The sequence below is a fragment of the Coptis chinensis genome, chromosome 4, assembly GCF_015680905.1.
Source record: "Coptis chinensis isolate HL-2020 chromosome 4, ASM1568090v1, whole genome shotgun sequence".
Classification (NCBI taxonomy): Eukaryota; Viridiplantae; Streptophyta; class Magnoliopsida; order Ranunculales; family Ranunculaceae; genus Coptis; species Coptis chinensis.
The window spans coordinates 80917660-80982138 of NC_141459.1; the positions used below are offsets into that span (position 1 = coordinate 80917660).

The 64479-nt window shown below is 35.8% G+C and overlaps 2 protein-coding genes, 4 long non-coding RNA genes and 1 other non-coding gene across 9 annotated transcripts; 4 read left to right on the plus strand and 3 right to left on the minus strand.

Moving 5' to 3' along the window:
• Positions 1-2102: 2102 nt before the first annotated feature.
• On the plus strand, positions 2103-2970 carry LOC147505064 (uncharacterized). Its single transcript, XR_015220528.1, has 2 exons — positions 2103-2255; positions 2332-2970. It is a non-coding gene; the product is annotated as an uncharacterized LOC147505064 (long non-coding RNA).
• A 73-nt stretch (positions 2971-3043) lies between these two features.
• On the plus strand, positions 3044-3667 carry LOC147505065 (uncharacterized). Its single transcript, XR_015220529.1, has 2 exons — positions 3044-3142; positions 3253-3667. It is a non-coding gene; the product is annotated as an uncharacterized LOC147505065 (long non-coding RNA).
• A 2242-nt stretch (positions 3668-5909) lies between these two features.
• LOC147505066 (uncharacterized) lies at positions 5910-6520 on the plus strand. Its single transcript, XR_015220530.1, has 2 exons — positions 5910-6117; positions 6226-6520. It is a non-coding gene; the product is annotated as an uncharacterized LOC147505066 (long non-coding RNA).
• Positions 6521-8743: 2223 nt separating this feature from the next.
• LOC147505067 (MLO-like protein 11) lies at positions 8744-25413 on the plus strand. Its single transcript, XM_086557661.1, has 16 exons — positions 8744-9327; positions 9441-9766; positions 10799-10856; positions 11016-11254; positions 11498-11614; positions 14981-15041; positions 15658-15752; positions 16161-16235; positions 17959-18044; positions 19388-19437; positions 19974-20014; positions 21904-22074; positions 22168-22203; positions 22471-22538; positions 22716-22776; positions 24795-25413. Exons 2-16 carry the CDS (start codon positions 9641-9643, stop codon positions 25188-25190), a joined length of 1680 nt encoding a protein of 559 aa, XP_086413787.1. The 5' UTR covers positions 8744-9327; positions 9441-9640; the 3' UTR covers positions 25191-25413.
• Positions 25414-26134: 721 nt separating this feature from the next.
• TRNAI-UAU (transfer RNA isoleucine (anticodon UAU)) lies at positions 26135-26208 on the minus strand. Its single transcript has one exon. It is a non-coding gene; the product is annotated as a tRNA-Ile (tRNA).
• Positions 26209-31445: 5237 nt separating this feature from the next.
• LOC147505069 (UPF0481 protein At3g47200-like) lies at positions 31446-34455 on the minus strand. Of its 3 annotated transcripts, none has more exons than XM_086557664.1 (3): positions 34218-34455; positions 33694-33752; positions 31446-33138 (listed from the first exon to the last, which is right to left on the minus strand). In XM_086557664.1, the coding sequence occupies exon 3, from the start codon at positions 33039-33041 to the stop codon at positions 31701-31703; it is 1341 nt and encodes a 446-aa protein (XP_086413790.1). In that variant the 5' UTR covers positions 33042-33138; positions 33694-33752; positions 34218-34455; the 3' UTR covers positions 31446-31700. The 3 variants fall into 3 exon arrangements, with proteins under 3 accessions (XP_086413790.1, XP_086413788.1, XP_086413789.1); XM_086557662.1 differs by lacking the exon at positions 34218-34455 and adding an exon at positions 33839-33973; XM_086557663.1 differs by lacking the exon at positions 34218-34455 and having other exon boundaries at positions 33694-33831.
• Positions 34456-39269: 4814 nt separating this feature from the next.
• On the minus strand, positions 39270-45836 carry LOC147505070 (uncharacterized). Its single transcript, XR_015193178.1, has 4 exons — positions 45452-45836; positions 44524-44581; positions 39916-40913; positions 39270-39480 (listed from the first exon to the last, which is right to left on the minus strand). It is a non-coding gene; the product is annotated as an uncharacterized LOC147505070 (long non-coding RNA).
• Positions 45837-64479: the final 18643 nt, after the last annotated feature.

The window sequence follows — 64479 nt, forward strand, 5'->3', positions numbered from 1 at the left end:
GTCGGAAGTCTGGATACAAAACAGATTTCATTGTGCGGTTATATAACAAGGTATTCTTTAATTCATCCATTAGTTAAAAGGAAATCTGAAGTTAGTAATATTAGCTTTCTAACTATCGTCTTTTTACAGTTATTGGCTGCAAACGACACCAAGAATGACTTATGGCGATTAGTTGAAGGACCATTGCACCAAGCTAAAGCGTATAGAAAGTACCGCATCAATGGTTTTGTCTTTTCTACTAGGTCGCATGGCCTAAAACAGTTGTCACACAAGATAGTGGTGTTTGCATGGAGGCAATCACGCCGTTTACGTCAAGTAGGAAAGACAAAAATCCAATTAGATGCATCGACGAAGTGGTATGGGGTTATTGAACAAATATTAGATTTTGGACTATACGGACTTTCAACAAGTAGTCTTTTATTGCAATTGGGTGAGGGTGGAAGACAAGACCAATGGCGCAAAGCAATCCGGACTCTAATTTGGTGTTGGTCAATCTTAATAAGATGAAAAGTGTTGATCAGTATTTTTGATGAGCGGTCATTCTCGCTTCGAAGCTAGTCAAGTGTTTTATTCGAAGGACTTGAAAAATCCTAATTGGTCGGTAGTCATCCATTCACCGAAGGCGATTGGCGTGTGGAGTTGACTCACTAGATGTACCAATTGTTTTCCAATCTACCCTTGAGGACCAACCTAATTTGAAGCCTTTGATGAAGTGTTTAACCTGATTGTAATTGTTGTAGTTTCCAAACTATGATAATGTAATGAAATACTTTTGTTTGGATTGAATCGTGTATATGCTTTTATTTATTCTTCTTTCTCACCTTTCATGATTATATTTTTCAGTACCAGACTACTAATAGACTATTTTGCAATATATGTTAGGATTTCATTTGAAATGGTATCAGGTCAAACCACAACCTAGTGCATCTCAACCTTCTGGTTCTGCCTCACATGCATCACAGCCTTCTACTTCAGTTTCACATCCATCTCAGCCTTCAGGCGACGTGCAAGAATCAGAAAATGTTAGGAAGTTACCTGTATTGATTGATATTGATGGTGTTGTCGTTGGTGATAATGCCTCCAGATGGAATACTCGTGCTGGTAGTCTCATTCGAGCTCGTATCCCAGTTAGTTACACTGATTGGAGGCTTGTACATTCTGAATTCAAGGATAAGGTTTGGAATGCCTTAATGGTAAGGTTTACCTCTCGATTTTTTTTAATGCATTCTAGACATTTTGAGTTCTAGCTTCATTCACATTACTATATAACTTGTGTTTTACAGCGTGAATTTGAAGTTACAAATGTCGACCAAGCACTAGCTCGTTCACATGCAGAAAAAAACTTTTCTACTAAGTTTAGATATGGAAAATGGGTCTTGCGAAAAGATATATTGAATAAGTTTGAGACCTTGGAAGAACAAATCGCCGCATGCCCAGCTAGCATTGATCCAAATCATTGGGAACAGTTTGTAATATATGAGAACACTTCTGAGGTGATGGCAAGAAATGCGAAGAATGGTAAGAATATAAAATTGAATGATTCTCGACATACACTTGGGCGGGATACGTATGCCAACATGTTGCATAAAATGGTAGGTGTCTTTCCATAAACTTTTAAATTTTTATCACGATATGCTAACAATTGTTTACCAATGTACATGTAGAATAAACAAAATCCTAACAAGAAACACGGACGGGTAGACAGCTGGAAAGCAGGACATGAACGTCGTAATGGAACTGTTTTTGGAGAGCTTTCGAGCCCGTTATGTGAGTTTGCATTTCACTTGAGTTCCAACTATAATTTTGTTAAGTCTTTGACATAGTATTTCCCTTTGTAAATGATGCACCTAACTAGTGTGCGGTGTTAGTTCGTTACTTTGTTATTATAGACAATTTTTTTCGATTGATTTACCTTAAGTTTGTACTAACTTGTTAGTTTTGAACTAATTTCCATGGAAAACACTATAGGAATTGGTGGAGGCTGCTCAAAAGAAAAGAAAAGTGCAACTTCAAGTGGAGAGGGCAATGCAACTCATCTTGATTTTGATAATAATGACTAATTGACCGAAGTCTTAGGAGCGGACAAAAGAGTAGGACTCGTGGAATCAGCTCTAACCTCTCTAAGAAGCAATTAAAACGCACAAGTATACTTGAAGGTGATGTTAGCACAAGCAAGGTCTTCATCAAATTCTGAATTTAAGGGTGAAATGAGTGAGATGAAGTCCTCCATAGCTAGAGTTGAGGGTGTGTTGATGGTGAGTTTGCCTTAAATAAAAAACTTATTGTTTTCATCATATATATAATTCTTAGTTTTGTCATTCATTTTGTCAGGATATGCTTAAGCTTGTAACCAACAATGGAATGTCGAATAGTCAACCGCCACATGGGGATACAACACCCGGAACCGATGTTGGCTCCAACTCAGTTTGCCGTCCGTCTCAATAGAATTTAATGAATATGTTTGAATCTGTGAACCCTCCTGCGAACCCTCCTGTGAACCCTCCTGCGAACCCTCCTATGAACCCGCTTATGAACCCTCCTGCTGAAATGTTGAGTCCACCTCTTAAGGTTACCCTATTAGGTAGAGATGGTGTTCCGGTTGCTAGGGGATATGTTATGACAACCACCCCTAATATTTGCCATGGAAGAACCGTCCTTAGAGGGGAGAAAAAGATCTACATCGAGGAAGTCTTGGTTCCCAATGCTCCTATTTATGATGGACCTCAATTTGGCTGCTAGGACCTTAGTGATTTTGTTGAAGGGGGGCCTTTGATTTGGCTTGAATCAAGGTTGCAGTATGAGTAATCTATTGTGTGGGATATGCAAACTTCATCTATTTTGGTTTTTTGAGTATGTTTTTTGTAAGTAATGGTAAGAGCCTTTTGCAAGATGTAAGAATGACATAACGAATTTGTGCACTATAGCTTGTTATGATGGTATGATGGTTTATAAGAATGTTTATTGTCTGAATGTTATATTATGAAAGTTTTTATGTTTTTTGCAGGTTGAAGAGATAACCCCGTTTTTAACTCCGCCAGTGCAAAGTAATGAAAGTCTTTGCGCTGTCGGTCCCAAGCCCGGATAAAGGAGGAGGGAGAATGGTGGAACTTTGGAATGAGTGTTGCTGTCATGGTAAGAATAGGTATGTCTTATTTTGGAGAATTTTTTCCACGTTAAATTTCTAATTAAAAAGGTGGGTACTGTAGATAATTTACATCACAAATTATGTCATTCTCTCTGTTTGTGGGACAGAACAGTTCCTTCTCTATATCTTCGAGTGATTTCTCAGGGTGCAAGCCCAATTGTATCTACTTCACTGACCATTTCTGGAGTTATTTTAAAGAACAAGGGTTTGGAGGTCATGATTATGGCATATTTAATCTTGAAGAAGCCAGTATAGAGAACCTCCTCTATCCCACGGACACTCTCATGATTATGCCACCACCAATCTGGTTCGCACCGAACCCCATGATAAGCTAGATACCAAAGGCATAGAAGCTCTTGTCCTGAACTCCTGATTGCGTTAAAGCTAAACACATGTGTAGTATGGGCATGCGGCTTTATCTGTGTTATTGCAAAATTTTCTGATTGTGAGCTGTTTTATTTAAATGTATGTATGTATTATCAGGCTTGTGCCTTTTGTAAGTTAATGAAATTTCTTCTCATATCTCTTCGCTCCTTTTATAATTATTGTGTCAGGAAACGGATTGTCCTTGTGTTCTTTTGAAAACAGGCTTGAGTAATATTTTTGTTCTTCTTACCCACACTCTGTTCAAATTGGTAAGATCAGTCAATTCATGAAAAAAAAATGTATATTCAGCTCTACAACCCTTTTTATCCCTACTGATCAAAGGGAACTATTTACAAAAACCAAAAGAGATTCTTGACCAGTGACCCTGGTGAATCCTTGAAAAACTCATAGATGATTTGAGATATTTTTAATTAGATCTGTCGAATCTTGGTAATTAGTTTCGTTCCATCTTCTTTGTAGAGTGACATCTTTGTGATTTGGTTCCATTTCGGCCCTAAAGGAAGGCCTCACTTGTCTTCCGCGGATCGGTAATCCCTCATCCTCCTTTCTTACATCAATTGGTGATAGAAGGATGCTTAGATGATTTCATTTTGATATTTTAAATCTGCAAAACTCTTTCACAACTTACAGGAATTTTCATCGGACATGGGGAGTCGTCCAGTTAAGCAGATAGCTGACGTTTCAAATTAGAATTTCCCCCTCACTAAAGGCTGATGTTTGCTGGTGATTTTCTAGGATTCTGGTCCCATGGCTCATCCTGTACGACCACATTCTTATATCAAGGTTAGTAACTACTAACACATAATTTCTACGATCTATGTTAGTAGAGGTACTCCAGCTATAGTAAGGAATTGCTTGTAAAATGATATAAAAGAGTTCATAGATATAACTTTCGGCATAATGCCTACAGGCTACATCCACAGATAAATGTTGATAATTTATCCGTTATCCAAATCAACAATAATACGATTGTTAAATTATGAAAAAAAATTCTTTCCTTCCTCATTCGTCTCCATCTCGTAGGGCCCCTTGGTTTTGTAACCATTCCTGATGATAATGTAACTGTTGCAATTACTCCTTCATATTTATAACATTCAATATGTTCATATAGTATCCGACACAGATAGGTGGAAATTTATAACATATCTACATTTCTTTAAATTTTTTTATTTGTTTGGCTTGTCAATGTATGCAGATTTAAGAGTATCTATTCCACAAGTATGTTAAATGAGCATATATGACATGTTATGTGGTACAGCCTGTAATTGCCGCCACATGTATTACGAAACCTAGGATTTTGCAAGTTGGCATACCGCCGGATATGTTTTTACCTTCCATTTATAGCAATCTCATTATTTTTATTTTTATGTATGGGTGTGGTTGTTTTTATTGGTCTTTGACTACTTTTTAGTTTATTTAGTGCCTTACACATAACATTTTAGGCCAATGTGTTGGGTTGGAAAGTTGGAGCCTTTTAAGCAAAGGCAGACGATGCCGCGATGAGGAGGGTCGTAGTCAGTTGGAAAACTAACATTGGGCCATTAATTGGGCTTACCTTCGTGGTCCACAAGAAAAGCCCACGTAACTCTTTATTAGTGTTCCTTTTTCTTGTCATCAGCAGCTAGGGTTTTATTCTTCTCTCTCAAATCTACTTTTCAAACTTTCGATTCAATGGTAAGTTCGTTCGTTATAGATCTCGATTTATTTCTAGATTTCGGCTTTCTCATTTTTTACTATTGTTTCTTTGTCTGTGCAGGAAGGAGGGGATAATTTGGATGCACAAATTGAATCTTTATTGAATGTAGAGAAACAAAGTAGACTTCTTTGAGAATGTTTCGCTACTAAGAAAGTCGTCATTGATATCATTCAAATTCAAGCATTGAACACGTGCTTTGAAAACTCTTAATGAACAGATCCTCATATTGTCCAAACGAAGAGGCCAAATTTTAAACAGTACATTTTTTTTTTTCGATTGATTTAATATAATATAAATCTCAAATCTAGTTCCATGTTGTTATTTGGTGGTAAAAAGTTTTATTCTTGCTATGGTCCAAAGAAGCTATGCAATATATAGATGACACGCGATGATATTGAAGCTCGTGTAGAATTAATCAAAAACGCTAAACGATTGTGTATTTGGGGAGGTAAAGCGTGAATTAATAAATTACAAAGCTATTTTCTCTTTTAACAAGTAATTTCTCTTGGAAGGTTACTAATGAGTTGTGTTGGGCATTTTTGTTTCTCCTCGTAGATTTATGTTGAACTGGAGCGTAACGATTGATAAAAACTGGCGAAGATCAAGGAATCTCGGGGCCTTATTGTTGAGGTGTGCCGACTTGATGCAGAAATTGTCGTAAGTGATTTCACGAGCAATAGGACCTTACAGTGCTTTTCTATTGGGTGTTAGTGAAAATCAGCATTTTCGTATGTTGCTTAGTTGTTGTTCTCTTTCGTGATTTTACTATTGATCTGAAGTGATTGTGTGCTGTCGATTCTAATGTATTGAAATGTGTTGGCTGATGTTGTGCAACTCCATGATTGGCTATGACTCCTCATATGGGTCTATTATGGACCATACAGTGACTGTGAGTCTTACTCTTTATCCCTCCTATATATACATATAGTTCCATTGTCTATTTCCTTACTAAAAAAGTTATACAAGGCCTAAAAGGTTTCTTATTTTCTGACTACAGGTATATGAGAAGGTTCGTTTTTCTTCTCGCAACTCTTGTTCATCTTCATGTTGCACTATGACTTCATTTGGCAATTTAAGGATTGTGGATTATTGTTGTCATCTTTGATAGGGAGCTGAAGTTGCCAGGATGTACAAAACTTTGTTTGGGAGTATAGAATTGTATTTTACTTGATTTCATAAAATTGTATTTTTTATTTGGTTGTTGTATAGATGAGGTAGTTTCTTTTACCTCTTTCACTATCTTGTGAGATTTACTCATCAAACCATAATACAAATGCTCCTGTTTTGATTAATTTCTTTCGTCCTATTTGCAAAAGCATTGGTAATTTTCTTTGTTTCTATATGAAACCAGGAGGTTCAAATTTAGGGCAAGAAAAAAATAAAAATAATTTTTTTTACAATATCAACACATTAGTAACGGTTGTAAACCGTTGCAAAGCAAAAAAAATATTAAAGCATCATCAATAATCATTACAAATCAAACTACGCAACGCTTTTTAACCGTTAGTAATTGTTACTCTGCAACGGTTAATAACCATTGGAAAATTTGGTTTGCAACGGCAAATAACCGTTGCAAATATTTCCAACACTTTACCGACACCCTATTTGCAATGCTTAAAAAGCACTTTACCGACACCCTATTTGCAATGCTTAAAAAGCGTTGCGAAAATTATTCGCAACAGTTTTTTGCCGTTGCGAATAGCCTGTTATGGTGTAGTGGGCACAGATTCTCAACCAAGCCTACATGGATAAATACTATATACTATATACTTTTCCCTCTATTTCTATTTGTGCAAAGCTAGCTCCTTCAAAACTTTTTCGAACTTCGATCAACTCCATATAAAACTTACTAGAAATTTTTTAAGAGTTATTAAAAGAAAAATAATGTGTGGTACGTATCTACAACACCAGATGTATGTTATACATTGATAATTTAATTGAATAATATAATGTATTGACCGATCAAGAAGGCTTGGAGTGGTTTCTTACCATAGTTCCTGATTCCGAACGAAACTCCGGAATTCCATCCGGAATTTCGGTTTTTCAAAAAATCGAAATTTTAAATATAGAGTCGAAATTTCTGAAATTCCGAATATAATAGAGTCGAAATTTAATGGATTTCGGTTTTTGGATTTATTAGAATTCCGAAATCCCGAACTATGTTTCTTACAAAGATTTTATATTTAGATGGTCCGTGAGTTCTTAATACTGAACTTCTTTCTTAATCCGTGAGACATGTACGCCAATAAGGTATTGTTTTTAATCAAGATATAATATGGCAGGTGGATCTTGGGCAATTGTTTGCATCAAAATCATGTATATCGTCATTAGAGTACTCACATTCGGTTTTATATATTGTGGTTGTCTGCTACATTGTGATGTAACAAAACACAACTAGAGTGGTGGTCATGATTTAATCCGGGGAAATAATAGAATAGTGCTATACGGACCTACTTTTTAGACCTACTATTGTGACTTAGATAATGTTGGTTTGCATTGCAATACATATAGACACGTATTTTTATGTAAATTAATGATTAAGACTTTTGACACATCAATATATTCAAATAGTATGTCAAATAAGTTGGTCAGTCTAACATTACTGAAAACAATGTGGTGGTTCAATTATGTTGGAGAATAAATGAGATATTTAATTTGATTTGATTTCTTTGGTTGTTATTTCCATATTTATAACATAGGGCATTATAGCATTTAGGAAATTTTGTAATCTTCTACTATTATAGAGTTTTATAAATACTATAATATCTCTTGGCCATAAATTTGTGCTATTGAAAAACTAGGACTCTATTGATTTGTTGGTAGCGTGATTGACTATTATTGGTTAGTTTGGTAATGGGATCAAGTCGTGGTTACTTAAAAAACCACTAACAAAAAGAAAGAACCCCCCCCAAGCTCAAGCTTGGTTCGTATCTTCCAAATGTATGTCGACATTAATATCTGGGCCTTGCCGGAGCTGCGGAACCTGAGTCTATCACGGACCCAATCATGCGTAGGGTTCCATTCTATGTGAATAGCGCGTTTGGTGGTGAGTGGCGACCCACAATTGAAAATCAAATTGATCCGTTCAGTTAGCACGCAGTTTCTATATCCCTCCTTGACAGACGCACATGTCCCCAAAATGTCATTTTCACCGGTTTTGATTACGAAAGTATTCAACCCAACAGGAAAGATTTAGCTATAACTTAGCTGTTTGATACTGACAATGCCAATCTTTTCAGTTGCAATATATATCTCTGGATATTAAAAATAAACATACCATGTGTTTTCTGTTACGAAATTACAACTTGTTGAATACTTGAATGTGTTGCGTACATAATTCTTTGTCTCATTGAAGCAAAAAAAAAAGAATCTTTGTCTCATTCTTCTCATGTCATATTAGGAATTTAGGATACAAAATAATATTAACTACGTGTAACGAAATTTTCTGCGACTTTTTGGTACCCCAGCTCACTTAATACTAATAGAAAAAACCAAATGATGACAACGTGAATCTTGAATCTAGATTGCTGACTGACAAACTATAAAATTTATGACTAACGAAAGAGATGCTGTGCATGTGCACACACGGCAACTTTCCATTAATGCCTTATACATTTTTCTTACTACTATTACTTCAGTTCTCCAGCTGCATTTAACATACACTGACCATTGTTTGATACTGAACAAGGAAAGAGAGTGGTAGTTGTCCCTGCTAACTTTTCAAAAACAAACAGACAACAAGTTGTTTAGTTGTTGTGCTTATATTGGATCTAGGCAAAAACATTTTCAGTTGAAGCTGAACTCCCCAATTTATTTGGAGATGAGTTGTTGAGTCAAATGTGAAGTTTCTGAGAGTTGTTAGGGGATAAAAATTTGATCTTTGAATGTGGGACACTTTGATTGTTAAGAGAGAGAGATCAGGAAGCTGAGTTGAAATGTGGGGTGAAGAAATTTTAAGGACTTTGTCATTTTAGTAGTGCAGAGGTTTGAGGAAGAAAAGATAGATTGCAGCAGCAGTAGTGGAGGTCAAACATAGTTTTGGGAGGGTTTAAAGAGTGGTTTTGGAGAAAAAAACTACAAACTTGCAAGTTTATTTGGGGTAATTTCTTTCAGTAATTGTGTTTATTTTATGATTGTTTTTTCTATTAGAATATTGAATCATAGAATGCTACGGGCCGGGGGAATTGAATCATGTTTTTTTTGAATTTGTAGGTCTTGTTTGATTGAAAAATGTAGGCCAACTATTGGTTTGGGGAGGACTATTATGTGATCACTGATTTGTATAAAGAGTACTGTTTGAAAGTTGAAGAATGAAATTTGTTGTTGTACTATGATTAAAACATTGGAAATTGAGGGATTTTGAGAATATTTTAGAAAATATAAGCTTTTTGTTGCAAAGAAGAGATTTTGAGATGGCAGAACAGGATGAAGAAATGCGATCGTTGGCTTTGACTCCGACATGGTCTGTTGCGGTTGTATTGACAGTATTTGTTGTTGTTTCCTTGGTTGTGGAGCGTTCAATTCACCGTTTGAGTCATGTAAGTGGCTTTGAAATATTCTTCCTTAAATCCACGGTTATGCTTTCTGTATGTTGATAAGTACTAGTTCTTCCTGTTGAATATATATGTATGTAACATGCATAGTCTCCAGTCTTGTCTTCATCATGTGTGTTCTGTTGTTACTTCCATAATTGCAGGGATTTGCAGGCTACAGTTTTTCCACGATATTGTTTGTATTGAAACCACAAGTCCATTATATAATCCCCAATTTCATAAGTTGGATAGAAGAGAAATAACTAGTCTCTTAAACATTTTTCGTGTTGATTGTACTGTTCCTACACTTGCTATATATCCATTTTTGCCATGGCCATTTTATACAAGTGTTGTTCCATGCCATCCATATGTTAAGCTTCACAAACGTGAGTGTCCTGCATAACATTTACAAAGCACTGTTCTACTTGAATTGATCATCCAACATTGTTTTCCCGTCACCAAACATGGGGTGAAAGAAGATAATTCATCTAAATAGTACGTTCTTTCCTTAGAGAAGTTTTGGAAATTTGATATGTACCATCTGCTTGCCTAAGGGTAATGTGGAAACCAACTGACAGATGATTCACTGGTCATATCAATTTTAAGGGCTATGGCCGACAAGGTCTAATATATTGCACGCTAAGTTGTCTCTTTTCTTCTCCATTTAAAATTTTCCTGGCCTTCAAAACTGTGTCTGTCCACTGTCCTATTCGGATTTAGTACAGTAAGGGTTTGTAAAACCTCTAACTTGATACAAAAGCAAGAGAGAACTCTTTAGTTTGAAGCAGTTCTGACACCTTTATTTTTCTCCTTTGGAAACACTATCCCAACTTTTACATACCTATTTGTCCTCACATTTTTCTTTTTCCGTCTTTATGTACACGACTCTGAAACATTATAGACAATTTGATTGATCAGTATTACAGAAACTTCAATCTAAATGGCCACATATTATACATATATGTTTAACATGTAAATCTAGTTTTATATCTTGCGAGTTTATTATATCTGCGAGCTTATTATATTCCCCCATTTCAGTGGTTGCGGAGAACTAATCGAAAACCTTTATTGGGAGCAGTGGAGAAAATGAAAGAGGGTATGTGACATTGAAATTGATACTTCATTATTTTAAAGTTCTCGGTGGATTACTTATCTGATGCATTGATAAGATGTAACTACAAGTCTAATTAGAAAAATTTCAAAGCTTTGGTTGAATAATCCCATTCATCTTCTGGTGGCTGCTATTGTGCTGCAGAGTTGATGCTGCTGGGTTTCATATCACTTCTTCTGACAGCCACCTCAAGCTTGATTTCAAATATCTGCATTGAGACGAAATTTTACAACAGTAGTTTCTCTCCATGCTCCAAGTCTGAGGTTGAAAATACAGAAGAGGAAAATAAATCTTCCCGAGACCGTAAACTTTTCATGGGTTCTGTGGCTCACAACTCATTTAGAAGAGTGCTGAACAATTTAAATCGGAATACCTGTAGTGAGGCATGTACCTGAGTTATTCAAAACTTAAAATTGTTGACTTATTTTCCTCATGTTTGCTTCAGTTTCTGGCTAACAGCATACATTTGCATTTCTCATTCATTGTAATTAGAAGAACAACTTGTCGGAACACTTATTTAGAAGTTGAAACTGTCGTTGGCACATGAAGTATTTATCTGTTGATGTATATACCTCAGATTCTGCTTGAACACTTACCCTCAAGTTCAAGTCTTGTTTGCTATGCAGGGTCATGAACCTTTTGTTTCTTATGAAGGTCTGGAGCAGCTGCATCGGTTTATCTTTGTCATGGCAATAACACATGTATCTTACAGCTGCTTAACTATGCTGCTGGCAATTGTAAAGGTTTGGTTCACATCCTTATTTTGTATGTACATTTAACTTAATATAACCTAATCTTAATAACTTTTCCACTAGTTGTGCATAGATAAAAGAAAAAAAGGTTGTACCGAGATCAAAGATCCATAATTTCTGTGTTTATATGGGTTTCCGTATGGCTGCTTTAGCATCTGTAAAGGTTATAAAATTGCTGACTTGTTTCATAGTATAGTACTAAACGTCCAAATCGTATCTGCAGTGTATAGATGCATCTGTCTGTGCACCGATCAAAAGGGAAAAAAAAAATGTATGTGTGGTTGGGATGTTAATAGGTAAAAGTTAGGATGTCAAAACTATGTTTCTCTCTTAAATAATAGGATCCCGTGAGAATTTCTTTTTTTTTTTTCATATTTTTTTTTCTGATATTAGTTTATTTATAATGTGTTTGACTTGTAATCCACAGTAACAAGAGGAACAACAAAAGCAAAAACACCAAGAGATAACGAAAACTTTCATTGCTTTAAAGTTAACAGTAAAATGAGTGGTATCATGATCTTGATTTGGAAGATGATGTGTCCAATATGGGACAAAAAGTTGTACACACTGATATCTGGAAGCCTTTAATTATATAGTTTCTACTCTCTAGCCATGTCTGAGTGTCTGACTACCTAGAGTCCTAGACAAAAGTGAAGGAGAACTTCCAAAGAAGGAACATTGTGCAAATCGTCTTTCAACTTTTGCAAGTGTTTCGAAAGTTACTATTGCCTTGCTCACATATCTGTACTAAACTAGCGTCTACATACCCCTCATAAGCAATTAATCACAATTGAAAAAGTACCATAGTCTGGAAGTAATCAATTAATCATAGGTGGTTAATACCTTAGTTTGAAAGATACAAATATAAGTAGGAAATGTGTTTTGTTTTTTATTTGCTCGGTAAAAGTAAAATTGTATTAATCAAAGAAAATGTAGGTCGAGATAACCTACCATTACAACGGAAATATAAAAACAACCCAAAAATAAACCAACCACCCTACTCAAGACTCTCTATACATAATATCTTCCCATCTAGCTACAAATTGTTCAAAATGAATGTTTCTTAGGTCTGCAAAAATTTTACTCCAATAACAAAGGAGCCCTTTGATATCTAGTACAACTTTCTGGATCACTATAGCTTTACCCTAAAAAATACGTCTATTCTGTTCCAACCAAATACCCCACATAATTGCAAAAGGTAGCATGTTCCATATTCTCAGTCCTCAATTCCGTTCCAACCAAATATAAGTAGGAAATGGGAATGTGGTTCTTAGTTTCCTATTAGGAGAAAAGTTGATACAGGGAAAACTCTTAGTTTTAGTACTATTATCTTCCTTTTGTTGGGTTTTTTCCTTGGCCCTTAGTTGGGGTCCATCCATTCAACATATTCATGCAAACAATTCGAGAGTCACTGAAGGTTGCCCATGACTATGCCACCGCATGTCAAGTTCATTTGTAGAGTCGGTGTTTGACATTTATAGGCTTGCCTAGTGCCTCGAACTCCTTGCCTCCAATTTGGAGTTGCGTGCTTTCAGCACCTGTTGTCACAAGACTGTGGCTCAAGAACATAATGGTTACCTCTGTTGCACATATCTTAGACACTGGAAAAACTTTTTATTTGCTGCTTATATATTTACTTTTGTACACGGGATCATTTCCTAATTATTTGCACCTTGGCAAAAAGTGTACGGGACATCTTATTTTCATTGTCCCCATAAGTTGTGGGCCCCCGTCTAACATCAAGGACGCCTTACTAAGGGAAGGTTACTATCACTCATCCATCGTCTATGACGGGTAAGTGGTTGGTGGATTTTGTCCCCATAAGCTGTGGGCCCCCGTCTAACATCAAGGACGCCTTATTAAGGGAAGGTTACTATCACTCATCCATCGTCTATGACGGGTAAGTGGTTGGTGGATTGCTTCAGAAGGCCATTCTATGGGTTCTTTGGATGGGGCACAACTAGAGGATCTTTGAAAAGGAATATATATATATATAGCCTGGCTCTTAAACGGGTGTCCGTTTACGGACATGTTATATAGTGTCTTATGCAGCTTATGTAATGTCTTGCACAACTTATATAGTGTCATATATAAGTATAAATTAAAAAGTTAATAAGCGTAAATTAAAAAAGTTGTTCAAGACACTATATAAGTTGTTCACGACACTATATAAGTTGTTCAAGACACAAGTCCGTTTAAGAGCCGGGCTATATAAACCATGGCCCACAACTTCACCCACAAGATGAACTAGAACCTAATTTTTTATGGATATGTCTAACAAACCATGAAGATCACCTCTACAAAATTTTAGCTCATTTGATGATGTTTAACAATGTTAAAAGATGATTGCAAAATCGAAAAATCTGGGCCATTAATTTTTTTTTAAAGTTGTCAATAATTTTTAAATAGGCTAGAGATTTCCAAATGAGCCAAATTTTTGTGGAAAATCTATCCATAGTTAGGAGATCATATCCACAAAATATTAGCTTTTAACTCATCTTGTAAAGGGACGTGGTATAAACCATGGTATAAAAAACCATGGTAAACGGATCCCTCCCCATATATATATATTCATCTGAACTGAAAAAATGTTGTACTGTTGGTCAAGGGGGTTCTTTGAGGCTTAAAAGCATGAAATTTCAAGATTTGTTATGTAATTGGGATATGCTTGTTGAGTTGGATCTTGGCTTTTCATGTTTCCTTGCTATGCGGTTAGTAGAATTTATCATTTTTCTTATGCAGTTAGTAGAAGTTATCATTAGTGGCTTGCTAAGGAAACTTGCCACACAACTACTGTTTGTGATTATGGTGATTTGTGATCTCTATGTTCGATTGAAATGAAAGCTATCTGTTGCCAATAAAAACATTTTACCAAAACATTTTTTGGACTTCAGTACTTATCACTGGTCTCATAGTGCTTTCTAGAAATATCAAATAAGTTAAAACCTACACTAGGTTGCCATGCAGATGCTGCTTCCCCCTTTACAGTGTCACTCCTACTCAAGTTTTCCAGTAGGATCAGATGTCAAAACACATTAACATGCATTCATCAACCCTCATGCATACACATTTTCCTTTTAACAAAAGAATCCCACATACATTGACCTATTTATCTGACTTCACCATTACTTGAAGAAACCGGAAGGAATTTCTTTTGACGTAAATGTTCAAAGGAGACCCAAAAAACAAATATAAGTGAACTAATATCTAATAATTATAAGCTACTTTGCAGTTAGTTCAGCTTATTCTGGACAGAGTTGGCAGTATAATAGTAGCTAAAGAGAAGATCTGAAACGAATATATATTAATAGTTTGTCACTATTACCCTTTCACTATTCTTATTATATTGTGTCACAGATACATACATGGAGGAGATGGGAGGATGAGGCTCATATGGTCCGGCATGATGCACTAAGCGGTGAGGACGGTGGAATTCTGTAAACCTTGGTTTTTACATGGAAACATGCTCCCAATCATTGCTATTTTGAAGGAACTAATACAGTTGCCCTAGACCTTTATTTATTCCCGGGTTTGCTGAACCCCCTCCTGAGGCCGTTTGGATAAAAAACTACAAAGCCAAGAAGATAAAGCTGAAGAAGCATAAAAAGTTAAAAACTAAAAAGCGTGATCCTTGGTAGATTGGAAAACAGTTTTAGTCCCCTGATTACACCATTATTGTCTTCTTGAGAAGCACTTATGTAAAAGCTCAATTCCAAAGCTTATCAAAAGCTAGAACTTAAAAGGTGTTTTAAAACACACAATGTAAACTATGCAGTTCACATTTAACGAAAGAGAAGGCCTAACATTTCCAATTATTTAGTCTTTTTCTAACAATTACTAAAGTTCGGATTAAACTAGTTTTCTGAGATGATGATCTCCAAATATACATGTGCTCAAGGGTGTATTATATGTTGCACATGTTTGTTCGTGTCTCCAGGTGTTCAATATTTCTATCAATAGTTCTAAGTAAACCATCTCCCTAATTTATTTTGTAATAGTTTACTGTTCTAGCATTTTGACTCATTTTATTACAGATATCACTAGGGAGTTGACAATCCGAAGGCAATCAACGTTTGTCAATCTCCACACATCATATTGTTGGGACCGAAACAGATTTTTGGTTTGGGTGGTAATTTCTCTATCTTGTTACATTCTCCAAATAATTGTGATCGTGTTTTTATGTGCATATCTATGTTATAAGTAAATTGTCATCATGACAACGACTCAAGCAGCGCTAGCTGGGTATCTGATATGTCCCTCACGTATAAAGAGTTATGCTGCAGTAGTCTATATTCTAATTCATACTCTTAACTTGAGTCATCATCGTATACTGTTTATGGTATTAAATGCTACAGTTTTAGGAGTTCAGCACTTACATTACTTGCTTCCTACAATCCTACATAGAATGTGTGCCTTGAGAAAAATGCCTTTATACCTTATTGGAGAGAGATGTTATATTGGAGTCATGTCATATGCTTCTAGGATGGAATTTCCATTCATAGTTATTCTAAAACTGTTTAATCATACATTCATGCAGACTTGTTTTTTCCGCCAATTTGGTCGCTCAGTGGTTCGTGCCGATTACCTTACACTTCGGATGGGATTTATCATGGTAAGCATAAACTTTGTATATATTCTATATAACAAATTGATAGCGGGTTTTCTTGCACCTAACTCTTACCTTCAGATCTTTTTATTTTACTTATACATGCTCTGATATTATGTAAGAGTAACTTTGCTTGATCTTTTCATTCAGTACTAAAAGTACTTATACAGTATGTTTTGTTGACATATATGAGCCTCTAATATATTAATAGAATTGACCCTTCACATAAGTTCGAGCTTATGGAGAAATTGGCAATTCAACATGTTTGCCATAAGGTAATAACATATTAACATTTGATTACTCTGGGGAGATAATTGAGAGAATCCAAGATAAACCAAATATACTATTGCTAAGAATATTTCCATTCGTGACATAATTAATCATGTGCGGATTGCTTTACAGCCACTGTATCTTATAGTCTGATATCTGCCACTGTATCTTATAGTCTGATATCAACCCATCTCTATTTCAGCATGGGACATAAAACTGATAAACACATGTTCTTTTGTTAACTGAAGGAAATTAATATAACAAGACATGCATAAAAGCATTTCCAACTGTCCAATATTGCAATTTCTGACATGTATTTGCTAGCAGTAGATCATGTGCCATTACAAATCCAGATAACTCATTCTCACTTCATATGTTCTGCAATCAATCTGTTCAAAATTGAAAACCAGGGTGTATGCGCATTATCCACAGGAATGTTTTTAGCCACCTGGGTAGAGCCTTAAATGTATGATGTTATGCTCTTGGTCGGTGGCCTCGGGAACTTCGTTGATGCCAATTCAAAGGAGTTCTATATGAACCATAGGCAGAGTCCCCCAATACTGGGTGCACAGTGTCAATTCCATCCTTGGTAGTTGGTACTTGACCTAGCACTGTAGGAACTCCATGACATTGGTCATTTAAAGTTACCAAACAACTAGGGCCATGGTAAGAGTGTTTTCAGAATGAAGTCCAGTAGTTGGTGTAACCAGTGTGTTTTAATAGCTGACACCTAGGACTTCAAACAAAGAGTGGGGGTGTTTGTTGACATATATGAGCCTCTAATATATTAATAGAATTGACCCTTCACATAAGTTCGAGCTTATGGAGAAATTGACAATTTAACATAGTATTAGAGCCATTAAAACAAATTGTTCTGATCGCAACCTAAGCTTCCGCGTTTTTTTTTTCTTCTTTTCCGTCTTTCTTTTTTTTATAACCAATCGCGAGATGCGATAGGTGTTAATCTGAATCTCAGATCTGTTTATTATTTTTGAGGTAATTATTTAATTGATATGACTAATAGTGATGAGTCTACTATCTCGATTGTTAAATTGCCAATTTCTCTATAAGCTCGAATTTATGTGAAGGGTCAATTCTATTAATATATTAGAGGCTCATATATGTCAACAGTGTTGACAAGTTACAAAGCAATCCAAGAGTGACCTGAGGGTAGGTGAGTAAGATGAAGCATATATAGGTGTCCCAAAGGGCTACAAAAAGGCTAAGCCAAAATTACCATACCAACCCAAACACATATGTTTTGTCAAGATCAACAAAATTATGTCACCCCGTTTTCCCGCCAACAAATTCAATTTTTCATGGTCCTACAACCATAATAAAACATAGTGAATGGTCTGTGGGACCAATTTTTATTTTCTTTATTAGTTTTATTTCATTATTTCCTTAACTAATGATTTTCTTAATGATATTTGCCCTACATTCTGTTTATTCATGGCAGAACCACAACCTTACTGTCAACTACGATTTTCACAATTATATGATTCGCTCCATGGAAGAAGAATTTCAAAAGATAGTTGGTGTAAGGTGAGCGTCAATGTTATATGCCAGCTATTTTTAATGTGTAAAGACCCTGCTTTTTGTTAATCTTCTTACTGTTTTTTTTATTTTGTGGCTACCTTTTCTTTTTGGTCAATGGAAATAATTAAGTGATTCTTGTTTGCTTGGTTGAAAACATTTAAGATATTATTCTTAAGTAGAAGTCTACAGTGTTAAACTATATAACACCAGTATGGTTTTGAGTCTAGCGATTACGATTAGGTACTATATCCTTTGTTTGGAACTTTGGATATACTATTTCTTGTTTTTTCTCAATAAATTGAACTTTTCTGGAATCCCTTCTGTTGTTCCTTTCCAGGAACTTAGATACTGTTATACACAGATTTCAATGTCTCACGTGGGACTAAACTAACCATCTCAACTCGCCCCCTTACGTGTGGTAATATTTGAGACCACGCGAGGACAAACAGTCATGGGTTATGTGGAGTAAATGGGGCCATATCGGCCAAGTACAATAGCCTGCTCTAATAAACATCTTAAAATTTGGAGCATCCAACTTGAAATGAATTGGCAATGAGTGGAGTGGCTCATGAACTTATGTAGTATTACACATAGCTTTCAATGTCCCATGTTGGACTTAACATTACATCTCAACAGGTTCAATCTCAATAATGTTATTTCCTAAGTGACATTGACCAGGTACGTGTCCCGGTATCCAACATGGCGAAATGCCAAAAGGAAGAAAGTGAGGTTTATAATCTGTCCTCTTTTTTCTTTTTAACACTGAGTGGTGAAGTTACAAAAGTTGTTTCCCAAAAGGAAACACAAGTTGTAATAGTTGGAGCCCATTTTGAGTGGATTTAGCGGTTCCAAGTAAATCAACGTCTGTCTCCAACTAATATTATCTTGTCTTGCTGAGTTGTTCTTTTCACTATATTTTTGCCTCTTATTTCTATTTAAACGAGGAGTTAGAGCTAGTCACACTAGTCTCTGATGATCCAATCTTCACAAACATTCTGCTCATGCTTGACATTTGTGATGGTCTCCATTATAATGAATATTGGTCTTGTTAGAGTTCTTTGTGAGTCATTAGATAGGAAGGCTGGGGAAGTGCTCCGGCCCCAGGTCATGGGGATGAAGCCCTCACGACCCACATTTTTTTGAGGTTTTCCATATTATAAACAGATTATTTTCCTATATAATAAGTGTGAGAGAAGGCTGGAATTAATTAAGCTGTACTCTCTTTTCTCTCTAAACTTTCTTCTTCATTAACAATGATATAATTTTACTGGTCTTATTAGTGGTTTGCTCATTTGTGGTTCCTTACGAATTGACCATCTGATTGCCTGTTCTATTAAATGCTTTTGCAGTGCGCCACTTTGGGGATTTGTTGTGGCTTTTATGCTGTTTAATGTGAAAGGTAAGTCATGTCTCCCATCTTTCTTTATGTTGCTAATTTTGGGATACTTTAAAATATTATTTCTTCTATATTAGCTGTTGGCACAAATACAACATTGAGATTTCAAAGTTGTCTAAGAGTTTCAAAAGGTTGCCCTTACTGAATTTATGTACAGGTCCACATTATAATCGTAGCACTTTAGTGATGCATATAGATATTTCCCATTGATAAAGAAAAAGACATGTGATAGACTGATGGTACACTTCTTTAGGTTTAATAAAAAACAATACAGTTGATACCGGCTTACACTGATTCCATGCCACACTGCACTGCACTGGTAGTTGCTTCACCACAAATACCTTCCTTTCTCCCTATTTCTCTGTTCACTGTTCCATTTCTTGAGATAAGCTGTTCATTTGGACACAGCTATCCAATTGGTTATTATCTGACTTCCATAACTGGTATCTGGCTCTATTAGGTATAAAATTTATTTGGTTCCTCTTGCAATCATAGTCTGTAAACTCACCGTTCACTATACTGAATGTTCTTACTTGCAGGTTCTAACCTCTATTTTTGGATTGCCATCATACCAGTTTCAGTAAGTCTATATATATTTCTTTTTAATTTTTAAGTGATTTCTAAATTTTAATGTGATGCTTATCGGACACTCTGAAGGTAATATTATGCGTAGACAGCAGAACTCGTACAACACAAATTTCAAATGTTGAAGATTTGTATCATATAAAGTATCAAAATTGCAAAACAATTAATAGAAAAGGTGTATTTACACAAGAAACCTTGACCTGTGTCTGTTGGATCCATAGTTCCATACTTATAAGTTATAACTCTGTATTTGTTAATATTCCAATACATTGAAACTTCCGCTGAGAGACGCATGATTTTTTTTTAAAGGTGGTTAAAGCGTAATACAGTAAACAGCACATCAAACTAACGCTGTAGTTCGACGAATTACTTGCTCATTCATCCACAATAACTTTGCACAGCTCAATTTTTGGCCCGTTGTGACTACAGTCTTTTTTAATCAATTGTACGAAGTAGTACAGTGGTTAGCCACCAAATTGATGGATGCCTATGAGTTGAGAATAGACTATAGAGAGCACAACATACGTGACCAGAAAAATGAAGCAGATAACAAAAGCTCAGTTAAAATGAAGCAGATGATGTTTGATCCTTAAAATTAGTGGAAGATTCTCCTATCCCAAACGGTTTTTGATAAGAGAGTTTGCCTTCCAACTCCTGCAGTCCAAACAATGTCCCAGGATACTGTCACACTGGTCCAACTATTTTAAATGTAGCTTGGACATTTAGCTCCTATTTTGACATCTTTCAATTACAAAACTTTTGAGTTGAGTCTTAGATGATGCATACTTGCAAAGCACAAAGAGTGCCTCCAGCTCCGTGGTAGCCTGTTGGCCACATGCTATATTGGATAACTTACCAGTTACCACCTTTGAATCAAGTAGTTTGCTTAATCCAAATTTCAGAGCTTGAAACCATAGTATACGTAGTATCTTTAATCTTTCCTGCTGTTGTGATCGATCTATTGCTTGTATTGCATTTTCTTTGTCAAATCATAATCTAAATCTACCGTGATTCTGTGAATGAAGTGGGAGATCTTGACTAGAAGCAGTGCAACCTTCAGTATGTGCCTTAAGGTAGTATCTGATTCTATGAGACTATGGCGTTGTTTCTGAGCGTGTTGCTTCTCCCACTCCAAGAGCTCTTACAAATGCCTGGCCTATATGTATCATAAACCTACACTAGCTCCTTCTCAAGTTCTCATACCCCTCAATCATGTTAATATGGTATCAGAGCCATTGGTTTCTGAGAGGTCTCGGGTTCAACTCCTACCAAGTGAAGATGTCCAGTCCTTCTACCTGTGTATTTCAAGCGTGTCCCGCTGAGGGGGAGTGTTGACATATATGAGCCTCTAATATATTAATAGAATTGACCCTTCACATAAGTTCGAGCTTATGGAGAAATTGGCAATTTAACAAATCACACGTTTGCTTCATCAATATCCCTCAAGAAAATGGTATTCCTGGTACTCTTAACAATTAAGAAGGGTTGAAGGCCTGGTAGATGAGGTTATTCAACCTCGTAGAAAGACCAAAATACCCTACAAAATTCAAAGGTGGTTCTAGAGGAGCACTTGGGGATTTATTGCACTCAAGTCATCCAAACAAAAGTCCTCCCACAGGGTCTCTTTGCTTGTCTCTTGAGGCTGCCAAGATGCATGGTCTTTATTTGTCTTATAGAGCCGCTGTATCTACAACACCATGCACTATAGCTTGCTTGGCACCCACTAAACTGGTATAAGCACTTGTGTTAAAATTAGAGACTAACTTTGGGTTTAACGGATAGTTGGTTGTAAAATTTTGTTTTTAAACAGGGAACAACCATATTATGCTATTATGTGGTAGTTTCTGATGTTTCATTTAACTTCATTTCTTTCGTCTGAAACAGCTTGTTCTTCTGGTTGGCGCAAAGTTGCAACATATTATTGCAACATTAGCACTGGAGAATGCTGGAATAATTGGATTCAACACAGGAAGAAGGTTGAGGCCTCGTGATGACCTTTTCTGGTTCAAGAAGCCAGAATTGTTGTTATCCTTGATCCATTTCATTCTTTTCCAGGTTGGTTACTTGTAGTAACGTCAAAATGTTAATCTATGTTTTGCAAAGACAAATTGGAAAAAGCGAAAAGATTAATATGACCTGTTTGTGCAGAATGCATTTGAGCTTGCTTCCTTTTTCTGGTTCTGGGTAAGTTTTATTCCCCCCGCCTTGTGTACATTCTCTGATTTGGATATGGATATAATTTTTCGTGTTAAACAAGATATTCTTTCTGGTTTCCTTCATGGCGTCACTAAGAAACATGTAAAAGGAGGGGAAATAGTGGAGCTTGGGAAAAGATATTAAAAGAAACCTGTATATGAAAGAAAAAGAAAGGCTGTTTCTCAGAAATTACAGCATGCAATTTAACTTACTTTTTTATTAATTATTCTTTTGTTTTTGTTGGTCTATTTACAGTGGCAGTTTGGGTATAGTTCCTGCTTTATTAGGAATCATTTGCTGGTGTACATACGGCTGATTATAGGGTAAGCTTTTCATGAACATACATAGCTGATAAATACCACAGGTACCTTTGTGCTTATATGATGGCCCAAGTCAAGCTGGCTGCCCTCTGGTACAGCTCGTGTAGATCTTGAAGAAAGATCTGTATATTTGTTAGCATGTTTCAGTATCGTAAATCACGGGCTTCTGTTTCTTGTCAGGTTTGCTGGACAGTTTCTCTGCAGCTACAGCACGTTGCCGCTTTATGCATTAGTTACTCAGGTGCGGTTTTTCAATAAGTTAAAGTATAGGAAGCCAGTATGAAAACATACAGTAGAGATAAGATATTGTCACTGTGCAGCTGGTTGTGGTTTCTGTCGACCAAAATTTACCCATGAGCCGTGCTAACCCGAGAACTGTATGTTCTAAACCCAAATGGTCTAAATAGTTTTACCTGTTTTTTCTTGTGTATTGGTAAACTGAGAGCTGAAGGTATCTTTCAATTCTGATAGTTAACAAATTTAGATTGCTAGGCTACTGATAAAAGTAAGCTTGCTTTGGTCTATTTATTTATCCATACATGTAGCTTAAATTTTGCCATTTCTTTCAAACACTCCACAAGCTACTGTTGTCATCCAAGCTCATGTTCTGACTGTTTGCTTATATATAACTGTACAACCAGACCAGTCCTGAAATGATTTACGTTACCATAATCAATATATACCGTAGTTGCACTTTGGAAAACAGTTCTTAATTTGTATTTAAAACAAAATATGAAGTATATGATGATAGCTGTGGAAGGGCCACTTATTAAGGTACCTTGCCTTGTTAGCCCCATCCGTTATTATATCAACACTAAACATGAACTGCTGACGGGGTCCCCCAAAGGATAAAAGTACTAGCTGAAAGAAAAAATTTCATAGAGTAGGTAAAATATGGTCTGTATCTATCCACCACAAGAGGCACGTTTGTACCATAGATGTGACGACCCGTTCCACTCTACTGCTTATACATCCCCACTTGACCATCTGCGCATGAGAGGTTGCGGTTTTCCCTGAAAGGCCTTGGTACTAAGGCAAGTCAGACTAATCACATAAAGAAGCTTGAGCTTGAGACTTGATCCCACAGGCCACAGCCTCTTGAGATCCCACTTCTCTTATTCACTCACAAAGCTTGAGCTTATGGAGACTGGAGAGAGACATGACCATAGTTATCAATATCGTACAGTTCGATACATACGTATCGTATCGAAAGCAAATCAATACGTATCACACTAGTGTATCGAAAGTTTTATGTATCGCCCAATACAAGGAGTGTATCGTACGATACGATACACGATACATTCTGTATCGAGCGATACGCTTCAAACACATAAAATATTATAAAAAAAATCCAAAAACGAGTTTTTAAGATTTATTTAGTTTTTTCTTCTCCTTTCTAAGCTTTAGAAAGCCATATAAGGTTTTAGGATATGATAAAGCAACAACTAGCTTACTCATCTAACTGCTAGCCTATCTCTTTATGTCTAATACTAATTTGGGTCTATTGGTTGAAAATGATGACATTTTGTACCATACACTAGTAGTATGGTGCGTGATAAGACTATTTTCGTACAAAACTTACATACACATCCACAAACACATAAACTATAACCACGAGTCTTCACTCTTCAATCCTTAATACCCTTTCCTGCAAAGTATGAATTTATTGCATATATATATTCAAATAACTCATATATACATATTTTTTATAATTAATTTTAAAAATACCGTATCTTACGATACACGATACGATATGCAAAAAATGGAAAACAGTATATGATACAATATACGATTTGACAACTATGGACATGACAATTAACAATGTATATTTAGGACATGGGTTTGACATATACAAAGAACAGTAATCGAGGGGTAAACACACTCGCGACGACAATCATGAAGGAGAATTGAGGTTTTAGTCATATACGCTCTCATCTTTGTCCATTAAATAAACCTGGGGGACAGTCATCTGATGAGGCTTCTTCTTTGTCAATGTGCTAGTTTATATGTCACAACACACACAGATGTGAAAAATTGCTAACATTGCGAATGATCAAAATGCTTTTATATACTTGCAATCGCATCTGTTACATGTTGAATACTTAATAACACAGAGAAAGTCATTGTGTGCGTAGGTAAATGGTAATTTCTTATAGCTTATTGAAGCTGCAAGACTATTACCAGATTATCACAATATTGACTATATTACTGTTTTGTATGTAAGGAAGTTTCCATGACCTTTTGTTTGCTCCTTCGTAGATGGGAACAAACTACAAAGCGGCATTAATCCCACAGAGAATAAGAGAGACAATCCATGGTTGGAAGAAGGATGCGAAAAGGAGAAGGCGGCGTGGATATATGAACGATGATTCAACCATACGCACAGAAACAAGTACTGTCCTTTCACTTGAGGAAGATGAACGTGAGATGTACGAGAGTGTTGCTGCTGGTACATGTATTGACATTGAATTACAACCTACAGCTACAGTAACCACCAGCCCTTCACCAGCAGTTCCTAATGATGGCTCAAGCCGGATAGGAACACCTCTTCTTCAGCCTTCATCGTCTCTGTCTTCGACTTCCGTGAATATTCACAAAGACGAAATTCGGAGATCTTATTCGATGCCAGGCAGAAGAGGCTTTGAGTCCCCATAGAGGGACTCTTTAATCTTAGTTATACTTCATACACCAATCATGTATACAAAGTTCGATTTTATGTCTTCGAGTTAGCAGTTGTAGAGTAGTGGGAAATTATAAAGGGTTAAAGTACAGATGTATAAAGAAAGAAGATTATGAGCTTCCACCTTTGGAATGATTCCTTCCCCAGTTAACCACAACACGCATCAATGTTAAAACTAATGCCATGTTTGATTGTGTACCCTTCTGGAATATTTATGCCATCCTAATTAATATCAGTATAGTGTCTAGTAGGTTCATGTATTTTCTATGCCTAGAAACTATAAGCGAGTGTGTTCTTGGATAAAATTAAGTGAATGGAATGAACCTGTTTTCTAGAGAAAGAGTTCTCCGTACAACCCTTCAACTTCTTCTCCATCTTCAAGCTACTTTGGCTGAATCTACAGCCAAACAATCAATAGAGTTCTGAAACTCAGCATTGTTATCATAACTCACACTTCAAGAAATAGAAGTTGGTGACCCTATGGAGGATTTTGATAGTTGAGTTGCTGTTTTCAAAATCGGATTATTACTGTACCTGTTTTCAGCATATTTTATACAGGACTCACGATTGTTCTTTTATAGCCACACTGATAAAGTGCCTCGCTAGTTTTGCAACTTCAAGTTGGAGCGTTGAAAGGGGAAACTCATGTAACTGTTCACAAATAACAGATGCTGCATTGCCAATTCCGAACGTTGATTTGTTCAGTGATGCCGAAAAAGTGGGTTATAATGCGATGTACTCGAGCCTTCAAATGTAACAAATATACTCCTCACCATACAACATTTAAACTTCACGATTGGAAAAAATACTATTACTGAAGATTCATTACTTGGCTGCAAGCACTCAACTCCTAACAAATGCATCAAAAAATATTCAAACTTAAACAAGAGAGACAACCTAATGATTTTTGGCCACAAATTGGTCCCGGCGGGGCTCGAACCCGCGACCTTCGGCTCATAAGACCAACGCTCTAACCAACTGAGCTACGGGACCTGAGCAATGCTTTTGGCGCTATAATGTATTAAATATAATACAAAGATAGTATTGCTATCTGGATTTTTTTGGATATCTGGAATTCAATTTCAACGGAAACAGTTTGTCTAGGTTTTTGTCAATTTATTCATGACAGTTACATCTCAGTTCACAAGTTTTCACTTTTCAGACCTCTTTGATTTCATCCCTAAACTCCTGAGTCTAACGAGACATGAGTTTTCAATGCAAATCAAGGGTTTATCAGCATTCAGCAGCATAAAACACTAAATTTTACCATAGCGAATAAATAAAAGAAGGGGACCAATTTTTTTTTTTGATGAATAATCTTTATTAAAAAGTGGTGCGGAAGCACAAAAGCACATAGTTGTGAAGGGGGACCAAACTTAGCTTATATTCTACTGAATCTCTTGTAATTGGCTTTCAAGTCAATCTATGTACATATCCAATTGGGCTTATTGCAAGTCTCTTTAAGGACATCTATAGAATTGGAACGATACATAGAATACCCATGATGACACGCACAAATCGAGATATGGATTATGGAAAATTATCTTGGCCAAAAATAAAATAATGGGAAGTTATATACCAACGGACCACATACTTTGTGCTTTTTCTTCTATAATTTTCAATGTTCTAATAAATGCTAGGTGGTAATTGGGCAGTGGGAGTGCACTTTATGGGCACTGCTTAGCGACTACAGTATGACCAGGTGAGACGTGATACGTAGTTGGCAGGCTATATTTAAAACCAAGCTGTGATTTTGAGGATTTTGAGAGAAAAAGAAGATTTGGGCTACCACGAGGATATCCCTATAGAGATGAGTGTTTTAAGACTGTTGGATCCGAAATCTAACGGTCCGAAAATCAAAAACAAAAAGAAAGAGAGAGAATATAGATTTGTTTTTGATTTTCGGACCGTTAGATCTCGGATCCAACGGTCTCGGCTGGCGCCCTATAGGGATATCCTCGTGGTAGACGAACTCGAAAAAGAATGAGAATAAAAATAGTAACTAGTAAGGGTGTCACACGAGCCATGGTGTCTGACAGTAATGTCTGTGTTATAGTTTTGGTGCCCAACAATGTCTCATTGACAGCAAAAGGGAATGTTTAAAATTAAGAAAATGTTTAACGAACAATGTTATCATAATCAAACAAGTAAAAAGTGAATTAAAAAGTAGATTATTATGTTCTAATTAAGGGTGACTTAAATAAGAATCTTCTTTTGGTGGGCCCATGTCGCAAAGAAAAAATCCAAACCACTTTTAAAAGAGAACTAAAATTAGATAATCCCATTGACAACTATTATCTATTATCTCCTAAATCTACGGGTTAAAAAAAGAACTTAAATTACATAACACCCAATAACATTCCTCCACGTGTCAATCTCCACTAAACTTTTTCCTCTTTATATATAGATACATAGAAGAGAATCCCAGCGGAAGAAGAACCAAGAAGAAGAAAAAACCCTAATCCTAGAAACTTTATTTTCTTCTTCTTGGATTCTTGAAAATGGCGAATTTTGAGAGGCAGTTTAAAGAAAAGGCTAAAGATCTGAAGGTTTTGTTGAAGAAAAGTGTCAAGATTGTTGCTGAGTCTTGCAAGAAAGGATGGTACAAGGTTAAACACATCAAGGGTTGAGATTTATTGCTTTGGTTGGTCTTGAGATTTACATATAAATGTTTCAATGGTTGATTCTTTATAGAGTGTGTTTCAATGTAGATCCCCCACAGTGTTTTTTCAATTTTATGCCTGGTCTATAATTTCTAGTGGTAAGATCTGTTCGGGACCTTTTTTTTTGTTGGTGCTGTTTAATAATATAAATTTTTTAAAGTTTTGTTTATGCGATTGGGTGCAGTTGATTCATTAAATTTTGTTCTGGCGATTAATAAACATAATGGTCCAAAATCATAACTCTATGTCAAATTGCTCCACACTAATGATCAAGGTATACAGAAAATAGATAAGGCCAAAAAAGGAAAATTAGCTAGCTATATATAAAGTTTAAAAGGTTGTCATAGAGTCGGTTTAAACTTTAAAGACAGGTGGGAAGGTCCTAAAAAGACCCAATTTTTTTAATTTTTGATCCAAGTAATGGCATGGCCAGTTGGCGCCAATCTTATTCCAAGCGCACATTACCTATTTCGTTCTAGCTTCCATTCTCCTCAACGTCACTTCATACTAAGTTTGCCTGTTGGTTCATTATAAGGAGGCCATTTTTGCTGCAATATTGTAATACTTAGTTTGCTTCTGGCCAAATGACGAATTGCCACGTGGCCATTAATAACGGAGACAAGAGCTGATCCGTTTCTCATAATAGTGCCAATTTAACACAGTTGTCAGAGTTTGACTTTTCAAAAAAAAAAAAAATCACCAGCCCACCGTACATCAAAACGTTTTTATTCTAGAAAGGTGTACACTTGTGCATTTTGAAAACTGCCAAATTTTTGAATTGCACCCAAATTATGACTAAAACATTTTTTATATAATTTCTTTTGATAAAAACATAAAGCAATGCATAACCAAAATACTAATAATAAAAAATTTAAAAATACAAGTCTAAAATGCAAGTACCTTACTCCTACTAGTTCATTAATTTTTATCATATATTTATGAAAAGGCATAATAATGTCATATACTAGAACATTAATATATAATAATGGTAAATAAATAGAGAGTAAAATAATAAAGGTCTTCCAAAATAAAAAATTTAGTAATACATTCTCTCCTTTTTTTTTTTTTTTGGTAATTTTAGTAATATATTTTTAAGACTATTGAATTTGGATTTGTATCTTGAATGGTAGATTAATGAAAATTTTAAATATAAGATGTGTGTTTGATAACAATTGTTTGCCACATAAGTTCACGTTTTATAATGCAGCCATAATATTCATGCCACCACCATTTGCAATTTCATTTTATTGCTCAACAAATATTAAAAAATCATCCACCATAAGTGATGTTCAAGGGAAAAATAACAAAGTCACTTAAAATTGAGACATGAATATTTGACTATGTTGACATAGACTTCGTAGGGTAACAAAAGTCTATCAAAATTCCATGGTTGATGGAGAACTTTTTTTGTGCCACAGTTCAAGTGATGGAGTCTTATGATTGTTGTAGGTTTTTGTGAAAGTGATGGAGTCTTGCTTGCATTGCTAGGGCTATTGTTCTTGGTCCGGTTTCTATGGGTTTCTTAAGAAAAACCAATATACTCTATTATCTAAAAGTAACGCCTAAATCGAAACCGGGAAACCAAACTTGAATAAAAACTAAGGTGAAATCGAATCGAATGTTGGATGGTCAATGGTTTGGGTTTCTATCAAGCTTCAAATCGAAACCTATATATATGCTGCTTGATTGTCATCTTAAATTTTAATAAATATATTGAGTAGTATTGGTGTCAATTTAGACATGTTGACAAGTTATAACACCAATCACGAGAAAGCAAGTATTCAAGTGCTCAACATTAACCATTTAGCCAAAAAAATTATAATAAAAACTTCTCAAGTTTCTATATATATCTAGTATTGAGGGTTTATAGAAGTTAATGAACCCCAAATTAAAAACCGGATTCAAGTAACCAAGAAGTTTTGCCTTTTTGAGTGAGCAGGAAGTAAAAACCAAACTCGGTTCACCTCGATTCGATTTGGTTTTTGGTTTTCCAAATTTTTTTAACAACCCAAGTATGCATTCCGATATCTTAATTAGAAGGCAAACGCTAAAATTAGTGTATTTTTTTAGGAAGAAAGGTCGATTATATTATTATACTAGATGAACAAACTTACATATAATTGTAATGCAATAGTTTATGCAAGTTTATTTTTTCTTTTTCCCATAGAAGACAATATGCTCTTCAATTTGAAGTTGTAGTCTTGGTTGTTGACATTTTTTTGAGTTTAAATGGGGTTGAGTTTTTTCTCTTGAGTTTTGTCCGATATGAGGGTCAAAACGAGCTTGAACTATTAGCTAGTACAACTTAGTAAGTCTAGCTTGAACATGACAATAATCTACTTGGGTAACTTCGATGACCATTAATAGATATACAATTGTTCATATCAAACTCAAATGAAAAGATGGTTAATTTTTTCAAAATAAAATGAATTGAAGAAGAGGAGATATGATGATAGCTCAATTCAAACGGAATATCGGAATTCCACTAAATATGTTATAAAAAATTTAAAATATATCACTATCAACCATAATTTGGTTTTAAAGTTGTTAGATTTTCTTTTTTGAAATTTTGAACTATGGATATGATGCACAAACAAGAATACCTTTTGTTCACCGAACGAATGTGGGTCATCGTTGGAAATATATATTATTTGCCACTAGACCCTGCCCTGAATGGTTTTAAATTCAGTGTATGTAGTTTTTGTTCCGCCTTAGAAGGTGGAACTAACTAATCGTCTATAATCTCGTTTATTGATGAATGAAAAAACTTCCCTGGCGAGCCCAAGCCATATTTTGCAGCCGAGCCACTAACTCGGTTATTTTACCACCGGTGTTGCTATTTGAGTTTTTATTAAAGCTTCATCAAACTTGTTTGTTACATGAGCTATAATATAAGTTCAAGTTTGGCTCATTTATTAAATGAACGAGTTCGCTTTGAGTAGACTTTCGACTCAAATTCCACCCTCAATTATAATAATTTATATTTATTATTATTATTTTTATTTTTATTCCCCTTATTGATACTGACTACTATTGAAAAAGGTCTAAAAAGGTTTTAGTGAAATTTTAGTGAAATGCTCCATTTGGGGCAATTTGCAAATTTTCGTGAATAATTAATCCTCCAACAGTTTTGGGGCAAATTTGATGATGGAGAAGTGCACAAATGCATACGTTTGTTTCCTTCAAAACAATTACCTTTATGGTGGGCCAGAAATTTAGAAAAGCTAACTGACCAAATGTGAGCTGACCAAAATAAAATTTGTCTTTTTACTCACTGTCTTGAAAAACGAATTTCATACCCTTACCCTCCGTTATTATTGACCACGTGGCGATTTTTAATTTGGCCAGAAGCAAACTACGCATAGAGGAAATTGCAGCAAAAATGAACCCTCATTATAAGCAGTGTTGTCGGGAAAAGGCATGTGTTGCGCGCTTTTGTGTCCCTTAGTAAAATGATTGTATAGACTCTAAGCAATGCGTAGTTGCAGTATCTACATTTTGTACGGAGCAAAAGTATGGTGCACTTGGCATGAAGATTATATTTTGGAATGTTTTCTTAGTTAGGGATTTGTGAAAACTGCTTCAATTACATTCACCGGAATCACCGGAACTCATCTTTTATTTAGTTGCCTTCTGCATAATTTGAACTATATGCAATGCTCAAAACTAGTCCTGCTACCAAGAAACTAGTCCACAAAGGCTTAAATACTGACATATCAAGACTATTGTTGCCGTAAATGACACTGCTACCTAATCAATCAAGAATGGTTTGTGGAGTTTGGAGGCATGGAAAATCACACTGTTACACAATAATTAATAAGATCAAGAATGGGTTGGGGAGTATGACAGTATGGAGAATAGAGTCTGCGTGAAGGTGAATGTGATAATGAGAATAGCAGCAACAAATGAAAGGATCGCCCACGGGTTGTTGAAGTAATCACGTTTTAATGCAGCCACCCATTCATGCCACCTGCTTTTGCAATATGCATTCACTTGCTCGGAGAGGTTAAAGAAATGGTAGTGGTGTTCAAGATTAACTTCAGCACAAAGTTTGTTGAATAGAAGGCTGACATCTTCGTAGTTGCCCAACCAGCTATCAATTATTCCATGGTGATGCAGCAATGCCACGTCGTGTGTGTTACTGATGAGGCTATCCATAAGAGAAGCATATGATGTAAACTGGTTGGTACAATCTTTATGGCATTGTTCAAAGGCGATAAGGTTTCGGAAAAAAGGTTCAGTTAGATCTTGGATGGTCAATGGTGGAATTTCCAATACCCCATTACTGAACTTCATGCTGCAGAGGTTGTCATCTTCACCCTTCTTGAACTTGATTCCAAATTGTCGTAGTGTCATTGCACAAGGTATACGCTTCACAGGCTTAACAACATGTTGATTGCTGACTTCTATAGCAGTCAATGCAGTATTGGAGGGAAGAAGAGAATTTCGTAGTAATTCAAGTAGATGGCTGCTTTTGAGCCCCAAACTCATTTGCGGAGTTGTTGGCATCATCCAAGAAAAAAAACCAAGTGCGCTTTCAGTGAGGTAGTGAAATGGATCCTTGTATGGATCCACTTGATTAAGGATGAACAAACACTCGAGAACAGAGAAAGGAATTTGGTTTTCGAGCAACATCAGATCACGATTTAAGGATGTGAGCATCCAAGATGTATTGAATATGGGGTCCTCTTTTTCTCTCCAGTCATTCGTCCGATATTTCAAAAAGAGCTCAATAAGGAAGCAACCATCGACTAGCAACATTTCAACGAGCACATTCCTGCTTAAGCTGATAGTTTCTGCATAACATCTACGTGCTTTTTGTTCCAAATCCCTGATGGCTTGTACACAGTCCTCTAAGCTTACTGGACTTCGATGCATAAAAGACTTCAAATAAAGCCATTTATGCTTTTCCATTGCTTTTAGATTTTCTTTGCCGTGGTGATAAGGACCAATCGAGACTAACTGAGGGACATAAGCCCTTTCGTTCACTGCACGAAGACTGTCATGAACTCTATATATACAACACTCTGAAGGTAATCTAGGGACGTTCTCGAGTTTTTGTTTGATAGAAGAAACTAACTCATCGTCTATAATCTCAATTGATGAATGACCCTGGCCTTCTTCCATATTTTGCAGCCAGACACTGTCGTTGCTTTCCACCATTTCCCTTATTACAAGTCTCTGTTGTATACTTGTATAAGCTATCCCTCAAGTTCAACACTGGCTTTTCAAGTGTTTGGATTCGCTCCAGAGTAGAAACCTGCGTAGCGGAAAAATATGTTCATCATCGTCCATGTGTTATCTACTTCTATGTAATACTATGTTCCTATATAATTAACCTGCGAAAAGTATCAGATGTTTTACCATACAAGTGTCTATTATATTCACTTCAGTGATCCTATTGCTCAGGATATTAACAAGCTAACACCCGGTCGGCCTCTAACTTCTACTGCTACTACAACACCATTGCCACTACTACATGTGCTTGTTTCTCTGTGAGTAAAATTGCCACATAAAACGGGGAAGTTCCTGTTTTCAATGTAATATATACTAGTGATACCAATATATGAAAGAAGACAAGGGTTATGTATAAGGGCTTTAGCTTAGTATCTGTATCTAGACTTCCAGAAGTAGTGCAAGTCTGTAACCATGATCGACTTCATCATCTTCAAGCAGCTTGAGTTTATCTATGCCTATAAAATCTATGTAATCATTCACTTTATCCCATGATGTTCTTATTCGACACCAATCAAAGTTGACTTTACTATATACCCTTTGAGGAAGAATAAATAAATGAGAAACATTATATACTAACCTCAGCTCATATATACTGAAAGCCACAAGTACTTCACATCACTGGGAATCCTCCAAAAGCTGGAATTTCAGACAACCAGAAAAGTTAAAAGATCTATTTTCAACCTCTCTCCTTTCTCTGATTCAAGAAGATTACATGTACATACCTTGCTTGCTGTTACATACTTTCAGATTAGCGCAACTCTTGTTGACTTTCATTAATCATTATTTTTACTATTTTCACTATTTTTCACATACTATCTCTATAATACCTACAGGTTCATAATTTAATACTCAAGTCACTAAACATGTGAACATTTGTGGTCATGCTTAAGAAAATGCCACGGCATATTGCGATATATTATCGAGATATATAGATATACCGATATTTTCTGAAGTATCATTTTTGAAGATACCGATATTTTCTAAATTCAGAGTAGCAGTTTTTTGGTGCTGCAAATTCACAACTTTCAAAGATAAATGCATCGTAAATTTTGCAGTTTCATAAACAAAGCAGCAAGAATAAAACTCTCTCAAGGTGCTAACCATGAAGCACTTCAAACACTTTCTCACATGCACCGAACTTCAGTTCAACTTGATAACTTCACTTTCCCCATTGCTCTCAAAGCATGAACCCCAAACCCATCTTCAATTTCACTTTCATTGTTGGAGATGGGTAAGCAAATTCACTCCCTTGTTATTATACTTGGGTGGTGCCCTTGTCTCGTATTACTGTAATTATGGCCTAATTGAATTTGGGATAAAACTGTTTGACGAAATGCCTGAAAGAAGTATTGTTAGTTGGAATTCTATTATAACTGGTTGGTGTGGGCCGGGTGTTTGGAAAGCTATTGTTTATTTCTCTAGGATGATTTTTATGTATGAAGAGAGACCTGATTCTTTTACCATGCGTACTTTACTTAAGGCAATAATGCACTTGCTCATCTTGTTTGGGGGTGGAAGGGAAATACATGGTTAGGAAGGGAAAGGATTGGGATTTGAGACAGTTTCGACGATACCCTTTGTTGAGAATGCGTTGATTAACATAATAAATATGGTGTCCTAAATCCTAATTGCCCCACATTATGATCATGGTAAAAACAACAATTTTTGTTCGAGGTAACTACCTAATAATGAAAGAAAAAATAGCCATAGTGGGTATAGTGGGGGGGGAGAATACTAGTTAACTCTTATTTTAAGTAGAGGTGGAAAGCGGGCAGGGCGGGTCGGTTTGGGGTCTAACCTGAGTTTCAAATGCTTCAGTTCAAGCCTTAGTCGGTCCTTAAATTTTCAGCCCAAGCCCAATTCGGGTTGGTCGGGTTGGTCAAGTTTCTCGGGTTTCAATGTTAAACAATGAAGAACTCAATGTCTTTTCACTGTTAAATAAATAAATTAAGAGATAAATAATACCGAAATTCAATATTTTAACTAAATCAAACAGGTTTTAAGAAAAATCTCCCTGCCAGGTAAATGGTTCAATAAAACACCCTTCAAAACGAACCAACCCATGAAACCACCCTGTTTTCAGAAAAAACATGATAAAGACAAAAATACCCCTATAATGTCTTCTTCTTTCCTCTCTTTTCAATTTTCAACATGAGAATTCCAGTTTTTGCGTTTGGCAGAGAAATCACTTCAAAATAACACAAAATGCAAAAATATTAACATCATTCATTTCATGACAAAAATAAATTACAAAAGTGGTAGCTGTCTCATGAAAGTTGTAGATCCGGTTTTTACGAGGCGATTTTGGGATCGAAAACCATTTGAAGATGATATCATTTGAAAAACTTGTTCAAGTCATGATTTGAAATGCAAAAATTCATATATCAAAAGATAAAATAGACTTTCAAAAAAACACTTTGTAAAACAAAATTTAATAGAAAAACAGTATGTAAAAATAAATTTGCATAGTGGAATTTATATGCAAAAACAAAATTACATAGTGATTGGATTTGCATGGAAAAATCACTATGTAAAAATAAATTTGCATACTCAAATTTGTACGCAAAAACAATTTTACATAGTGACGGGAGCCAATTTGTTCAGAATAGATGAAGAAGAAAAATAGAAAAATCAATATGTAAAAATAAATTTTCATAGAAAATCACTACGTAAAAATAAAATTGCATAGTGAAATTTCTATGCAAAAACATATTTACATATTGATGGGATTTGCAAAGAAACATCATTATGTAAAAAAAAATTGCATACTAAAATTTGTATACAAAAAACAATTTACATAGTGATGGAAAATGTTCAAAATAGATCGAAGAAGGAGAAGAAGAAGAATAAATAAAACAAATACCAGAGACACGACTAACAAGGGAATAAGTGATTATTTCATTTACTCATCATGAAACTTTGTTTCTTCATTGTTTGAACGATTTCTTCATTGTCGAACCTGATTTCTTTCATCGAACTGATTTCCTCATTATCGAACCTTATTCCCTTAATTTCCAAGTTGAATCGTGTTATCGAATTGAATCAATGTTTGAATCATGTTATTGAAGTTGAATAAGTGTTTTTCCTTTGAAATAGCGATGAATATGTGATGTTTATCTAAAAGGGTAAAAAAGGAAGCAAAAAAATTTGGGAAAATAAAAAACAACCGTGATTTTTTCTCAATTGAAAAAACGGGGAGGTTATTTGATGAGATATTATAAAACAGGGAGGTTAAAGAGGTAAGTGCCGATGGGAGGGTGTTTTTATACAACCATAATAGAACGAGGGGGCTGAGGCCCATTTCTTGCTAAATCAAAAGGATTTGATTATTTGAAAGGGAAACTAACCTGATTGATTCAATTATTCTCTCTAAAATTGATATTCTCAATCTTATTTTTGACAAGAATAAATTCTTATAAGAAAACAATATAACAGAATAGAGAATAGAAGGAATGAAATATATTTGTACATTTATGCAGATGGACTCGGGTTTTTCGGTTATTTGATATTCTAACTTGAGCCCAATCCGAAACTGAGCTGGGTTTTGATATTACAAGACCAAGCCCAGACCACGGATCTAAAATGTTACTCTAGGACCAACAAAATTTGGGTTTTAGCCCATCGGGCTTGGGCTAACCTGACCCAAGTTCCACCCCTAATTTTAATTCAATTGTTTTTTGACACATCAGTAAAAATTTGACCCACCTCACTTAAATTAAGACACCTAAGATATACTAGATAATTTAACTAGAATAACTTAAGGCAAAATTGGAACAGTTACATTAGATTCCAAAAGGGCAACTTACCAAACCGGACCCCGATTCCTAAATTGGTTCAAAATTGGACCTATAATATTTTATACCAGTTTAGGACGTCATTTCGAGTTTCGGACCCAAATTTATAGCCCACTTTGCCCTTTTCTTCCAGGGTAAAATGTCCATCTAGTCCTTGATCTTATTAACTCTAAAATATCGGTACCCCTAAAAACCAACATCGTTTTACTATCTCCCATTCCTCTTCCCCGCCGCCCCAAAGCGAGATGGCGCTCTCTCTCAGAGACACCAGGTTCGATTGATCTTTCCTTTATTTATCCATTTTTTGTAATTTATTTTTTTCACATTGAATTCTTAAATTGATCACTTTGATTCTTTTCTTTTTTAGATTATTTTCTCTTATTTACTGATTATGGGGATGGAAAATCCGTCTTTGGAGCTTATAATGCTCCTCAAACGCTTAAAGTAATTTCTCTCTTCTCGGTTTTCATTCTTTTTCCAATTTTGTTTAATCAAGTAAAAAATTTGAACTTTTGTTTAATCCATCTCATCTGAACTTTTGACGTGTTCATTGTTTTTGTGCCTAATATTTCTAGAGTTTTTTGCTTATATTTTATGTGCTAAACATTACCATGGTTCCTAAGTGGTGAATATATTTTTTGGAGAATGTATCTTTTCTTTCTTTGTATACATTCTTTTTTCCTTTGTTGTTATTATTTTCTTTATTATTATTATTTTTTGAAAAAGTATTTTCATTTTGCAATTCTTTGTTATTGATTAAATCCCTAATAACTTAAACCCTTGCAACTTTAAACCAATTTTGTGAGTATCCTGTATATTAATCTGTTTGGACTTTGGATAATGTTGTATAACTATGAAGGTTTAGAGAGGTGTTATCAATTTCAAGGTTTTGTATTAGTAGAATTTGATATTTAAGTGGTATGACATAGTTCCTACATACAAGCCCATGTATATAGCAGTCACTGATTCATAAGAATCCATACTGGGGATCCATCGAAAACAAAAGTAAGCACATGTTCATTCTGTGAGAGGATAGGTTGAACTTTCAGCTGCCTAGCTTCTTCATTTCTGGAACTATTATTTTGTTACTTTCAGCCGTAGATTCGTTTCCTATTTACTTTTTTCCATGTTGTATGTAGAACCTAATATACTTGAGTAGTTTCTCTTTGGCTCTATAGTCATCACTCATGAAATTGACACATTTTTATTTGCTCTTACTATCTTCAATGACAATTATTAGCTTTGTTGATTTAATTTTTTCGGATATTGCATACCTACAATTGCTTTTGTACTTTATTGGTTTATTCCCTGCTCCAAAATTTTAAAATACAAAAGTGCGGCAAATAGCAATATTCTCTTTTTATGTTCCATTGACCTCTTTTATTGATGACAGTATATAACTAATCAGTATGATAATCAAAGCGGTGATAAGATAGAGCCATAGAGGTGACTTTTCCTGGCTTTTCTTCATGCGCTTTAAGATTCTCATATTGATATTCTTTTCTATAACTATATATTACTCTTTATACTAATTCTTCATTATCACATGAAAACTTGCAATTAGGTACAACTTCAACTAGCTTGCATCCGTTTCACAAAGACTATACTCCTTTCTTTATAACTATTACATGGATTGGATTTCAGTAACAACTTCATTGTCGTTTGTCACTTTTTTAGAGCTTTCATAGTTGATGAGTATTGTTACATCTTTGTCGCATGTTATTCCCATCCATTTGATGTCTCTGTTTCAATTAGTTGATGGCTTTCTCTTTAAGGTATGGGTTTTCATTCGCATTTGGTGTATAAGTTATTTTGTAATCCCTTCTTTTGGATTTTCTTAGTTTATTACCACATTGTTTATTTGCCAACATATTCAAGATTTCCACTCTTTCACATGTTGCAAGTAAATACCTATTCAGTTATCTTTGCTCAGGCCTTGAGAAGACAACAATTGCGTTCTCTCGCTACGGAAATGGGTGCTCAGTGTCTCTGTTAACTAAGAATGTAAGAGGATAATCAAAGTGGTAACGAGATAGAGGTGATTTTCTCCATGCGCCTTCAGATTCTCATACCCTTTATACTAACTCTTCATTATCACATGAAAACTTGTAATTAGGTACAACTTTAACTAACGTGCATCCATGCATGGGATTCACAAAGACTACTGCTTTCTCTGTAACTATTATACTTTGATTGGATTTCAGTAACAAATTCGTTGTCGTTTGTCACTTTGTTAGAGCTTTCATACCTAGATAGCAAGCACCTTTTACAAATCATTACGATCTTTTTAATTTGGAAAATTCTATTCAATGAATTTTATGTAGATAACAATAAAAATGCCATATCAACTAACAATTAATCATAACAAACTATACTTCATTAACCATTATCATAGAGTACAAATGTACTTGAAGCATACAGACAATTAGTCTTTAACAATTCATCATATCACATAATCTTCACTGCAATAAACTAAATATAGACATTCTGCAAAACTAGATTTTACAATCTCCGGATTTGAACATCTATCCAAGTTTTCTTTATTTATCTGCCTCAACCGATCAGCTAATCTGGTACAACAAAAAAGCAACACATAATTAAATAAAAAAATAAAATAAAATAAAAAGTTAAACAATACATATTAAAGTTAAAAAGTTAAACAATACATGTTAAAATATTTTTACCAAGTCAAACTTAAGGACATAGATGCACAAACACCACTGCCACAATTAAGTTCCCAACCTTTTAAAGTAAGGAAAATAATATTCTGCCCATGGTCAAAAGTTTAAAATGAACTTTTGAAAGTTAAAACTCGGTTTTATTCTTGAACGAATAAATTAAGAAGAAGAAAAAAATAATCCCCCAATAGATTGTGAACTGAACAAGTTAATGCTAAACAATGCAGAGCTCGTGGCTTAAATTATCAACTACTAACAAAACAATAAAGAAAGAAATACAAAGGCTAAATATCAAAAAATCAATAACATGATGACATGAAAACAAACCTAGTTTTGCCTTTAGGAAGCTAGTTTATCACATCCAACAGAGGATCACTTACATCTTATTGAAATTCCCAAACACCATTTGTTTGGAATTTATCACAAGAAGCAGAAAACCCTATTCCTCTTTTAAGTTCAGCAAGTGTTTGTAGAAAGAGATAAACCATCATCATTTAAACAATTTTCACTTGAAGTACTCTTCCCTAATAAAAAAATATATACTACAAGATGTTTTAGAACTACATGCTTTCTCTTAAACAGACATGTCCGTTACATGTTTGTGGATAGCTTATATAGTGTCTTGAACAACTTTTTAATTTATGTTTATTAACTGTTTAACTTGCGACACTATATAAGCTACTCATGACGCTATATAATCATTTAAGAGAAAGCCTGTTTAGAACTAGGTCTCATTCTGGAATGAATAAATTAAGAAGAAGAAAAAAAATCCAATAGATTGTGAACTAAATAAGTCAATGCTAAACAATGCAAAGCTCGTGGCCTAAATTATCAACTAACATTTTTTTTTTCGCTAAAAGATAATTGATTAATAAAGAATAAGGTTACAATAAAAGAAAAAGACTTGAAGAATTGATTGGGAAATGAATTATTATGTATACCTTTCCAAATACATCAAAAATACTAGTGGACAAATCGAAAGTAGATAGTGTAGTGATTCTCTAGATTTTTCATGAATGAAGGTCTACTGTCCCACCATTTCCTTTCTCCCTGCGGTAAATTTGCACCATGTTTAGCACAACTATCAACTCCAAGATTAGTCTCCCTCCAGGTGGTAGTGATGTTGATCCATGTCGCTTGCGTCTTCAGAGTTTGCCAGATTCCTCTAACTCTCTAATACATCTTATTTTCCTGAAAAGCTTGAGCTACCGCTGTCGAGTCACTTTCTACCCATATATATTTCCATCCGAGCTCTAATGCTTTTTCAATGGCTTCCACTATGGCCACCGTTTCTGCTAGGTAATTGGTAGTGACTCCCAATCCTCCTGCCAACAAAACAATAAAGAAAGAAATACATAAAAAAATCAATAACATGATGACATGAAAATAAACCTAGTTTTGTCTTTAGAAAGCTAGCTTATCACATCCAGCAGAAGATCACTTACATCTTACTGAAATTCTCAAACACCATTTGTTTGGAATTTATCACAAAAAGCAGAAAACCCTCTTCCTCTTTAAGTTTAGCAAGTGTATGTTGAAAGAGATAAGCCATTATCATTTAAACAATTTTCACTTGAAGTACTCTTCCCTAATAAAAAAAACAAGAAATTGGTCCCAACGCCCAATTTTGGGGAAAATGAAGTTTAAAGGACACGGTTTTTTATGAGTAACTCACAAGGACAAATTTTGGGAAAAAGTAACTCACGAACCTACTATTTCAAAATTAGTAACCCTCAAGGACAAAATAAGTTGGCCCTGCCTTTTTACATTTTTAAAATGCGGTTATACCATACGTGAAAATAACCCTCAAAGACAAATGACCCGGATTTAAAATAAATATTTTCTGATTTTACTCTTTTTGTCATTTTACTATGAACAATGAGTGTTCATACCTTCTGCTGGTGTATGAACAATGATTGTTCATATCCAAATAAGTGAATGTACCTTATACAATATATTGGTGTATGAACATTGAATGTTCATACCAAAAGGACTATGAACATTCAATATTTATACCCAAATACTGAACATTGAATGTTCATACCCAAAGGACCAAAGACTATGGACATTGAATGTTCATACCCAAAGGACTATGAACATTGAATGTTCATACCCAATCAATGTTCATACCCAAAGACTATGAACATTGAATGTTCAATGTTCATAAGGACTATAAGCATTGAATGTTCATGTATGAACATTGAATGTTCATGAACAATGAATGTTCATACCCAATCAATGTTCATACCCAAGGACTATAAATATTAAATGTTCATAACCAAGGACTATGAACATTCAATGTTTATACTAAATACACCGGGTCGTTTCGTCTGGGCCGGGGTGTTAATTATTTTGCGTCAGGGGTATACTTGACATTTCATTTACCCGATCCATTTTTTATTTCGCATCAAGAGTATACTTGACCTTTCATCTACCTAGTCCTTGTGAGTTACAAAAATAAAAAAGTGTCCTTGAAAGTTACTTTTTCGGTATTTTTGTCCTTGAGAGTCACTCCCTGTAAAAAAAATATATATACTACAAGATGTTTTAGAACTACATGCGTTTCTCTTAAACAGACATGCCTGTTACATGTTCGTGGGTAGCTTATATAGTTCCTTGAATATCTTATATAGTGTCTTGAATATCTTTTTAATTTACGCTTATTAACTGTTTAACGGACAACACTATATAAGTTGTGAAAGACATTATATAAGTTACTCAAGTCGGTTTTGCTATATAACCGTTTAAGAGAGAGCCTATTTAGAACCATGGCCCAAAATATCGCCGAGATATCCGATATCTCGCTGATATATCTCGGTAAATTGGTACACCGATATCGATATTTCCGACATATATCCACCGAATATTGAACCCCTTTTTTTCCGAGATATATCGGAATTTCCGATATGAAAGTTTATATCGCCGATATAATCGATATTTTTGAGATAATCGATATATATCAGTTGACTTTTTGACCAATTGTTAATAACTTAATATTGAAATTTCCGAAATTTCCGATATATCCGAGATATATCGGTGAGATATCTGATATTTTAGAAACTTTGGACTGGTCACCAAAAAAACCGAGATATCCGATATATCTCGGTTTTTGGGTACACCGATATATTAACCAATATCGAAATTTTGGGCCTTGTTTAGAACTACGTCTCAAAATCATTTTCAAGCAACATATAATCAAGGAAACATTTTTTTAAGCAAAAAGTTTCCTACCACTGAACACATTACAAGTGCAGGCCAGTGTCGTTAACAAGGAAACAAAATATATTAATGTAAATTCTAAACTAACTTTGAGATAATAAAAAAACAATAACAATACCATTTGACTACCAAAGACTAAGAGGTCCATTTCAGAACTTTGAACCTACTTTCTTCTTTCTTGATCGTTTATTGTTAATTTAACTGGAAGAATGAATTGACCTACAAATGCCATCCTCAATCAGTAAATATAATATTTGGAGAGAAACTCTAGTAAACTAGGCCAAAACATACTATAGTAAGACTTGTCCCTGTTGAAAGAGATAAACCATCATCATTTAAACAATTTTCACTTGAAGTACTCTTCCCTAATAAAAAAAAAAATGTATACTACAAGATGTTTTAGAATTACATGCTTTCTCTTAAATGGACACATCCGTTACATATTCGTGGGTAACTTATATAGTGTATTGAACAGCTTATATATTGTCTTTAACATCTTTTTAATTTACGCTTATTAACTATTTAACAGACAACACTATATAAGTTGTGAAAGACACTATATAAACTACTCAAGATACTATATAACCATTTAAGAGAAAGCCTGTTTAGAACTAGGTCTCAAAATAATTTTCAAGCAATATATTATCAAGGAATTGAAACAATTTTTTAAGCAAAAAGTTTCCTACCACTGAACACAATACAAGTGCAGGGAAATAAACCTCCTAAGCGGCTAAGCAATTTCATAATAATGGGAAGCAGGGCTTAGAAATCAGATTTAGGACTTAGCAAAGAGAAACTACATATAACCAGTTTGCTACCGCTCCGACAAACTACGTACCATGAAAAAATGGCATTGAACAGTAGCATCCAAGCCTCCATCCTAGCTTGGTGAATAGTTCACAACCACCACAATTGTTCGTTGGGAGCTTTTTCCGATTACAGGAATTCTAATTTCACATTTTAATATTATAAAATAGAAACTGACAAACATTCATGTATTTCAAGGTGAAAAGAAAATATGCTTACTTGGAGTAGCAAACCTCCCCTATTTGACTTGTTCTTTGTTTTCTTTAATTTCCCGAAGTTTTCTACTTTACATTATTTATGTGATTTAGCCAATCAAAGCACAACACACTAGACAGGTTAGATCATGACGTTGGATCTATTTTTTTTTTTACACTTTTAATTATATACCATATTATTTTCTTCAGTTTTTAATCCTGTAATAGCCATATATGGCCACTTGACCTCAACCCAAGCTGATTTACATACATGATACATCTTTGACAAAACAAAAAAAATATGTGCTTTGATAGCAAACCATTACTTGAAAAATGGAATCTATAGGTCTTTGTAAGATCCAACCAATTCAACAAGATTACCATATTTTTTTCTCCTTATTTCTTTCCATGTTTCTAATTTAAAAGTGCAACCACAAAAACCTTTTCTCATATATTGAGTTGGCTTCACTCGAGATATTGTTCCAATAATTCCCACGAGTCACAACTCCTAATCCTTAATTCTTAACACATACAATCCTTATATAGAAGCTGTATAATCTAACCATAGTCACACAACCAAAAAATATGTGGAGTGCTTCAATTGTTAAACTAGAAGAACCCCCCATTTCAATTTCATAAAAATCAGAACAAACAATGAAATTATAAGGAATTGAGGTTAAAAAACAAAACAAATATTTTTCTGCTAGTATCAAACCTGAGTTCGGTTACTATACCCACAGTCTTTCTATCCCACAAACGCCTAGCAGCAACCCCTAACCCAAATTCAGCACATCATTAGAAATCAGTCTATAAAATCAACAACAAAAAAAAAATGCAATTTGTACAAAACCCTTAACCATCACTACTACCATGCCACTACATCCCAATTACAATTTCATGAGCTCCAAAAACTTAGCAAACCTCAACTAGACACCAAGAAAAAGATACAATCAACTTATTGCGACAACAAGAAATCTATCGAGTACTAACCAACTCAAACTAGATCACTTGTGCCCATGCCAATAAACCCCAACAAAACTGAACTACTAACATCTCGAACCAGATTCTATGCCCGCTCAAATTCAATTTTATTAAACACAAACAAACCACATAAAACCAGATTAAACTAAACACTACAAGACTTTCAGAACTTCACAACTCTTGTACCCACCGTGTACCAATTTCAAATAATAAAGACATAGAGAAATCAGTTGCAAAATTGTTTGCCATACTAAACCCAATTGAAACTTTCTTAACGCCGAGTCGAAAAACTAAGGAAGCAAAGTGAACCAATACAACCACCAACAAAATCAGGTTATGAACCAAACTCAAAGAAACGAACAAGAATAATCTGTTCTCAGTAGAATTTCAACAAACAAATTCCCTACAATATTGAGTCACCCAACAGTCAATACACAATCAAAACAACCCAATCAATCACCAACTAAATGGAAAAGTAATAAACAAACCTTCAATTCAGTTTAGCTACTGTTTTGAAAAAAAACAACCAATTTGCTAAGGTTTACCTATAAACCAACGAATCTGAAAGAATAAAACCCTAACTTGTTAAAGTTTGACTAGAATTTAACTCGATATAGATAACGTACAGATATATAGAGGAGAAAGAAGAAGCTTAGGGTTACCTGATTCGTCTCCTATATGTGAGAAGGACATTGATGAAGACATCAACATGGGGGATTCATCACCCAGCAAACTTGCAAAGCTATATAGGCTGGGGGGGGGCGCGGTTTGTTTTTGGCGAAAAAATTTCATTTTTGTCTTTGGTGTTTCTTTTTCTTTTTCTCTTTGGTGTTTGATTGTTTGTGAGTTGGGATAACAATCATCGACTCTTCAGTTCAATTTTTGGTTCAAAATTGTCTCGCTTATTTTTTCGACTGAAGTCAAATATCATTCCAATCTTTATATCGGTTTGTCAAATTTTAGGAATTGACCGAAATATTTTCATATCGCAAAACCGGAAACGATATTACATGTAACAGACTATATTTAGATTAGTCAGAACTTTGTGATATAAAAAGTACCACTAAACATATCAGTTACAATGTAAACAATGTGTCAAAATTGTAACCGATATAAAAAAATATTAACCGATATGAAAAATCATGGCAGAGAATATTATATTGGTTTTATTACTGATACAAAGGAATTTTTGTAGCCGATATAAAACCTACTTTTTTTAGTAGTGCTAGTTTCACTATTCACTATAAATGCAAATACTATATTGTCCAACTCCTTGTAAAATATTTCCAATTAAAATAATATTGTCCTTTGTAATTTATCACTTACTGTATGAGTACTTCTAATAACTTGTTTTATATCATCATAAAAACTTCTAAACCTAATTGTTTCTATCTCACAACTCACAACTCCCCATCTAACCTAGCCGCCAAGAAGAATAATGAGCACCTAGGCACTAGCCTAATGAAAAATAGGTTGACGTTAGTAAAAACTTATTCCAAACTCTTCTTTGTCTTTATGCTCTTCAATATTAAATGTAATTTTAGTGAGTTTTGAGTACAAAAAAGAACATATTGATATTAGTGAAAGATCCTTCCAAAATGTGAACTGTAACTTTGAAATACAAGTATGAGTTTCTATGTACTTCAGTTTATTAGATTGTGGATATGTATTTTAAATTGTTGGACGTACTTATCAATGATTATTAATAGACTGGTTGTTATATTCCAATTTCAAAGTAGTGGGACTTTGAGTTTGTAGATCTTTGTAATTTTTTTGTAATATAAATGAGTTTTAAACTCGAGTGAAAACATGTATATCGAAATTGGGCAAGTTGGGCCAATGAAACTAAGGGTGCAAGTGGATATCCAAATATTTGAATCCAAAAAATTGGATATTATCCGAAAATTTTGGATATCAAATTCGGATTCGGATAATTTTTTGTGTTTGAAATGGTTTCGGATACTGCCATATCCGCATTCGATAATATCCGATCTGATCCAAAAAGCTAATATTTATTGTAAATTGCTAATTTTCTTCATTATTTGTAGGGGTGCCAATGGGTACTTGATTACCCGGAACTGAAACCGAATGTTCCGGTTCTGGGTTTTAAAAAGTTAGACCCATTTAAAATGGGTCATTAAGAACCGAACCGATAAAGAACCGAAACCGTAGAACAGAATAGTAAAATTAAAAACCAGTGGGTACCTGAAACCGGAACCGATTATTATGATTTCGATATATAAAATTTAGTATTATATTACATTTAAGATAATCAAACTCATACATTATAAAATAAAATATATTTTTTTACGTGTAAAAGTCTATTAAATATATATAACATAATAGAGAATGTGTGTTGTTAAATGTATATTTTATAACAATATGTTAAACAAATGTATCATAGATGTTAATAATAATGTCAACGTGTATATTATGAATTAACTAATACATTTTATATTTATTAACTTATGCACGTGTATATTTAAATAGGATACACATGCACCCTTGATATATTGTGGTACACACACTTATTATAAACCAATATATAATGTTCATGTTAAAAATTAGTGATGAGATGTAATTGTAAGACGCATGTAGTACTCGCATGTTCGATTTAAAATGCGAGTTAATATACGTGTACAAATATATGTGTATGCACGTAAAATATATCAAGGTAACAAATATATGTGATTGCACGTGTACACGATCAAGTTAATACAAGGAAACAAATATATGTGTATGCACGTAAAAAAAAAATCAAATTTTTGGGGTTAGATATTTGATTATTTTAATTTCTATATCAAAGCTTGAAATTATCACATGATTGGTAAATGTTTTAACGTGTATGATTGATATATGTTTATAGATTGATAGATTGATGTAAATATGATTGTTGATACATCACTAATTATACATAAAATATTATTATGTAGGAAAAGAAAAAAAAACAAGTTTTAGTGTTTAAATGATTGAAATTGTTTAATAATCATAATAAATAATACAGACCCGAATTAGAACCGAAACTGATAAAAAATCGTGGGTTTTAATGGTTTTGGGTTGAATTCTATAATTTTCATACTAAAACCATTGATAACCGAAACCGATAGAACCGTAAATAGTAAAACCCAAACCAAAACCGCTAAAACCCGACCCAAAACCTACCTGTTGGCACCCCTAATTATTTGTAGTATAAAATATTTATATAAATAATAAACTAATGAAATAAAATCATAATAACAAAAAAATAATATCAAAATGTCAAATTATGTATAAATATATAATATTTTATAATGATAAAATAAATTAAACAATTCAAATAAAATAATAAATTTTAATTAATATTAATTTTTGGATCGGATATTATCCGATATCCGATTCGGATACTATTCTTGATATCCGTCGGATTCGGATTTGGATTTGGATTCGGATAGCAGTATAAATTTTCGGATTCGGATTCGGATATAGGCATATCCGAATCCGAACATATCCGTTTGCAACCCTAAATGAAACCAACCATGAAAGTGTCATGCTTTCGAGGTGTACGGAGACTAAGTTCGGGTGCTTCACATGTGCCCACATCTATCAAAATACTATATAACTCTGCATGCTTTCTCTTATACGGTCGTCCATTTACGGACATGTTATATAGTGTCTTTCACAACTTATATAGTGTTATATATAAACGTAAATTAAAAAATTGTTAAAGACACGTGTTTCGGCAGTAAACTGCTTCAACACAACGAGAGAAATGGTGACGAACGCACTAAGAAACAGAGGATTTTGATGTTGGGGGAGATGAAACTGAACCAAATAATGGCTGCCTACGTACCCAAGATCTATTCTCTAAGGATCAAGTTTCCACGTAGTTCCTTATGAAAAATAATGTGGTATTTATATAGGTAGAGTAGAGAGTCCTTGTAGCTCAAGTAATCTTGTTGCTTGAGTAATTGTGATAGAATACAATTTGCTAACCGATAATTATCTCTTTGATAAGAAATGAATCTGGACATAAATCAATGTACATTAGTGGCAAGTCATGTGGCTAAGGTTCAGCCTTAGACACATGAGTTAATGGGCTTATACATTGATCAATGATATTGCGAATTGGGCTTTAGCCCTGTTGATTAAATGAATAAAATAGAGACCCCTACTAATGGACGTTTGCCACGTAGGTGGGGGTTGAAACACCGCCCCCTCTTTGTCAGGCGAACAAAGTTCACATGGCAAAGAAGAGAAGATAAATCACGGAAAACGTGAATTAATAAAAGAGTAAGCGGAGTGTATAATAAAGTGTTGTGTGAACGTAAACGATAAGATAAATGGACAATCGGGAAAAATTTGTGAATTAGCGGAAATGAAAAAATGTCAAATTAACGTATACGGGACGCAATGACATAGTTAAATAAAAAACGGCCGAAAACGCATAGATAGAATAAAAGATGCACATAAATAAAATTGCAAAAGAAATTGATTGGCGAAAACTGTACCGAACGCGTCACGTGATAACGCGAAATCTGAATTCGACGAAGCGTGCCAACGGAATAGCGATATTTGGACTATACCGTTGAAAATTAAATGTAGGGGCAGTATAGTAATAATAATAATAAAAGGAAGTTAAACAGTAATTGGACTCAAAGTGTTCGGATGAGATAAGAATTGAGAGTAGAGATGAAGTCGGAGTTGGAGAAGAATTCCACCAGCACTGGAAAACCCGCGCATAATCCTATATAAGTGCTTGGGCCGCATATCCTACTCCATAAAAAAAAAAACACTTTACACAGACGTAGGCAAGAGAAGTTTTGATGAAGAAAAGTTGCGGGTGTTGAAGAAAAGGTTAGTATCGTTCTCATCCACCTATACGTTCCTATTGTTCCAGGCAACTCCTCTCGTCATCGTCTTCATCTATTCTTACTATCGCACCAGTAAAAAGTGATCGGAAAGATCATGAAAAACGGCTTATTCACAAAGTCATCCTGTTACTGGCGCCTTCAAAAGATTTTGTTGTATCTTTCGCTACAGCAAGATTTGAGAGCGGAATACTCACCCTTCAGCGCATCTTGGAGGCTGATGATACTGTGGTAAGTAACCCTTGTGCATTATGCTGTTTTGTGTTTTGTGTGTTTTTTTTTTTTTTTTGCATGGGCGTTGAACTGTTGAACTCCTTTCTCAGGAATCATTGTACGGATCATGTGGAGATGACATAACACTGGTGGTGTTGTTGTATGGATTGATTTCGGACATGAGCTGATGAGAAAGAAAAAGTGGTGCAAACGATAGTGATGTCGCCTGTATTGGAAAAACTAACATAACCAATATGTTATGGTGGGGAGCTCGGGTGGTATGAGCCTGATATCGCGCGCTGACGCGGTGGTGCTGATTTTCGTGGGTTGTATCCAGCAGCAGCGGGCATGAAAACGATATATGTCTTTGTCTCCGCTGTAGAAGAAGAAACGATGTGCTGGCGGTTTTAAAATTGAAAAGTGAAACTTTAAACACAATCTAGTGCATCGCCAGTAAAGGAGGGGCACCATACCTGCCCTCCTTTAATATGGCCTAGTGAACCCGGTTTTTCGGCTTTCTGACCCGTTTTTTGTTTTGTTTTGTTTTGTTTTTTGTTTTGTTTTGTTTTGTTTTGTTTTGTTTTGTTTTTTTTTTTTTTTTTTTTTTTACAGGTAGAACTACCGTACTATACGGGCGAAAAATAACCGAGAAGAAAACTCGATGACGATTGCAGACTTGGTGAGGTGGAAAGAAGGTGATAGGTACAGCGACTACCTGGAACCGCGTCGATGGTCGTTTAAGGAAATACAGAAAATACTAGGACTCGAGAAATTTGAGATTGATGAAGTGTATGAATTTGAAACGAAAGTCGAAGAAGATGAAGTAGTAATGGCTTACACACAATTAAATTGCAGGAATGCAATTCCGTTGAGCAAAGAAATTGCACAATTATTGGAGTGGTGGCAAATAGCACCGGGACAACTACCAATATCGTTCTGGTTGATCTTTACGAGAGCGCACCGTTTACAAAATGAATTTAACAGAAGGTTCGAGGCTCAAGAAATCTTCGTTGATAATGACCGAAAAGCCATAATCGACGAAAAGGGTACATAAAATTTGAAGTTGAATTCAAGGATTCAAACAGAAGTTTTAAAGGGTTCCCAAAAATATACACCGGATGGGATAGATTTCTGTACCGCTTGCGAGGGAAGTGGAATCCGACAGAGTTTAAAGTGCCGAACAAATTTTGAGGTAAGCTAAAACATAAGTATAGAAAATTGTACTACGAGTAAACTGTTGACTAACACGAGTTATTATTGTGTCGAACAGAGAACGCGAGTACACTACCAGACATTGAATTGGACAAGGAAGTGGAGAACAATCTTCATTTCTTCTTTCATGAATGCTCTGATGAAAGATTGGTAGATCTGAGCTACTTTGATGATATCGTTGATTTCCGACATTATGGGGGTATCGAACAACGCCCGATAGGTCCAAGGAGACACATAGCGAAATGGCTTAAGAAGAGTAAGAGTCTCGAAATGCAATATTTGGCAGCATGAGAGATAGTGAAAAAGAAGATGGAACGGAGTTAACACCTGGCCGAACTAGTGCCGAGTTTGCCAAGCAAAAAGTGAATTGTACAAAAGAAGATGTGCCACAAGAAAACGGGCTTAACGGAGACCAAGAGAGACAACCAACGTTATAATGTATGATGCCTCGAGGGACGAGACTACAATGCACAAAACATCCCGTGATTTAAATATAACACATACGCAGTGACATCAAGAGGAAAAGGTATGTACCGTGAGAAAACATAGATATGTAAAAATGTGGTGAGATGTAATATCTCGCTTTGGTTTGGTATACACGGGGAAAAGAATGGCGGGAAAAGAACGAAAACAAATTGATACTTACAAAAGATAGTGCAAATAAGAACACAAAGTCGGTGAAAAAAATAAACCGCAAAGCAAAATGCAGGAGCAAAGAATCCAACAACCACCGGCAAGATCGCCGTGGGTAATACTACTCATAGAGGAAAACCACGTAATCTGTTAATGAAGAAGTTGACCGTTGATTTTTACTATTGCGTTAGGACGGTAAAGAAATTTGTGTCCAACACTAAACCGATGAAAATATCAGATGAAGCAGAGATGTTCAAGCTTGGAAGACGAAGTGAAGGGATCGCCTGGGATTACGCCAATGGAAGGGCTCGAAAAATATCAAAAATGTGACCAGAATACGGAGAACATCGGAGAATATGACAGAGCAATGTCAATGATTTTCGATAGTATAAACCAGGTATGATAGTATTATTTTTATCAGTTATTGCAAACTTGTGTTTAAGTCTGAAAGATGATGAAATCAGATATTTTTTGCCGCAGGTTAAAACGGCGGTAGTACGGGCCAAAGAAATTCATGAAAAAGTTGCGAAGAAAAATATCGTTCCGAATGAAGTCAATGCCTTAGAAGAGATAGAGAAAGTGAAGATACTCAACCAAAAATTGGAAGAGGCAAACAAAGCGTTAAGCGGAACCAACAGAGAGTTAGAAGACGAAAACAAAAACTTAACCGAGCGGACGGAAGAAGCAGAGGAGAGATCGTACGAAGAATTTGGGAAAGCCTGTGAGATAATGGAGGAACACAAACACTTAAAAGCAGATGTGATAGAATTGAAGTCACTCATGGCGACCAAAGATCGAGGAACTTAAACGCGGCGCAAAAAAAGAGGTAGAGAAAAATAACAAGTTTAATGACAGATTTAAACGAGCGGCTCGGCCAAGATCACGTGCAAATGGCACATCGCGTGAATCGTCCGTAAGACAACCGATGAGACTTTAATAGAAATGGGCGATGAACTAGAACGTGAGAAGATGAATGACAAGGATTCGTGACGAAGTTGTATATGCGAAAAGTTGGGAAGAAACCATTGGATTTTCCCAAACCAATGATCATATGATTTGCGAGTATGTAATATCGTAAAGCTAAAAATTCTTTTTATGAAAATAAAAATAAAGTTTGTGTTGGCTATTGGATATCATTGTGATGTCAGATAACATACCTGTATAAAACTTAGTGTTGTTGATTTATGAATGTAAAAGAACGAGACGCCCCCATGTAGAGAGAAAAACCTCCCAATATAGAACCATTGGAGAAAGTTATTGAAAGGCAAAGGGGACATGATCGTCCCCAATGAACCTAGCTATTCAGGTGTTAAAATATTTGTACCAACGTGAAGCAAAGGCGATTAATCTGTTGAGTTGTCACAGTTCAAAGTCGCCACTGTGTGCCCAGGACCAAACTAAAAACAACGCGCCATTGCCTTAGTAGTGGAATTAGCACGGATATTGTATTATGGGAGTATTGCAATAATTGTTCCGAAGCAAGAATAACCATCTTATTGATTTCGGATTTCCGTCAAGTAGGCATGAATGCGAATTTACTTGAACCGAAAAAGGCATAATATGAATGACCTCCCTAGAATGAACGTTAATGAATGACATTGTTGAAAGTAAAAAGTACGCATCGAATAGAGAAATGTAAAATGACAACCAAACTAAGAGAATGGATGTTGAATGCCTTTATTGATGGATAAAATAGAACGAACTACATAGATGGATAGATTTGTTATTGATGGAGTAATGTAAAATTGCAAAAAATTTCCTAACGGTAAAACTTGCGAAGGTGGTAAGCATTCCATGGCTTCTCTATTATTCTTCCAGAAATAGTATGGAGGAAATATGACCCCTTAGATGCTGGACGATCTATGATGTAGGGTCCTTGCCAATTTTCCCCAAACTTTCCTGATTCTATAAGCTTTGGGTTTCTACAAAGAACCCAGTCTTCAGGAGCAAAAGACTTAGGACGGATCTTCTTGTCGTAGTTCCGTTTCATGTCAGCTTGATACTTAATAAGCTGTTGTAGTCCCTCAGAACGAACCTCATCAATAAGAGCTTTTGACTGAGCCAAAGTAGTGTCATTGGAACCTGTTTCAACCGCAACTGACCGAGATGTACTGGAAATCAGTTCTGTAGGTAAGACTGCTTCAGCACCATATGCAAGGTTAAAAGGTGATAATGCAGTTGAATATTTTGGCGTTGTCCTATAAGCCCACAAGACAGCTGGTAACTCCTTGACCCAATTTCCTTTGGCGCCAGTCAAACGCCTCTTTAGGTTGGCCAAAATCACCTTATTGGTGGCTTCGGCCTGCCCATTGGCTTGCGGATGATAAGGTGCGGAGAAGTTATGCCGTATCTTCAAATTAGCACGGCCCGATTTAATTTCTTCAAAGATCAAATTGTTTACCATTATCCGATACAAGTGCGAGGATGCCAAAACGACAAACAATATTTCTCCACAAAAACATTTTAACATTGGAAGCATGGATTTGGACCAAAGGCTTTGCTTCTACCCATTTGGTAAAGTAATCGGTTGCCACAAAAAGGAATCGTATACTACCCGGAGCTTTAGGTAAAGGACCAATAATGTCTAAGCCTCATTTGGCAAATGGCCACGGGCTTAGCATGGGATGCAACTCAGTAACAGGTAGTTTACTCATATTATCGTGCTTTTGGCATGGCTCACACCTCTCAGATAGGTGTTTTGCATCCTTTTGCATCTCTGGCCACCAATAGACTTGTGTCATAGCCTTATGAGCTAAACTTCGCCCCTTGGAGTGGCTTCCGCATAAGCCGGAGTGAATCTCTTCCAAAACTTGAAGTCCTTCCTGTTTTGAGAGACATCGCAACATAGGGTTTAAGTCTGAGCCTTTGCGATATAATTGCAAACTTCCGTTAGTAACAGATATCACCAAAAACTTCCATGCATCGCGTTTGATTCTTTCAGCGAGTTTTGGTTCTGGCGGAAGCGAAGAAACTTGCAAGTAGTGGATATAAGGAAGATGCCAATCTTGCGCATCGGAGATCATCACTGGCTCTGATAGTATCATATCGGGAACTTCAGGACTATCATCTGCTTCATGTACCAACTCACTATTTGTTTCGGGAGCGAATTCAGGAGGAACAAATGGATCTACAGATTCTAATGGAAGATCCAAAGTATGGTCATGTTGTGAATTTTCCATCTCCCTTTTCCGCTTCCGAGTCATGATTGGTGTGATTATACGTGGGTCGTATTTCCCTGTTGTGTACAAGCAAAACAAATAATTGCTTTCATGTACATACAAGTCATGCAATTCTTTTTCGGTAAAGTCAATGCTTGGCTCTTTCTGGAACTCCACAGTGATGTGTCTTGACTCTTCGCTTCTAACGGCGGCGGAGAGATAAGCCAATGAATCAGCATGACGTATGTCATTTCGGTCTTTGAGTGATAGAGATGCTATCAAATTGTCGAGCAAGGCTATGTATCAAACCAAGATAAGCCGCCATACGGTCATCTCTTGCTTCAAAAGAAGACCCAAACTGATTGGCCACAAGGAGAATCCGTGTATAACTGGAGCTTTAGCCCCGGTTTCAAAGTTGTTCTCAAGGCACAAACGGCAGCCTCATACTCGGCCGTTATTTGAAGCGGCGAAGCCAAAGTCGCACAGATTTCTCAATCTTCTCTCCGCCGGGTTTAACAAAAACACATCCAATTCCAGACCCAGATTTATTATGGGAGCCATCTGAATAAACAATCCATAGGTCAATGGGATTAGGAATTGCGTTTGCAAGTTGGTCTCTTAAACGCCCACGATTATTGGTGGCGAATGTCTTCCATGGATTCTTCTTGGCGCAAGAAATCATCAATATGAGAATCATCAATCGGAAAATCAGCTATCAAAGAAGCTAGAGCATGTCCTTTTTCAGCAGTACGACTTTCAAAGACAATGCTATATGCACTAAGATAACTTTCCCATTCGGCTAATCTGCTTGATTCCTGTGCATTACGAAAGATCTTGCGTAAGGGATACTCGGTATAAACTCTGACCAACCTCCCCTGGAAGTATGGTTTTAACCGACGAGCGGCATGAACCAATGCAAGTGCCATTTTTTCCATCTTTGAATAACGAGACTCAGCTCCGGTTAACATCTTACTGATAAAAAAGACGGGTCTACCATCATCGACGAAAAGAACAGCACTAACAGCTTGAGTTGTAGCTGCTAGGTACATGCCAATCGGTTGACCCGTTGAAGGACTTGTCAATATAGGAGGACTGACCAAGTATTTCTTCAGCTGTTGCAATGCCATCTCACAATCAATGTTCCAAGTTGCCGCCCCCTTTAAAGTCTGGAAGAAGGGATGACAACGATCGGAATATTTAGAAATAAATCTATGAAGAGCGGCAAGCCGTTGAATTTCCTTCTTATTTTTTGGTGATGGCATATCAATAACGGCACGTATCTGATAAGGATTAGCCTCAATACCTCTACGAGTCATGAGGTATCCCAGAAATTTTCCAGAAGAGAGGCCAAAAGAACATTTGGCGGGATTGAGTCTCATGTTATACTTGTTAAGCCTATCAAAAACAAGTTGAAGATCGGAAAGATGATCACCAGTAAGCTTCGATTTAACGACTATATCATCAATATAAGCCTCCATTATTATCCCCAGCAGATCGGAAAAAATTGTATTGACTAGCTTTTGGTAGGTTGCACCGGCATTTTTCAGACCAAAAGGCATAACAGTGTAGCAGAAAATGCCTTGGTCGGTAATGAAAGTGGTGAACTCTTGGTCATCAACATTCAAAGAGATCTGGTAGTACCCTGAAGAAGCATCCATGAAAGATAGGCGTTGGAATCCCGAAGTGGCATCCACTAGTTCGGAAATTCGTGGCAATGGATACGGATGAATCGGACAAGCTGCGTTAAGGTTTGTAAAGTCAATACAAATTTTGATTTGTCCGTTCTTTTTTGGCACTGCGACGACATTAGCAAGCCATTTTGGGTAAGTAACTCGTCGGATAAAGTTAACCGCTAGTAGCTTATCAATCTCCTCTTTAACTTTGAGCTTCCGATCAGGTGCCATTCTTCTTGGTTTTTGGCGAACTGGCTTGAAACTTGGATCAATGTCAAGTTTATGACAGGGAACAGAAGGGTCTATTCCCGGCATTTCCTCAATTTTCCAAGCGAAGATACACTTATTTCTTTGTAAAGGGAAACCAACTCTTGTTGTTTTCATTTCGAAAGTTCAACGGAAATAAAAGTGGTTTCTTCGCTGAATCTCCTACTTGTACTTCCAAAAGTCGATCCACCGCCGGGCGCCCTTGCACATGAGCCTCAATATTATGGATGGAGGGCACGCGGCAGCAACCGTAACTTAGGTGGGGCACTTGCAAGGATCGTATTACCTCGAACTTCAGATTTTTTATAGTCATCCATTGCTTTGTTATGACAGGCATGGGCAGATACCTGGTCACTACGAACCTTGCAAATATGCCCAGATAATGGGAACTTGACACACTGATGAAATGTGGAGACTACAGCCCCCATGGAATGTATCCAATCTCTGCCCAAAATTGCATTATAGTGGGAACGACAGTCCATCAATAAGAAATCGAGTTCAACTTCTTTGTTTATTAATTTGATTGGTAAGGTAATTCTTCCAACCGCTGAAGACGTTGTCCCGTCAAAACCGATGATAGGATTGTTTTCGGCGATGATCATATCATCATAAGTTGCATCTGAGAATAACAGCCACTAAAAATGACGCTGGAAGTGGCCCCTGTGTCGATCATTACCCATTGAACACGAGACGCACCTATAGACACAGAAATTATAACTGCGTCATAGTGAGGGTGATATACACCAAGGAGATCATCATCAGTGAATCGGAGGGGGCTCTTCTTGAAGTTTGGTCCGGATTCCTTTGACAAAATCGACTTTGTTGATACGGTTAAACTCACCAATATAACTAACTTTCAAACGCTTTTGATTCTTACTCTGACTTTTGGAAAGAGACTCAACATGAGAATGGGAAACATTAATGACATGCTCATAAGTTGCGAAGAACTGTTGAGAGTTTTTCGTAAGATATTCGTTTAAAAATCCTTTCTCCACTAATTTCTGAATCCGACCCCGGAGAGAGCGACAAAGTTCTGTCTCATGGCCATAGTCATTATGGAATTTACACCACAAGGCTTTGTCCTTTGTCGCTTTGGTATCTTCCAAAGTGGATAAAGGCGGGAAAGAAGATTCCCACTTTTCAACTTCTCATATATAACAGAGTACTTGGCATTGAGTGGGGTCAGTTTTAGCTCAGGTAGAGTTTTTCCATCACGATTGAAATTGACTTGCTTCTAACTATCATTCTTTCCATCGTTATGTTGTTGATCTGACTGTCCTTGCTTCGGTTTAAAATTCTTGCTTTCAGAAAAATCTTTACTCCGAATATCTTTGTCCCTTGCTGCTTTCGCCGATAGGTTCTCCTCGATACGGATGTGTTGTTCAGCCCTAACATACAGATCGTATCGAGTTTTAGGGACATCTTTAATTAGAGAGTGGTAAAGATCCCTTACAATGAAGTTCGAACTTCTGTCTCTTTCATAATATAATGCTTCTTTAAAGGCAAAAAGAAGCATCCCATCAGAAACTTCTGGAACATCTGCTGCTGCCTTTCGGAACCTAGTAACAAAAGTACGTAACTTCGCCACGTTGTTGCTTGATGTTCAGAAGTGAGTCGACATCCTTTGGCGTCTTGCAATTGTGTCGGAAACGATTAACAAACTGATTTTCTAGTTCATTGAATTGGTGAATTGATCTTGAAGGCAACTCACTAAACCAGTGTAATGCTTCATCCTTTAGAGTCGATGGAAAAAGCTTACATATGAGCGGATCATCTCCACCCCATAACACCAACTTATTTTTGAACGATAGAACATGCAAGCCAGGATCTCCTTCCGACTCATCATAAAGTTTAAAATCGGGTTGTTTGAAGTCAGGATGGTGGTAAGCTTCTTGAATGTCGACCGAAAACTTATCAAGTACGCCATCATTGACTGTCAAGTTTTTCATTCTTACATCCCTTGACTCTCTATCGTTAAGTTCTTTTGCAATCAACTCTTTCAATTTTGTTGTTCGTTAGAGTTAAAGTATTGGCTCGAACAATTTGGATTTCCGGTCGTGCCCATGTGGAGAAGGATACCTTCCATTATCTCTTATTGGAGTTAGAGATCTTTGGCGGTATGCACGATTAGCTCCGACGGTGATTGTCTTTGTCTATCCTCGTGAACCAGCTGTCGTCTAGGCGGTAGTCACCCTTGGCCGGGTGGTCGGAATAATTATACCACTTCTCCATGTTTTGTTGCTCTTATGCGGGATGCCCGCCTTCCCGGTCGTGTCGGACATATTTCGGATGGTGGTCTTCCCCGAAATTGCTTCTCGAGGTAAATCTTCCCTTTGAGATCGGACATGTCTAGGGTAGTAGTTATCCCCGCCAATCCGATTTCTCCCCATAAGTACGGGTAATAGGGTCATTACTCCTAGAGCGCAGACCGGTTGATTGTGCTCGAGAAATAGCACGTTCGAGGGCGACGAAGTGGATCGTCCAAGACGGTCCCATACACTAGAATGGCTCGCCCGCCGTGGTCGCCTTGATGTTGTTGAATTTGCAACATCGTCCACCGGCCTTTGCCTCTTTGCCAGCTTCCTTCTCAAGTTCCTATTTAAATTTTTGACTCGTCGTAACTCCCGCTCAACCGTATTAGGGGTGAATTGGCTGTTACTATCACCTTTTCCGCTAGTTGGCGTGAGAGTAATGTCCACGTCCATATCCATGTCAACTGAAGGATTGACATGGACAGACGGCGGACCGCATGGAGGATTACTGACTTGACGATTTTCTTGTTGCAAGGCTGTTAGGGTTGGTGCCGGCGGTTGTACGGCCTTTTGCGATGGCGGAGGCGGTGGCGGTTGCGCTGCTACAGTCGGATGTTGAGAATTGATCCTACCACTAGGATCAACTTGATTGTTCAATGGTTCTTGCATTGGCCGATTTGAATTTCGAGGGTTGCGAGTATTATTAGCAGGAGGAATATGTCGACTATTTGGTCTGCTTCTTGTGCTTACCATCTTGATTGTTTCACGTGATAATGAATTCTCTATTCCCCACAGACGGCGCCAATTATGTTTCGGCAATAAACTGCTTCAACACAACGAGAGCAATGGTGACGAACACACTAAGAAACAGAGGATTTTGATGTTGGGGGAGATGAAACTGAACCAAATAATGGCTGCCTACGGACCCCAAGATCTATTCTCTAGGGATCAAGTTTCCACGTAGTTCCTTATGAAAAATAATGTGGTATTTATATAGGTAGAGTAGAGAGTCCTTGTAGCTCAAGTAATCTTGTTGCTTGAGTAATTGTGGATAGAATACAACGGTCAATGGATAATTATCTCTTTGATAAGAAATGAATCTGGACATAAATCAATGTACATTAGTGGCAAGTCATGTGGCTAAGGTTCAGCCTTAGACACATGAGTTAATGGGCTTATACATTGATCCATGATATTGCGAATTGGGCTTTAGCCCTGTTGATTAAATGAATAAAATAGAGACCCCTACTAATGGACGTTTGCCACGTAGGTGGGGGTCGAAACAACACGTACTATATAAACTGTTTCAAAGACACTATATAAAATGTCCCACGAACATGTCCATTTAAGAGAAAGCCTGCATAACTGTGTATATATGTTGAAACATGTATCGAAACTAAACTCGAGTGCGCCCCCACTTTGGTCATAGCTAGGGTCTCATACTCTCATGTAGTTTTTTTTTTAAAAAAATCAAGTGGAAATTTTATTGATAATAAGTTTTACAAATAATTAAGACAAGCATGTAACAAGATGCGCCACAAGTCCTTAAAGTTTTATGTTGAAACATGTATCGAAACTAAACTCGAGTGCGCCCTCACTTTGGTTGTAGGGTTTCATACTCTCATGTAGGTTTTTTTTTTTTTTTTTTTTTTTTTTTTTTTTTTTTTTTTTTTTTTTTTTTTTTCTATAAACCTAATTTTAAATGAGATCAGTAAATCTTTGATGCAAACAGGGTTCGAGCCCCATAACTCTGGTATCATCACCCAAAGGTTTTACCAACTGCATGTTTGGGGGTCTCATGTAGCCTTGTTCATCCATGGAGTCTAAAACTTCTATCATACTTGTTTTCCTTCGTTTCTTGAAAGGTCAACTAAATAATTGACCACCCTTTAGAAATGGAGCGAAACACAGAATATGATAGAAATAGTGGAATCTATAGGTAAAGGAGGCTACACGAGACAAGTTTAACAAAGCCCACTAGTTGGTTTTGCATTCGTTATTGGCATAGCCTTATATGGTGTCTTAGTAGGCTTTCATATTGTCTTGTGGATGTGGATGCAACAAAATAGAACAATAAGATTCCACAATTAATTCGGCCTGCACTTTAACTCTAAACAAACATAGACTACTGAATACATCTAATATAAGTTATCTGAATATCAGGCTTTCTCTTAAACGAACATGTTCGTGGGGTAGCTTATATAATGTCTTGAACATCATTTTGATTTACGCTTATTAACTTGTCCGTAGGCAGTTTATATACACTATATAAGCTTCTCAAGACACTATATAACATGTCCGTTAACGGACAGTCCCTTTAAGAGAAAGCCTGGTCTGAATAAAGAATAATCCATTTCATTTCAAAACAACAGTCATAAACACAAATTCCATTAACACATTCAAATCCAATTAAAGAATACATCTTAATTCAAAAGAAAATCAATCCATATCTTGTATGTTAACCAACTAGTGGTTCGTCTTGAGGATAGTGGCTTGGCCTAATGCTTAAGCAGAGACTAAGGTATTAGGAAGCAGCTTTCTTCACAATCAACTGGGAAAGAGAAACAAAAGAAATTTGTCAAAAATCAAATCAAGATATTATTTCTTCTTAGAATTGGTTTGTATAGTAGTCAAGCAACTAAGATTTATTACTAACTGATTTCAAGCATTTGCTTTATAAAGCTCCCTTTTATATCTTTCGGGATGATGAGGATGAATAGAAATTGTGATTTTGAGGTATAAGATGGTTATGAAAGCTTTGCTAGGTGATTGGTAGGTCTCTATTGATTGCAAATGAAAATACCCAAGAATTAATATATATATATATAAATTGCTAAACTCTGCCACAGTCTATAGCCGTAGCAAAAAATTGCAGATCCCACGGACCAAAATTGTAGGAAAAACTGACTTTCCCACGGCCCAAAATCGTAGGAAAAATGAACTTTTGCCGACGGTCATGACTATGGACGGACCATTACCACGCACAAAAAGCCACGGTCGTGCGACGGTCCAAGTTTGTGGGGGAAAAAGTTTTTCCTACGGTTTTGGTTCGTGACGTAAAACATGTTTTCTTGTAGTGTTGCCGGTATTATTTTGGTTGCAAATGAGTTGACTAAAATGACACTAAACTAGTTGGTTGTGATGTTCCCAGAGAGTATTGATCTTTCAAGGGTGCTAGAAACCATCCTTGTAGAATCTCCTCCAGTACGTGCCTGACATTTGTACTGGAAACTACGTTAAATCTCCTCAGTACGTGACTGAAATTTGTACTTAATAATGGATTTCACCATTCATGAAATGGATAACAAAATTAGATAGAAATAGTGGAATCTATGGGTGAAGAAGGCTACATAATACAAGTCCAACAAAGTCCATTACTTGGTAGTGCGTTCATTACTGAAATAGCCTTTATATAGTGTCATAATAGGTTTCTATACTGTCTTGTCAATGTAATATTATTATCTACATGCAATATCTACAGTGTGACATTATATAAACTTTTCGACCATTAATTATTGATATACAGTTCTACTGTCGTTTTATGATTCTACAATAAAATGTGGGCGGTAGTTTCATCCATTGCAACATCATTGCATATGAGATTATAAGCATCATTGCTTATGAAATCTAAGCCAAATGGATTCGGACCATCAACCTCTTAACTAGTGAGCGCCCTTTCCATTTTGAGCTTATGGATCCACTGATAGCAAACACAATGACACAATATTCAATTTTATAAAGTAAAAAAATACCATCCAAATTCATGGTCAGGGGACTAGCCAATCATGTGGAGACAACCACTTCTTTCTTCTCTCTTCTGGGGAAGGACCAAGTCAATATAAACTTCTTATACATGAAAACACAACACTACTAAAAAACAATACAAGGTCCATACATGAGTGCAGGAGGAATTCTCTTAAATGGATATATCCATTGACGGACATGTTCTTCGAAAGCTTATATAGTGTCATCGAAAGCTTATATGGTGTCGTCCGTTAAACAAGTTAATAAGCCATAAATTAAAAAGTTTTGGACGACACTGTATAAGCGTTCCAAGACACTATATAAGCTTTCCAGGAACATGTTCATCAGTGGACATGTTCGTCTAAGAGAAGGCATGTGCATGAGTGCAAGAGTTTATAAGATACTTACTGCCCTGATAATATGAGAAATAACATTTGGAAGACATATACTCAGGTTTTCTCTTAAACGGACTGTCCGTTTACGGACATGTTATATAGTGTCTTGAGCAGCTTATATAGTGTATTGGAACAAGTTATATATATAGTGTCTTGCACAGCTTATATAGCTTATATATAAGCTGCCTACGAACAAGTTAATAAGCATAAATTAAAAAGTTGTTCAAGACACTATATATAAACTGTTCAAGACACTATGTAAGCTGCCCCACGAACATGTCCGTTTAAGAGAAAGCTTATACATATAAAGAATGGTTCGCTCTTGAATTTATAGATATAACATCTAAGAAGTTGAAACGAAATAAAACGATACAAACATTTCAACCTTCTTCAAGATGTTTCTTATTCCCCATCCAAAGCCCTCTCGAATTCCTGGAAAACTTTGAATATATAATAACACTAACAAAGCACTCTCATTCTATAAACAATAAGAACAACGATAAATATGAGACCTTCCCTAGCTTAGATTCATCTAGATAACCACTTGTGTAACTCACTCTGTCAAAACAGATTGTATTACAAACCATCTGAAATAGGAAGACAAAAAATCATAAAGTGTTGCTTTGCCTTATGCTACCATGCATCTTCACTAAAAATGAGCACCAAACTAAATTAACCACCATAAAAAAAAAAAAAAAAAACTCACTTGTAGAACGAAATATTGTTGCAAGTGCTACTAGTATATATTTACCTCTTGAAATAGATGTTGTAGGCACAAGTTATCCCTTGATTGCCTGCAGGTTTCTAAAAGAGATGACTTCCAGTTGTCACATAATAAACATGAAGCATATGGCAGAGTTTTCAAAAGGTAACTAGAGATGATCTAAAGTAAAAAAAATTACAAAGGAATGTACCCAAACCATCAAGAATCAGTAATAAAAAAAGAGACAAGTAAATTAAAGAACGACCATTAAAATTGAAGAATACCACAGTAAGCAAGAAAACTCGGCGCACCTTTCTTGTCCTAAGGTTTGTCTACATGCATTGCCTCACATGTGTAAAAACCTATGTACAAATTAGCTACTATAGAATCTGATCCAAAATCAAACTACTTTAGAATAATAAATTATATTAACCCTGAGTAATCAAACAATCTTCCTCTTCTAGGTGGAGCTCAGAAACATCATGAAAGAATTACAACCTATACACACTATGTACTGATATTGCCATTCAAGTGGCAGTACATCAAATACTAAGTAGTCTAGATAACATTCCAAGAATAAGAAACATATGTAA

What these genes read in the sequence shown, in the direction of transcription:
- LOC147505067 (XM_086557661.1), top strand. Translation starts at nt 9,641, where the DNA reads ATGGCAGAACAGGATGAAGAAATGCGATCGTTGGCTTTGACTCCGACA. An exon ending in TATGCTGTTTAATGTGAAAG is followed by an intron (nt 19,438 to 19,973) that starts GTAAGTCATGTC and finishes TCTTACTTGCAG; the next exon opens with GTTCTAACCTCTATTTTTGG. An exon ending in TCCATTTCATTCTTTTCCAG is followed by an intron (nt 22,075 to 22,167) that starts GTTGGTTACTTG and finishes CTGTTTGTGCAG; the next exon opens with AATGCATTTGAGCTTGCTTC.
- LOC147505069 (XM_086557664.1), bottom strand. Translation starts at nt 33,041, where the DNA reads ATGGTGGAAAGCAACGACAGTGTCTGGCTGCAAAATATGGAAGAAGGC.